General features: G+C 38.9%; 2 protein-coding genes and 1 pseudogene across 2 annotated transcripts; all 3 read right to left on the reverse strand.

Annotated features, from left to right (window-relative positions):
* Positions 1-13,164: 13,164 nt before the first annotated feature.
* LOC105482853 (guanylate-binding protein 1-like) lies at positions 13,165-19,159 on the reverse strand. Its single transcript, XM_024793083.2, has 5 exons — positions 18,945-19,159; positions 15,117-15,244; positions 14,237-14,346; positions 13,778-13,974; positions 13,165-13,175 (listed from the first exon to the last, which is right to left on the reverse strand). Exons 1-5 carry the CDS (start codon positions 19,141-19,143, stop codon positions 13,165-13,167), a joined length of 645 nt encoding a protein of 214 aa, XP_024648851.2. The 5' UTR covers positions 19,144-19,159.
* A 2,700-nt stretch (positions 19,160-21,859) lies between these two features.
* On the reverse strand, positions 21,860-22,709 carry LOC105482827 (calpain small subunit 1 pseudogene; annotated as a pseudogene).
* A 9,390-nt stretch (positions 22,710-32,099) lies between these two features.
* On the reverse strand, positions 32,100-47,362 carry LOC105482852 (guanylate binding protein family member 6). Its single transcript, XM_071082835.1, has 10 exons — positions 47,140-47,362; positions 46,188-46,315; positions 39,958-40,067; positions 39,557-39,753; positions 37,233-37,478; positions 35,888-36,168; positions 34,956-35,168; positions 33,935-34,037; positions 33,417-33,610; positions 32,100-32,427 (listed from the first exon to the last, which is right to left on the reverse strand). The coding sequence occupies exons 1-10, from the start codon at positions 47,327-47,329 to the stop codon at positions 32,188-32,190; spliced, it is 1,902 nt and encodes a 633-aa protein (XP_070938936.1). The 5' UTR covers positions 47,330-47,362; the 3' UTR covers positions 32,100-32,187.
* Between the last annotated feature and the right edge of the window lie 24,727 nt (positions 47,363-72,089).

Below are 72,089 nucleotides of genomic sequence, written 5' to 3' on the forward strand. Positions count from 1 at the left end.
TTAATGTAGGGGAAGGGCTCCAAAGGTTTAGGGAGATTTGGGTGGTGGAGGGGATTAGTCACTTTAGACCTACTCAACCCAGCTGGGAGGGTTCAGAAGATATACTCTTGACCAATGCCTTGCAAAATAGCTTTGTGAGGGCAGCATCTGCATCTTTGTAGAGCCCATAATTGCTCTTGTCTGTCTGTCAGATCTAACATTGGGAACTTCAGTCGTTCAACTACAAAATTTAAATACAATGAGAATAATTGGATCCTGAAGTGGCAGGGGCCAAGTGGCAGGACTCAACCCGTCAAAGGCAAGGTGGGTGTACCTACCATGGACAGAAGAGATAAAGTGGCAAGCAGAATAGTCTGACTCATGTAGAGCTCTGGCATTGACTAATCACGGTGTTCCTAGATATGAAATCGATAGGGAGCCTACTGCATTCCTACTTAATTTATATAAGCAGAAAACTTCTGGTCAAATTCTAAAGACTAATTTGAAGTATAAAAACAGAGAATCATGGCCCATTGATCAATTTCCAGACTTGAGCCAGTTTATAGACCCAGAATTCCTTGAATAAAGGAGAGGCTCGGTCTTCTTGAGGAAGGACTCCATTACACTACTGACAATTTATGCAGTGAATCTTTCTTTCATCCTTCTCCAAGGAGACCTCCAGCCTTTTACCAGGTTAAGTGTGCATTGGGGTAAGGGAAATGATCAGATATTTTGGGGGCTACTGGACACTAGCTCTGAGCTGATATTGATTCCAAGGGACCCAAAATGTCACTGTGGTCCTCCTGTTAAAGTAGTGGTTTACGAAGGTCATGTAATTAATGAAGTTTTAGCTCAGGTCCTACTTACAGTAGGTCCAATGGGTCTGCAGGCTCATCCTGTGGTCATTTCCCCAGTGTCAGAATGCATAATTGGCATAGACAGACTTAGCAGGTGGCAGAACCCCCACTTTGGCTTCCTGACTGATAGGGTGAGGGCTATTATGGTGGGAAAGGCCAAATGGAAGCCATTAGAGCTGCCTCTACCTAGAAAAATAGTAAATCAAAAACAATATTACATCCCTGGAGGGATTGCAGATATTAGTGCCACCATAAAAGACTTGAAAGATGCAGGGGTGGTGATTCCCACCACATCCCCATTCAACTCTCCTATTTGGCCTGTGCAGAAGACAGATGGATCTTGGAGAATGACACTGGATTATTGTAAGCTTGACCAAGTGGTGACTCCAATGGCAGCTGCTGTACCAGATGTGGTTTTATTGCTTGAGGAAATTAACACATCTCCTGGTACCTGGCATGAAGCCATTGATTTGGCAAATGCCTTTTTCTCCATTCCTGTCCATAAGGCCCACCAGAAGTAATTTGCCTTCAACCGGCAAGGCCATCTATATACTTTTACTGTCCTACCTCAGGGGTATATCAACTCTCCAGCTTTGTGTCAGAATCTTGTTTGAAGAGACCTTGATTGATTTTTACTTCGACAAGATACCACACTGGTCCATTACATTGATGATATTATGCTGATTGGATCCAGTGAGCAAGAAGTAGCAAACACACTGAACTTATTGGTGAGACATTTTCATCCCAGAGGACAGGAACTAAATCCAATTAAAATTTGTGGACCTTGTACCTCAGTAAAATTTCTATGGGTCCAGTGATGTGGGGCCTGCTGAAATATTCCTTCTAAGATGAAGGATAAGTTGCTACATTTGACTCCTCCTACAACCAAGAAAGAGGCACAATTACTAGTGTGTCTATTTGGATTTTGGAGGCAATACATTTCTCATTTGGGTGTGTTACTCCAGCTCATTTATTGAATGACTTGAAAGGCTGACAGTTTTTTGTGGGGTCCATAACAGGAGAAGGCTCTGCAACAGGTCTAGGCTGCTGTGCAAGCTGCTCTGTCACTTGGGCCATATGACCCAGCAGATCTAATGGTACTTGAAGTGTCAGTGGCAGATAGGGATACTGATTGGAGCCTTTGGCAGGCCCCCATAGGTGAATCACAGCAGAGACCTCTAAGATTTTGGAGCAAGGCCCTGCCATCTTCTGCAGATAACGTTTCTCCTTTTGAGAGACAACTCTTGGAAAATGAACCTTTGACTATAGGTAATCAAGTCACCATGTAACCCGAACTGCCTATTATGAACTGAGTGTTCTCTGACCTATCTGGCCACAAATTGGGTTGTACACAGCAGCATTCCACCATCAAATGGAAGTGATATATTCATGATCAGTCTCAAGCAGGTCCTGAAGGCACAGGTAAGTTACATGAGGAAGTGGCTCAAATACCCATGGTCTCCACTCCTGCCACCCTGCCTACTCTCCCCTAGGCTGCACCGATGACTTCATGGGGAGTTCCCTATGATCAGTTGACAGAGGAAGAGAAGACCAGGGCCTGGTTCACAGATGGTTCTGCATAATTTGCAGGCACCACCCAAAAGTGGACAGCTGCAGCACTACAGCCCCTTTCTAGGACATCCCTGAAGGACAGTGGTGAAGGGAAATCTTCCCAGTGGGCAGAACTTTGAGCAGTGCACCTGACTGGGCACTTTGCATGGAAGAAGAAATGGCCAGATGTGTGATTATATACTGATTAATGGTCTGTAGCCAATGGTTTGGCTGGATAATCAGTGACATGGAAGAAACATGATTAGAAAATTGATGACAAAGAAATTTGGGGAAGAGGTAGGTGGATGGACCTCTCTGAGTGGTCAGAAATTGTGAAGATATTTGTATTCCATGTGAGTGCTCACCAACAGGTGACCTCAGCAGAGAAGGATTTTAATAACCAAGTGAATAGGATGACTCGTTCTGTGGACACCACTCAGCCTCTTTCCCCAGCCACCCCTGTCATCATCAATGGTCCCATGAACAAAGTGGCCATAGTGGCAGGGATGGAGGTTATACATGGGCTCAGCAACATGGACTTCCACTCACCAAGGCTAATCTGGCTACAGCCACTGCTGTTGGATCTCTTCCATCATGGGAAGGGTAGAGAGTAGTTCATTGCTACGTATTTTAATTGCATTAAAAGTCATAGTGCATTTGCATATTTTAATGAAATACTAGCTTTCTTTTAAAATAGAGTTAAGCTTATTTCCATTATATTTTTGAGCCATTTTTTGGCCAGAACAAATGTATTACTAATTTTCTAATAAGGCTCAATGTGAAATCCAGTAAGGATCCAGACATTATATAATAATAAGATGCGCCCACATTTCTGCAAAATAGAAGGTAAAAAAGGATAGGAAATCTTTAGAATATCCACTATTTTCTGAGTCAAAGATCACATGTTTTGTTAATTAAATCTTTCTTGCTAAAAGTTAATTAGCACCTATGCCCTTTATCAGTGTTTTTCAAAATTACGGTAGCACCAGAACATTTTTTGCAAATAAAACTGAGCATGAAATGCTAGTATAGGAAACAAATAAGAAGTGGAATTGCTCTGATTGAAGCAGGAGTTCCACTGACTTTGCCTGTTTCTTGTTTTGTCACTGTTCCCACCACTGGGTGAAGTGTAGGGGACTTATAGAACTATTTGGAAACAGTTGCCGCTAATTATTGCCAAATATCATGGAAGCAGCAAGAAACAGAAGGCTCTTGGAATTAAAATAATGTTATCCACGATGCTAACCCTTCCTCTGACTACTCAGATTCACATCCTTCACATCCTTCCTAACATTAATTCACATTTTAAAAAATGTACAAACCCCAGTCAAGAGAATTCCATTTAATAGAACATAGTATGATTATCAAGAGAAGACTGCACTGTGAACCAAATATAACATAGTAAACAGTGTTCTTGTTGGAGGATATGACAAAAAAATTAATAGTGTGAGAGAACAGTGATTATTTTGCAGCTGCATTATTATCCATTGTTTTGTAAGATTTCCCTGTTTCATTTTATCAATTATGTGTTGCATATTAATTTTCTTGCAATTTAATTATGATTTTGCTCATCCAGTTGCTTTTAGCAATCAGTACAAAATAATACAATGCATTGTAAGTAAACATATCAGTGTACAGTTAGTGGTATAGGAAATTCCAAATAAACCATTTGTTGAAATTATCAAAATTCTTTTCAACATAATAAAGAGTTGAGTTTAAAAAAATATATTTCCTAATTTCTGGTTTGATTTTTTTTTTTTTTTTTTTTTTTGAGACATAGTCTGGGTCTGCCACCCAGGCTGGAGTGCGGTGGTGCAACCTCAGCTCCCTGCAACCTCTGCCTCCCTAGCTCAAGTGATCCTCCTGCCTAAGCCTCTCGAATAGCTGGGACCACAGGCACGTATTACAACATCTGACTAATATATATACATATATTTTTTTGGTAGAGATGGGGTCTTCCCATGTTTCCCAGGCTGGTCTCAAACTCCTAGATTCAAGTGATCCACCTGCCTTGGCCTCCCAAAGTGCTGGCATTATAAGCATGAGGCACCATGCCAGGCCTGTTTTGAAATTTCATATATATTTATAAAACATGTGTTCAGGATGAGAGAATATATGAAGAAGTTACATAGTGTTGTATATCTTTATAGAACAAAAATGGTCTAAATCAGTGTCGTCAGACCATGGCTTTATAGACACCATCTTCTAGTCAAATCACTCATCTGTTTTTACCCAGTGCTCATATTGTGGGAAAAGTGTAGGGGCACAGAAGAGTGAACACTTTTGGGAATGTTGGAATCATTCTCTATTAGAATTATATTATTATACTAAATGTTGGTGAATCAGTCTGGATTTGGTCATGGAAACAAATCCACCATTAATCATTATGGAAAGAAGGTGTTTCATGTGAGAATTTAAGAATATAGGACAAACAAGATGTGGGAGAGCTGGGGTTTCAAGGTCTGATAAGGGAACATTTGATAAGTGACGAAGCACTTCAGCCTGAAGAGACTTCTTAGAAACCTCTCAGGCCCATATTTCCTCCGCCAAAAGGCAAAAAACAATACCTAAGTTATCCTCATCAGGAGATTTGGCTACAGAAATGAGTAACTCAAGTTTTAATCTACTCAGCTAGTCTCGCCACTGCTACCTGAAGAGCTACCTGAGAGTCTTGGAGACACAACTGAACACTAATGATAATCTCTTAGATTATAGTTGGGGATATTACCAAGGATGTGATTTACCCAGAAGGATTAACTCTAGCAAAGCAGCCAGATAAGGAAGGTTACCGGGGTCCGAGTTTGGACTATGCCCTGCTTGGAATGAATATATGGTCAGAAATCTTTCTTGTACTGTTAATAGAATGACCTGTTCCACTGGCCAAACCATCAGAGCACAGCAGAAATCCCAAACTCCCTTGCTCATGTGGTCCTAGACAACGACATTGTCTTAGACTCTCTCCTTGCTGTACAGGGTGATGTTGGTGCTGTTGCTAACATTTGCTGCTGCACCTGGGTAAATATATCTAGCTACATTGAATTGGAAACATCTACAATTCTAAAGTTAGCCACATTTCTGAAAGGGACACCTTCAAAAAGCCTCCTGGCTGGACTTCCTGGCTTGAATGTACAATTCCCACCTATTTTCAGCTGGCTTTTGTCTCTAGTCTAGGATACCTTCTGTGTTCCATCCTACAAATATTAATGATCCTTCTATTTGGACTAATCACTTGGGTACTCTTTCAAATTGTTCTAGCCTGTTTTTTCTTTTTCTTTTTTTTTTTTTTGAGACGGAGTCTCGCTCTGTCGCCCAGGCTGGAGTGCACTGGCCGGATCTCAGCTCACTGCAAGCTCCGCCTCCCGGGTTTACGCCATTCTCCTGCCTCAGCCTCCTGAGTAGCTGGGACTACAGGCGCCCGCCACCTCGCCCGGCTAAGTTTTTGTATTTTTTTTAGTAGAGACGGGGTTTCACCATGTCAGCCAGGATGGTCTCGATCTCCTGACCTCGTGATCCGCCCGTCTCGGCCTCCCAAAGTGCTGGGATTACAGGCTTGAGCCACCGCGCCCGGCCTGTTTTTTCTTTTTTTTTGGAAATGGAATTTTACTCTTGTTGCCCAGGCTGGAGTGCAATGGTGGGATCTCAGCTCATTGCAACCTCTGCCTCCCGGATTCAAGTGATTCTCCTGCCTCAGCCTCCTGAGTAGCTGGGATTACAGGCATGCACCACCATACCCGGCTAGTTTTGTATTTTTTAGTAGAGATGGGATTTCTCCATCTTGGTCAGGCTGGTCTCAAACTCCCAACCTTGGGTGATCTGCCTGCTTCGACCTCCCAGTGTGCTGGGATTATAGGTGTGAGCCACTGCGCCCAGCTGTTCTAGCCTGTTTTAATAGATATCTGCAAGACACTTGGATCATGCTGACCTAACCCATGAGACTTTAAATTTACTCTGGACAGGAACCAGAATCAACATAACCTGGGAGACTTTGATTAGAATCTAACAGGTACCTGAGTGCCTTTTGTAAGTAAATCGCTCTAGTTGCTCAATTGGCCACTGCTCTGCCACCAGGATCCCTAGAAAAGACCAGATAAACCTGAAGCAGGTAGCTAATCACTTCCACGCCATGATGGAATGCAATGCTGTCTGTCAACAAGTTTGAGCCAGTCCTTCAAGATGCATCCTGAGTGGCTAACTCTGTCTGTCAACAAGTTTGAGCCAATCCTTCAAGATGCATACTGAGTGGCTAACTGGGCCTACATTTAAAGTTGAGCCAAGGGGCCATTTGCTAATGAGGGTCACACACACGTTCTGAGTTCACCCAAAAGACATACCTTATTATTCTGGGGCTTTTCAGCTCCCCTGCTTCTGCCAATCAAGGCTCAGCTGTATTAATCAATTAGAATTCAGCTGGGTTGGGCGGAGCAAGATGGCCGAATAGGAACAGCTCCAGTCTCCAACTCCCAGCGCGAGCGACACAGAAGACCGGTGATTTCTGCATTTTCAACTGAGGTACTGGGTTCATCTCACTAGGGAGTGCCGGACAATCAGTGCTGGTCAGCTGCTGCAGCCCGACCAGCGAGAGCTGAAGCAGGGCGAGGCATCGCCTCACCTGGGAAGCGCAAGGGGGAAGGGAATCCCTTCTCCTAGCCAGGGGAACTGAGACACACAACACCTGGAAAATCGGGTAACTCCCACCCCAATACTGCACTTTAAGCAAATGGGCTCACCAGGAGATTATATCCCACACCTGTCCAGGAGGGTCCCACGCCCACGGAGCCTCCCTCATTGCTAGCACAGCAGTCTGCGATCTAACCGCAAGGCAGCAGCGAGGCTGGGGGAGGGGTGCCCGCCATTGCTGAGGCTTAAGTAGGTAAACAAAGCTGCTGGGAAGCTCGAACTGGGTGAAGCTCACAGCAGCTCAAGGAAACCTGCCTGTCTCTGTAGATTCCACCTCTGGGGACAGGGCACAGCTAAACAACAACAACAACAACAAAGCAGCAGAAACCTCTGCAGATGCAAATGACTCTGCCTGACAGCTTTGAGGAGAGCAGAGGATCTCCCAACGCGGAGGTTGAGATCTGAGAAGGGACAGACTGCCTGCTCAAGTGGGTCCCTGACCCCTGAGTAGCCTAACTGGGAGACATCCCCCACTAGGGGCAGTCTGACACCCCACACCTCACAGGGTGGATACACCCCTGAGAGGAAGTTTCCAAAGTAAGAATCAGACAGGTACACTCGCTGTTCAGCAATATTCTATCTTCTGCAGCCTCTGCTGCTGATACCCAGGCAAACAGGGTCTGGAGTGGACCTCAAGCAATCTCCAACAGACCTACAGCTGAGGGTCCTGACTGTTAGAAGGAAAACTATCAAACAGGAAGGACACCTACACCAAAACCCCATCAGTACGTCACCATCATCAAAGACCAGAGGCAGATAAAACCACAAAGATGGGGAAAAAGCAGGGCAGAAAAGCTGGAAATTCAAAAAATAAGAGCGCATCTCCCCCTGCAAAGGAGCGCAGCTCATCGCCAGCAACGGATCAAAGCTGGATGGAGAATGACTTTGACGAGATGAGAGAAGTAGGCTTCAGTCCATCAAACTTCTCAGAGCTAAAGGAGGAATTACGTCCCCAGCGCAAAGAAACTAAAAATCTTGAAAAAAGAGTGGAAGAATTGATAGCTAGAGTAATTAATGCAGAGAAGGTCATAAACGAAATGACAGAGATAAAAACCATGACACGAGAAATACGTGACAAATGCACAAGCTTCAGTAACCGACTCGATCAACTGGAAGAAAGAGTATCAGCGATTGAGGATCAAATGAATGAAATGAAGTGAGAAGAGAAACCAAAAGAAAAAAGAAGAAAAAGAAATGAACAAAGCCTGCAAGAAGTATGGGATTATGTAAAAAGACCAAATCTACGTCTGATTGGGGTGCCTGAAAGTGAGGGGGAAAATGGAACCAAGTTGGAAAACACTCTTCAGGATATCATCCAGGAGAACTTCCCCAACCTAGTAGGGCAGGCCAACATTCAAATCCAGGAAATACAGAGAACGCCACAAATATACTCCTCGAGAAGAGCAACTCCAAGACACATAATTGCCAGATTCACCAAAGTTGAAATGAAGGAAAAAATCTTAAGGGCAGCCAGAGAGAAAGGTCGGGTTACCCACAAAGGGAAGCCCATCAGACTAACAGCAGATCTCTCGGCAGAAACTCTCCAAGCCAGAAGAGAGTGGGGGCCAATATTCAACATTCTTAAAGAAAAGAATTTTCAACCCAGAATTTCATATCCAGCCAAACTAAGTTTCATAAGTGAAGGAGAAATAAAATCCTTTACAGATAAGCAAATGCTTAGAGATTTTGTCACCACCAGGCCCGCCTTACAAGAGACCCTGAAGGAAGCATTAAACATGGAAAGGAACAACCGGTACCAGCCATTGCAAAAACATGCCAAAATGTAAAGACCATCGAGGCTAGGAAGAAACTGCATCAACTAACGAGCAAAATAACCAGCTAATATCATAATGACAGGATCAAGTTCACACATAACAATCTTAACCTTAAATGTAAATGGACTAAATGGTCCAATTAAAAGACACAGACTGGCAAATTGGATAAAGAGTCAAGACCCATCAGTTTGCTGTATTCAGGAGACCCATCTCACATGCAGAGACATACATAGACTCAAAATAAAGGAATGGAGGAAGATCTACCAAGCAAATGGAGAACAAAAAAAAGCAGGGGTTGCAATCTTAGTCTCTGATAAAACAGACTTTAAACCATCAAAGATCAAAAGAGACAAAGAAGGCCATTACATAATGGTAAAGGGATCAATTCAACAGGAAGAGTTAACTATCCTAAATATATATGCAGCCAATACAGGAGCACCCAGATTCATAAAGCAAGTCCTTAGAGACTTACAAAGAGACTTAGACTCCTATACAATAATAATGGGAGACTTCAACACTCCACTGTCAACATTAGACAGATCAATGAGACAGAAAGTTAACAAGGATATCCAGGAATTGAACTCATCTCTGCAGCAAGCAGACCTAATAGACATCTATAGAACTCTCCACCCCAAATCAACAGAATATACATTCTTCTCAGCACCACATCACACTTATTCCAAAATTGACCACATAATTGGAAGTAAAGCACTCCTCAGCAAATGTACAAGAACAGAAATTATAACAAACTGTCTCTCAGACCACAGTGGAATCAAACTAGAACTCAGGACTAAGAAACTCAATCAAAACAGCTCAACCACATGGAAACTGAACAACCTGCTCCTGAATGACTACTGGGTACATAACGAAATGAAGGCAGAAATAAAGATGTTCTTCGAAACCAATGAGAACAAAGATACAACATACCAGAATCTCTGGGACACATTTAAAGTAGTGTGTAGAGGGAGATTTATAGCACTAAATGCCCACAAGAGAAAGCTGGAAAGATCTAAAATTGACACCCTAACATCACAATTAAAAGACCTAGAGAAGCAAGAGCAAACACATTCAAAAGCTAGCAGAAGGCAAGAAATAACTAAGATCAGAGCAGAACTGAAGGAGATAGAGACACAAAAAACCCTCCAAAAAATCAATGAATCCAGGAGCTGGTTGTTTGAAAAGATCAACGAAATGGATAGACCACTAGCAAGACTAATAAAGAAGAAAAGAGAGAAGAATCAAATAGATGCAATAAAAAATGATAAAGGGGATATCACCACTGACCCCACAGAAATACAAACTACCATCAGAGAATACTACAAACACCTCTATGCAAATAAACTAGAAAACCTAGAAGAAATGGATAATTTCCTGGACACTTACACTCTCCCAAGAGTAAACCGGGAATAAATTGAATCCCTGATTAGACCCATAGCAGGCTCTGATATTGAGGCAATAATTAATAGCTTACCAACCAAAAAGAAGTCCAGGACCAGACGGATTCACAGCCGAATTCTACCAGAGGTACAAGGAGGAGCTGGTACCATTCCTTCTGAAACTGTTCCAATCAACAGAAAAAGAGGGAATCCTCCCTAACTCATTTTATGAGGCCAACATCATCCGGATACCAAAGTCTGGCAGAGACACAACAAAAAAAGAGAATTTTAGACCAATATCCCTGATGAACATCAATGCAAAAATCCTCAATAAAATACAGGCAAACCAAATCCAGCAGCACATCAAAAAGCTTATCCACCATGATCAAGTGGGCTTCATCCCTGGAATGCAAGGCTGGTTCAACATACGCAAATCAATAAATGTAATCCAGCACATAAACAGAACCAAAGACAAAAACCACATGATTATCTCAATAGATGCAGAAAATGCCTTTGACAAAATTCAACAGCCCTTCATGCTAAAAACTCTCAATAAATTCGGTATTGATGGAATGTATCTCAAAATGATAAGAGCTATTTATGACAAACCCACAGCCAATATCATACTGAATGGGCAAAAACTGGAAGCATTCCCTTTGAAAACTGGCACAAGACAGGGATGCCCTCTCTCACCACTCCTATTCAACATAGTGTTGGATGTTCTGGCTAGGGCAATCAGGCAAGAGAAAGAAATCAAGGGTATTCAGTTAGGAAACGAAGTCAAATTGTCCCTGTTTGCAGATGACATGATTATATATTTAGAAAACCCCATCGTCTCAGCCCAAAATCTCCTTAAACTGATAAGCAACTTCAGCAAAGTCTCAGGATACAAAATCATTGTGCAAAAATCACAAGCATTCTTATACACCAGTAACAGAGAAACAGAGAGCCAAATCATGAATGAACTCCCATTCACAATAGCTTCAAAGAGAATAAAATACCTAGGAATCCAACTTACAAGGGATGTAAAGGACCTCTTCAAGGAGAACTACAAACCACTGATCAGTGACATAAAAGAGGGCACAAACAAATGGAAGAACATACCATGTTCATGCATAGGAAGAATCAATATTGTGAAAATGGCCATACTGCCCAAGGTAATTTATAGATTCAATGCCATCCCCATTAAGCTACCAATGACTTTCTTCACAGACTTAGAAAAAACTGCTTTAAAGTTCATATGGAACCAAAAAAGACCCCGCATTGCCAAGACAATCCTAAGCCAAAAGAACAAAGCCGGAGGCATCACGCTACCTGACTTCAAACTATACTACAAGGCTACGGTAACCAAAACAGCATGGTACTGGTACCAAAACAGAGATATAGACCAACGGAACAGAACAGAGTCCTCAGAAATAATACCACACAGCTGCAGCCATCTGATCTTTGACAAACCTGAGAGAAACCAGAAATGGGGAAAGGATTCCCTATTTAATAAATGGTGCTGGGAAAATTGGCTAGCCATAAGTAGAAAGCTGAAACTGGATCCTTTCCTTACTCCTTATATGAAAATTAATTCAAGATGGATTAGAGACTTAAATGTTAGACCTAAAACCATAAAAACCCTAGAAGAAAACCTAGGTAAAACCATTCAGGACATAGGCATGGGCAAGGACTTCATATCTAAAACACGAAAAGCAATGGTAACAAAAGCCAAAATTGACAAATGGAATCTAATTAAACTAAAGAGCTTCTGTACAGCAAAAGAAACTACCATTAGAGAGAACAGGCAACCTACAGAATGGGAGAAAAATTTTGCAATCTACTCATCTAACAAAGGGCTAATATCCAGAATCTACAAAGAACTCAAACAAATTTACAAGAAAAAAACAACCCCATCAAAAAGTGGGCAAAGGATATGAAACAATGCTTCTCAAAAGAAGACATTCATACAGACAACAGACACATGAAAAAATGCTCATCATCACTCACCATCAGAGAAATGCAAATCAAAGCCACAATGAGATACCATCTCTCAGTTAGAATGGCAGTCCTCCTGAGCAGCACCTTGGTGTACCATAGCATGCCAGTTAGAATGGCAATAATTAAAAAATCAGGAAACAACAGGTGCTGGAGAGGATGTGGAGAAATAGGAACACTTTTACACTGTTGGTGGAACTGTACACTAGTTCAACCATTGTGGAAAACAGTGTGGTGATTCCTCAAAGATCTAGAACTAGAAATACCATGAGACCCAGCCATCCTATTACTGGGTATATACCTAAAGGATTATAAATCATGCTGCTCTAAAGACACATGCACATGTATGTTTATTGCAGCACTATTCAGAATAGCAAAGACTTGGAATCAACCCAAATGTCCATCAGTGACAGACTGGATAAAGAAAATGTGGCACATACACATCATGGAATACTATGCAGCCATAAAAAAGGATGAATTCGTGTCCTTTGTAGGGACATGGATGTAGCTGGAAAGCATGATTCTCAGCAAACTATCACAAGAACAGAAAACCAAACACCTCACGTTCTCACTCATAGGTGAGAATTGAACAATGAGATCACCTGGACACAGGAAGGGGAACATCACACACCGGGGCCTATTGTGGGAAGGGGGCAGGGGAGAGGGATAGCATTAGGAGATATACCTAATGTAAATGACGAGTTAATGGGTGCAGCACACCAACATGGCACATGTATACATATGTAACAAACCTTCACGTCGTGCACATGTACCCTAGAACGTAAAGTATAAAAAAACAAAAACAAAAACAAAAGCAAACAAACAAAATACAGCCTAAAAGGTGGAAGCTATTGTTCTCTATTTGAGGAAGCATTTTATTCATATGTAAATATTGATGTAGGCAGAGAAGGTTGGACTTGAGCTTGGTAAACAAAAAAAAAAAAAAAAAAAAAGAAAAGTTTTATCTGTTTAACTGGTGCCTAGAAAAACAAAAAAATCATAAAATTGCCTAATATAAGTGTTTCTGTAAAGGGCCAAATAGTAAATATTTTAGGCTCTTCAGGCTGGGTGGTCTCTTTTCCAAATACTCAACTCTGTTATTGGAGTATGACAACAGTTTTTGAAAATCTGTAAATGAATGGGCATAGCATTATTCCAAGAAAATCTTATTTACAAAGACAGCTGGCAGGCAGGATTGGCCATGATTTGCCTTGGGCTGTAGTTTGCCAGTGCTTGGACTAGCACACGTTCGTGTTTTAGTCTATGTTCTTTAAATAAATATCCATTTTACTCCACATTCTATGGCTAAATAGAAGATCACAAACCCTTGGCAGGGAGATAAAATTAACTTAATCATAGCATACACATAGGTGAAAGAACATGAAACTTGTTTTAGAACAAGGACAAACGTAATTTAAAATAAAATCTATTAATTCAGATATTCAACAAGCATTAATTTATAGGAATAGCCAGTTGAAGACATAGAAAACTGCAAATTTGGGAAAACTAGCAATAGTAAACTGAAAACTGGTAATTTCTTTTGTTTTCTCATCCTCATATATCAGTTGAAGCTCTCTGTTACCTTGCTTCAGCCTCAGGGAGTATGTCAGGTACTTATCTCCTGTGATGGGTTGTCCTTCTGCTAGTAAGTCCAGGGAGAAATCTCTCAGTGTCCACACGAAGTCTGGGAAGAAGCTCACAAAGTCAGCTGAATCCTTATTCTCATTCTCATTAGGTGAGGATTTTGATCGGATTCGCTGTGTCAGCTCTGTCATATAGCTGAGTAGCTAACTAAGGAAATGTGACAAAATGAACAGGGACCTCATCCCATATTCAACACATTCCCAAACTTTCCATTTTCCTTTGCTCCTAACCTAAGTGTCATTTCTAAAGTGGATACATGGGATCTCTCCTCTGTACTTGCATTATTTTTTGTTTTCTCCTCTTGAGCTTGATTCATCAGGATTCACAGTCAGGCAGCTAGTTTATGAATACAGGTGTCGCCTCTGACTTCGGTGCTGTTCTGGGTCACAAAGGATACTGCAGTTGGTCCATGGCCTGCTGGTTGATGATTCCCATGCTGTTGTACACGAAGGTGCTGCTCAGGAGGATGGCCAGGGCGAAGATCCAGGAGTCATTCTGGTTGTTACCCTGGAAGTCAAGACATACTGGAGTCAGGAGCAAGTTTCATCATCACAGCACTTTCTAGAGTAACAGTAGTAAAACTATGTTCATATATTAGAGGGTTTTTGTTCTTTTTTGTTTGTTTGTTCTTTAGCACTAATGACATATCAAAGGAAGCCAAATACAAAAAGTATTCTCAGTAGGATGTCGCTTTTGGGTAGTTTTTCGATGAGTGTTTTTGGGTTACAATGATCCTTATTAAGTCTTCTAATGACCATCAACAAATAATTGTAAAATTAAAATTCAAGGTTGGTGGGCATTTTAAGGCATGAGTACAATGTAAATTTAAAATTTTCTCATCTTTTTTCAATAACAAAATTCACATATAAGATTGATACTATTAGTTGCTATTTTATCAAATAATTAATCTACACCTGAAATGTACTGTTTATCTCATTAAATATTCAAAATAATTCTATGTGGCCAACATAGGTCTTTTCCATACATTTTAAAGATTAGAATGCTGAGTATAAAATAAGTCAATTTTCTCAGGGTACTGAATTGGTGACAGAATTTAAATTTAAACAGAAAGTCATGGGGCTTTAGCACCCAAATTCTTAACTAAAGTTCTCTGCAGGATAAGACTGATGACACTGGGATTATTTGTGCTCCCTTTATGCATCTGTGTTAAACCCCACATATTATGGCCTGTAGTTAATAGTTAATAAACAATTAAATGGTGCATAAAATATTCAGAGAAGAGGGACTCACTCCACAATTGGATCCTTGAGTCTCACCTTCTCTACATCTCCCAGACCCTCAGTGTCCAGCAGAACTAGGATGTGGCCTGGCTTCTTGGGATGGGGCACACACCACATCCAGATTCCTTTAGTGTGAGACTGCACTGTGGAGCCCAGAGAGAAGCCTGCAAGGGAGAGAGGAGACCAGAGATGGAGATCTAGTAACAGGCAATTCTGGTAGTTAAAGGAAAAGGTAGCATATTTAAGGTTAGGAGAGAACCGAAACAACAATCACTATTCATCTTACTTAGTTACAATCAAAGAAATAGGAAATTTGAATATCCAATGCATGGAAAAATTCAGGAGGCTTTCATGATAAAAACAATCAACAAAGTAGAAATAGAAAAACAGTACCTCAACATAATAAAGGCCATATATTAAAAACCCACAGCTCACTTCACATTTAATGATGAAGTTTCATAGCTTTTCCTATAACATCAGGAACAAGAGAAGAATGCCTACTTTTGCCAGTTGTGTTCCATAGAACACTGCAAGTTCTGTCCAGAGTAATTAGACAAGAAAAGCATAAAGGAGGCATCCTAATTGGTAATGAAAAAGTAAAATTATCTGTCTACTGAGAGTAGTATCTAATTTGTAGAAAACATTAAATATTCCACAAAAACCTATTAGAACTTTTAAAAGAATTCATCAAATTTGCAGCATGCAAAGTCAATATGGAGAAATCAGTTGCTAGTGTATAAAAATAGAATTAGAACAGGAATTCTAATTTCCTTCCTAAACAAAAAGAAAAGGAAATTTTGAAAACAATCCCATTTAACAGCATCAAAAGAATAAACTACCTAGGAATAAGCTTAACCAAGCAGGCGAAAGAGTTGTAGAGTGAAAACTTCAAACACCCTTTAAAAGGGCTAATATCCAGAACCTACAAAGAACTCAAACAAATTTACAAGAAAAAAACAAACAACCCCATCAAAAAGTGGGCAAAGCATATGAACAGACATTTCTCAAAAGAAGACATTCATACAGCCAACAGACACATGAAAAAATGCTCATCATCACTGGCCATCAGAGAAATGCAAATCAAAACCACAATGAGATACCATCTCACACCAGTTAGAATGGCGATCATTAAAAAGTCAGGAAACAACAGGTGCCGGAGAGGATGTGGAGAAATAGGAACACTTTTACACTGTTGGTGGGATTGTAAACTAGTTCAACCATTATGGAAAACAGTATGGCGATTCCTCAAGGATCTAAAACTAGATGTACCATATGACCCAGCCATCCCATTACTGGGTATATCCCCAAAGGATTATAAATCATACTGCTATAAAGACACATGCACACGTATGTTTATTGTGGCACTATTCACAATAGCAAAGACTTGGAATCAACCCAAATGTCCATCAGTGACAGACTGGATTAAGAAAATGTGGCACATATACACCATGGAATACTATGCAGCCATAAAAAAGGATGAGTTTGTGTCCTTTGTAGGGACATGGATGCAGCTGGAAACCATCATTCTTAGCAAACTATCACAAGAACAGAAAACCAAACACCGCATGTTCTCACTCATAGGTGGGAACTGAACAATGAGATCACTTGGACTCGGGAAGGGGAACATCACACACCGGGACCTATCATGGGGAGGGGGGAGGGGGGAGGGATTGCATTGGGAGTTATACCTGATGTAAATGACGAGTTGATGGGTGCTGACGAGTTGATGGGTGCAGCACACCAACATGGCACAAGTATACATATGTAACAAACCTGCATGTTATGCACATGTACCCTAGAACCTAAAGTATAATAAAAAAAAAACCCTTTAAAGAAATTATAGATGGCATAAATTATTAGAAAGGCATCCTGCGTTTATGGATTGGAAGACTTAATATTCTTAAGATGTCACTACTACCCAAAATGATGTACAGGTTTGATGTAATACCTACCAACATGCCAATTACTTTGTATAAATAGAAAAATCCACCATAACTTTCATATGAAATTTCTGGAAATCCCCTAATTATGAAAATAATCTTAAAAAGGAAGAGCAAAGTTGGAATCTCACAGTTTCTGAGTTCTGAGACGTATTACAAAACCATGTATGGTACTGGTATAAAGACTGACATATAAACCAATGGAATAGAAAAACAGCCCATGAATAAACTCTGACATATATGGTCAAATGATTTCCAGTACGGATGTCAAGATCATTTAATGAAGAAAGGAGAGTCTCTTTAACAAATGATGTTGAAGCAATGAGATATCTCCTTAAAAAAGTTGGGCTGTTACCTTATAACTTATAAATATGAACTCAAAATGAATCAAAGAGCTGAACATTAGAGTTAAAACTATAAAAGTTATAGAAGAAAACAAAGGGCAAAAGTTTTATAATATTGGATTTGGCAATGATTTTTTTGAATAAGAGACCAAAAGTATAGTCAATAAAAGAAAAAATAGATTAGTTGGATTTCATCAAAATTTGAAACTTTTGTGTGTTAACGGACTCTATCAACAGAGTTAAAAAAGGCAACACATAGAATGTAAGAAAAGATTTGCTAAACATGTATATAAGGGATTGATATCTAGAAAATATAAAAAAATTTACAAAGCAACACAAATAAACAACCAGATTAATAAATGAACAAAGGACTTGAATAGACATTTTCCCAAAGAAGATATACAAGTGGCCAATAAGCACATGAAAAGATGCTCAATATCACTAGTCATTACGGAAATCAAAATCAAAACCACAACGAGATACTACTTAACATCCATTCCTATGGACACTATCAAACAAAACAAAACAAACCCTGAAAATAAAAAATGTTGGTGAGGAAGTAGAGAAATTAGAGCCCTTGTGCATTTCTGTTGGGAATGTAAAATGGTACAGTCACTGTGGAAAATGGTACAGTGATTTCTTTAAAAAAAACAGTTAACATGGAATGACTCCATAAGCCAACAATTCCCCTTCTGGATATATTCCCAAAAGAAGTGAAAGCAGGGACTTGAACAGATATTCAGACACTCATGTTCCTATTAGCATTATTTATAATAGACAAAAGGTGGAAGCAATCCAAGTGGCCATTGACAGATGAAGAGATAAACAAATTATCATACAATTACTAAGCCTTAAAAAGGAAGAGTTTTGACACGTGCTAACACACTGATGAACTTTGAAGACATATGAATTGAAATAAGACAGTCATAAAAGGACAAATATTGAATGATTCCACTTATGAGTTTTCTGTAGTAGTCAAATTCATAGAGATAGAATGTAGAATGATGGCAGGCAATGGGTTAATGTGGAGCTTTTGTTTATTTAGTACAGAGTTTCTGTTAGGCAAGATGAAAGAGTTCTGGATATGGATGGAGGTGACAGTTGTATAACAGTGTGAATTTAATTAATGTCACAGAGCTGTATACTTAAAAATGGTTACGAGGTTAAATTTTATGTTTTTTTTTTACAACAATAAAAAAGAATATCCAATACAGACTGAAACATTTTTTCAATCTTAAAGATCACTGTAAACTCGCTGTTATGGCATAAAAATTGTAATAAACATTGTATAGTTTATTGTAGTTATTATGTGCATTAATTATTTTTATTACAGTCTTACTCCTTTTATGAAAGGCATAATTTGTGCTTTCGAAAGGGAAACTAACATATCGCGGGAATAATTAATGAATTTAATCTTATCCCCTGGAACAGCGTGAAGATAAGGAGACCAACTGTGAATGGAAAGTTAGCTTTCAGTATTCATCCTCATCTCTAACTTTCTCTCCTCACATCCTCGTAATGGATGCTGACTGTGTAGATGGACAGAAGGGACTTGGCAGAGCTTTGCTCATGCCACTCACCCTTTTTCTTCCCAGCCAGCTTGTTCATTAGGTAGGATTTGCCTGTGCGGTAGAGGCCCACAATCGCCACCACAACCACAGGCACCACAGGCTGTGTAATGGCAGACAGGATCTTCAGAGCTTCTGGATTCGCCATCAGTCGCCCATTAGTGTTCTCAGTGAGGCACATTGGGCCTGTCATGTGGACCTCTGATGCCATGTCTGGGGTGTTCCCTTGTCTGCAAGAGAAGAGGCAAAATAAACGAAAATTTCTAGTGTTTTGCAATTATAAGGGAGACTCATAAGATTCCCCAGTATGGCCAAAAGTTTTGTGTGTGACAGCGAGAGAGGAGGCAAAATCTGTATCATTTGAGAAAGTTATGGAAGTATTGTCAAAGTAGCTCATTATGAAAAATGTTAGCCTGACAGTGACTTATCAATGTTGCAGGATCCAGGAGGACGAGAGAGACCTCGGGTTAAAACAAGAGAATTTTTATTGAGTGCACTCAGGCCTCGGCAGACTCACATGCAAAGACAGCACTTGACTTTCATACACACTTCACAAAAGTGGGTGGGCTAGCTTGAAGCAAGCTTACAGTGGTGTGAAAGCAGGGATATAGAGGCAGGACAAACTCAGGATTGCACATGACCCTTGCCAAGCAACCCAGATGTCTGTTATCTAGGTTTTGCTCTAAAGAGCCTTATACTGGTTTATCTTATAACCTTCACTATGGTGCCCAGGCAGCTGTAGTTCAGGCCTACTCAGGCTTCTCATGACCTTCACTCTACTTCTTAGCTAAAACAGAATACTTGAAGTCACTAGTTACAGAGAACAGGAATCTAAAAACTTATTCCATTAAACAAAGGAAAATTAGTTTTTCTTCTCCCTATGTTGAGGGAGTGCTGGGAGAGTCTCCAGAGCACATTAGATAACATTATGAAGACTTTTCCTGGGTCTGGTCTGTGCCTGTTGCTGCCTCTGGGACAAATCAGCCTAATACAGGAAAACTTATTTCTTTTTCTTTTTAATTGTATTTTTCTTTAATTTCCTGCCTCATCAACACTCAACTACACTCACAACCCAAACATTTCATTTAATTTATTGTGGAAAACTTTCTTTTTGGATTCTTATTAAATATTTTCACTAGACAATTAATGGAAGATGGAATAGGATTTAGAGGATGTATTTTGCATCCTGGCTGCATGTAAGGAATTCAATATTGATTTACTTATTAATTCTAACAGTGAATAAATATCCAACACAGTGAATCAGCATTCATAGTTTGATGTTTACCCTTAGAATAATTTCCAGAGAATTTTAAATGTGTTCCTTCCTCAGGCTTCAACTAGTTATGCTCTACAATGAAAGCTATAAAACACTGAGGAAAGAAATTGAAGAGTATACAAAAATGGAAAGGTTATTCCATGTGCATGAATTTGAAGAATGAACATTTAAAAAATGTCCATACTACCAAAAGAAATCTACAGATTCAGTGAATTCCGTATCAAAATATCAATGACATTCTTCACAGAAATAGAGAAAATTATTTAGGTTCCATATAAATCCTACAGTTTATATGGAACCACTGAAGACCCAGAATAGCCTAAGGTGTCCTGAGCAAAAAGAACAAAACTGGAGGAATCATTACCTGACTTCAAATTATACTACAGAGCTACGTAACCCAAACAGCATGTTACTGGCATAAAAACGTATGTGTAGTTAATGGAACAGATTAGGGAACCCAGAAACAAATCCATACACCTACAGAGCACTCATTTCTGACAAAGGTGCGGAGAACATACATGAGGGAAAGAAAAATCTCTTCAATAAGTGGTGCTGGGAAAACTGCATATTCATATGCAGAAGAATGAAAATAGACCCCTATCTATCACCATATACAAAAATCACATCAAAATGGATTAAAGTTTTAAATCTAAGACCTCAAACTATGAAACTACTACAAGAAAACATTAGGAAAACTCTTGACATTGGTATGGAAAAAGATTTCCTGAGTGACCAAAGCAAAAATGGACAAGTCAAATCATATTAAGTTAAAAAAGGTAAAAAATTAACAAAGTGAAGAGACAACCCACAGAATAAGAGAAAATATTTGCAAACTATCCATCTGACAAGGGATTAATAACCAGAATATATAAGGAGCTCAAATCACAAGGTTCCTTAAAAAACTAAAAACAGAGCTACCATATGATCCAGCAGTTCTACTGCTGAGCATATACCACCCCAAAAGGAAATATGCATATCAAAGGGATATCTGCACTTCCACATTTGTTGCAGCACTCTTCACAATAGCCAAGATTTGGAAACAACCTAAGTGTTAATCAACAGATGAATGGATAAGGAAAATGCTTACATATACACAATGGAGTACTATTCAGCCATCAAAAAGAATGAGATTCTATCATTTGCAACAACTTGGGTTGAATTCATGGTCATTATGTTAAGTGAAATAAGCCTGCTTGCCTGCCTGTCTGCCTGCCTGCCTGCCTGCCTTCCTTCCTTCCTTCCTTCCTTCCTTCCTTCCTTCCTTCCTTCCTTCCTTCCTTCCTCCCTTCCTTCCTTTCTCTCTCTCTCTCTCTCTCTTTCTTTTTTTCATACATTTTTTCTTCCTCCTGGGCCTGGCAGACTAGGAGCAGAATACAGATGAAACCACTGGAACATGTGGGACTGGAATAGCCCGATGTTTGACTGCTTGGGTGGTAACTGTGAATGCGTGGACCAGGGTGTGTAGGGAGTGGAGTCGTCCTCCCAGAACTGAGAGAGGGCCCTTGGGGCATTTGAGCAATGCAAGTGTTGACGTTGGCACAGATACAAGAGTGAGGTTATGGCATGAGAGTGAGATGGGTATGGTGGGGTGGGGTGACTGTTGGAAGAGCGTGTTCGCATGTTTTAGAGTCGGGGCCAACTCAGGGCATGGCATGTTGGGGCACATTTGACCCTGGATGTTGACTGAGAAGCTGGGTGCCAAGGGCTTGAAGAACAAAAGGCCCATTTGTCAGCAGGACCCATGAAGATGTGACTGCAAATGGGATCAGCACTGGGAGAGGCTGAGGCTCCAAGGTGACTCCTATAGCAAGGCATGAAGGGGCAGGCCTGGGTTTCCCATTTAGAAACACATTGTCAGCTGCAGCCACTCTTGGATATTCACTTGGAGGGGTCTAGTGTCATCTTTGTAAAGAGATTTCAAGGCATGGAATGAAGCATCTGACCTGATCAAGCAGCTGATAAAGTTGTCAAAATCCATGTTCCCTCCTTCATCCAAATAGTGTCAGAATATTATGTTGTAGTTGTTCATTCAGGTGGAACCCTGCTGCCTCAAAGGCCCCTGCAAGTTCACTGGTGCAAATGATTCCAGATCAGTCAACATCAAACTGCTGGTATATTATCTGTCACCTTTTGATGTTGTTCCACAGGTACTTGAATTCCTCAAAGTCCAGCTTGCCTGTGATGTCACTATCCATCATGGCCACCATGCTTTGACATGTATCAATGCCAAAACCATGAGTCTTCAGTTCAGTCCTACTGATAACCTTGTTGAGAACATTCATCAGTTCTGCGCTGCTGACCTTGATGCCATCTCCAGCCAACTGTGCAAAGACTCTCCAGAACTGATGGACCTCCACACTCTTGTTGGCCTCAGTGTTGGAGCAATGTGTGTGTGGAGGCAGGGGCTCTAGGTTGTGCTGTGTATCCACCTCCATGATGGAGATAATGATTCCACCTAGGAAGCACATGGCCACTCTGCCACCTCTTCTGCCTCTGCTGAAGAACTGACTGCCAGACCTCTGGATGTGAGGAGACATGTTCCTAGTTAACTCATTCTCCAAGGGTAGAGGTGGCAGTGGCAGGAATGGGAGAGATGAAGACCTGGATAGGGGCCTGGGGAACGTGCTTGGAGGCCTGATCAGTGGAGGATCACTCTATGTCTTTTGATTGGAGAGTTTCGTCCATTCACATTCAATGTAATCATTGATAAGTAAGGACTTAATCTTGCTATTTTATGTTTTTTCTAGTAGTTTTGTGGTCTTCTTTTCTTTCCTGTCTTCCTTTTAGTGAAGGTGATTTTTTTCTGGTGGTATGTTTTAATTTCTTGCTTTTTATTCTTTTTGTATCCGTTTTACATTTTTTGATTTGAGGTTATAATGAGGTTTGCAAATAATGTTTTATAACCTATTATTTCAAACTGATGACAACCCTGACTGCATAAACAAACAAATAACAAACAAGCAAAGAGAAAATGAATAAAAATTCTACACTTTAATTTCATCTCCATGCTTTTCAAATTTTTGTTGTTTCTATTTATTATTATACTATCTATGTCTTGAAAAGTTGTTATAGTTGTTATTTTAGATAGGTTTATCTTTTAGTCTTTCTACTTGAGATATGAGGAGTTTACACACCACAATTATGGTGACGTAATATTCTTTTTTTCCCTGTGTACTTGCTGCCACCAGTGAGTTTTGTACCTTCAGATGATTTTTTTAATTGCTCATTAATGTCCTTTTCTTTCAGATTGAAGGAGTCCCTTTAGCATTTCTTGTAAGACAGGTCTGTTATTGATGAAATCCTTCAGCTTTTGTTTGTCTGATATTATAAAATTGACTCATTGAAAAAAGTATACATGGGATAATTTTATAGTATTATTTGCAATGAATCATTTCTCTTTATTGTACATTATTCTAAATATAAATTGAAAGTAGTTCATAAATAGATCTTTGGCTTCCTATACTTTTAAAACATGGATTTCCCAGTTTGAATTTTCAATAATAATCTCAGAAAACACCGATATGATTTCCCAGAGTTAAAATAAATTGATGTTGTTGAAATAAGTCCTACTTTTGTTTGTTTTTTAATTTAAATTGATTAGGAATAATACAAAGGGATCTGGGGATATGATGGATATGATTTTTCCTCAAAATAAAAATTATTTCCAATCTTCCAGATAGAATCTATTAAGAATTTGATCAAAAAACCCCACAGTATACCAAATTATAAGCTCTTGATGGCAGTAAAACCATAAGCCAAATCTGGAATTCTGGTATGGTTTGAAGATGTCTAATTCTATTTTCCTGATCTTCAAGTCCCTTTTTGTCAAGCCCTAATCTCATTTCCAGTCTCATCTTTCATTTCAACACACCTATTCAGTGCTTCAGTCAAATGGAATAATTCTACAGTACCTTTAGTAAGACCTACACTTTCTAACATATCTGACTTGGCTTATGCTGGTCTTTCCTCTTGAATGGTCCCTTTATCTCTACAATTACACCTTGTATAACTTTTTTAAAGACCAGCTATTTTAAGCCTAGGGCTGTTTTTTATGGTTATAGTCTCTTCTTGTTCTGAACTCACAGAGTACTTGTTCCCATTTATTGGAATTACCACATTTTCTTTTACATTGTAGTTTTCATAACATTTCTGGCAAACATTATCACCCTGGTTGCATTTATATTTTTACTTGTTTATTTCCCTCACCAGAAAGTCATCTTTATGAGGGCAGAGACTGGTATATTGAATCATACATAAATAAAATGCAGTATCTGGCATTTAGTGGATGAACAATAAACACTTGTTGGGTTTAATTCATAGCATTTTTATCCTCAACACAGCCCATAACTGATAAAAATTTGCTAAAGAAATGCTTATCCACATCTGAAGTTTGAACTTAAGACTGTCTTCAAAAATACGTGTTTTTTGTCCCATTATCTAGCTGTATATAGCCTAGCTGAAATAGCAAGTGAACAAATGAATGAATGAATAGTAGATGCCTAAATCTCTTGCTGCCATATACTTTCTAGATTGATTGCAAGAACGACTTGTGGATTTTTGCACTGATAGTGCTTTTGAGTGGACACTGTGTCACAACACCATGAGTACCATCACTCACCAGGCTCAGGAGAAGCTGTGGCATCCTTCTAGGACCTGAACCACCATGATTTACTGATTTTACAGGAGTGGCAACTAAGGCTGTTCCTCTTTCCTATAACTCAAAATCAAGATTGGAGATAAGAGGATACAAGGCCAAAGAGAAGTTCATAAAACTTGTTTCTAAGTGATACTTGGAAATTGTGAGATAGGGTACTTATCTTTCCTTAGATAAGGTCTATGGTGGTTGAACTAACAAAGCTAACCAAGGCATGATCCTCACTTAGAGTGGAGGAGAAAACTCCACTGAGTTTGGAATTTCTTTTTAGCTTAGTTTAAATTGTATGGGAGTTTGTGCTGTAACTGAAGATAGTTCAATGCCCCACTACCAGAGATGACTATCTGAAGGATGTCTTAATGATTCTAGGTGACAGAGCATGGCCTTGGTGGTAGAAAATTCAATAGGAGGTGGGAATCAACCTAAAAATTTGATGTCAATTTTTAAGATTGATCAAAGCCTGTTTCAGTGGTGATTTCTGGTTGTTGAAAGGTGATTGATAATTTATTTTCATGGGTTGTGATTCCTTGAGAAACTCCAGGAGCTAGAGTTTGAACACATTAAGGAAATTTAGGCCCAATGTTGGATCAAGTGATTTTAGGCCAATTAGTACCATGAAATTTGTACCATATCCAGGTTACAATCAGTGTTACACCTTCTTAAGTCTCATATACATATATTCCTTATTAAATACTTTTTCTATTCTATATCAAGAAAAATAACTACAGCCATCCCTCAGTATAGATAGAGAATTGGTTCTAGGACCACTGTGGATAATCCATGCAAAATCGTTGCATACCCAAGTCCAGCAGTGGCCCTGCAGAATTCGTGTATACCAAAAGATGACCCTCCATATATGTGGGTTTCACATTCCTCAAACAGTATATTTTCATACTGTGTATTTTAGTTGAAAAAAATCCATGGTAAGTGAACTCAAAGTTCAAACCCACGTTATTCAAGGGTCAACTGTAATCAGATTGGAAGTTGCTAAGCGCAGAATAACAATGAAATAAAATAAACTACTTTCAAAAACATATACTTACAGCATATTTTGCTAGAGCCTAGTTATATCTTTCAGAGAAAGAATATACTTTCAAAAGTCAAGAAAAAAATAGACATATTCTTCCAGTAAGACAATATAAACCTTTATTTTGTATTTCTCATATTATCACCTTCTTCATTCTTTAATACTATCTAATAAAAGGTTAATTCTGTAAGAAAGGTCTGGCCTTCAACTGGTTCCTGGGACATAAAGGGTAGGCCCTTAGAACAACCAGCCTTATAATAAATGTTTGGACATGTTGAGGGCTTGGGCCATACCGGGTACTTTATGCTAAAAATGTGATTTATGGTGGCGGTCTTAGGATAGATATACCATACCAGTTTGACCTCTGAAGAGGCAGGAGTCTGAGCAAATAAGATCAGCCACATGAGCACTCCATTCCTACATGACTGCCCTCTAATAAAAACACTAAAGTTTGTGTGACCATCCCTGATTGACATGTGTCACATATTATTTTGGGAGAATTAGATAATATCTGTGCAACTCTCAAGGGAGAACACAAATGCAAGCCTATGCTTGTTGTCAGACTCTGGTCCATGTCCCTTTTGTTTTTGTTGGTTTCAATTTGTAGCTGTTCAATGTAATGGGCTGTAACTGTGAGCATAACATTTTTCCTGAGTTCCATGTCTTCATTTTTTAATATTTTTAAATTATACTTTAAGTTCTAGGGTACATGTGCACAGCGTGCAGGTTTGTTACATATGTATACATGTGCCATGTTGGTGTGCTGCACCCATTAACTCATCATTTACATTAGGTATATCTCCTAATGCTATTCCTCCCCCTTCCCCGACCCCAGACAGGCGCCGGTGTGTGATGTTCCCCTTCCTGTGTCCAGGTGTAATCACTGTTCAATTCCCACCTATAAGTGAGAACATGCAGTGTTTGGTTTTCTGTTCTTGCGATAGTTTGCTGAGAATGATGGTTTCCGGCTTCATCTATGTCCCTACAAAGGACATGAACTCATCCTTTTTATGGCTGCATAGTATTCCATGATATATATGTGCCACATTTTTTATACAGTCTATTATTGATGAGCATTTGGGTTGGTTCCAAATCTTTCCTATTGTGAATAGTGCCGCAATAAACATATGTGTGCACATGTCTTTATAGCAACATGATTTATAATCCTTTGGGTATATACCCAGTAATGGGATTGCTGGCAGATGGTATTTCTAGTTCTAGATTCTTGACGAATCGCCACACTGTCTTCCACAATGGTTGAACTAGTTTACAGTCCCACCAACAGTGTAAAAGTGTTCCTATTTCTCCACATCCTCTCCGGCACCTCTTGTTTCCTGACTTTTTAATGATCGCCATTCTAACTGGTGTGAGATGGTATCTCACTGTGGTTTTGATTTGCATTTCTCTGATGGCTAGTGATGATGAGCATTTTTTTCATGTGTCTGTTGGCTGCATAAATGTCTTCTTTTGAGAAGTGTTTGTTCCTATCCTTCACCCACTTTTTGATGGGGTTGTTTGTTTTTTTCTTGTAAGTTTGTTTGAGTTCTTTGTAGATTCTGGATATTAGTCATTTGTCAGGTAAGTAGATTGCAAAAATTTTCTTCCATTCTGTAGGTTGCCTGTTCACTCTGATGGTAGTTTCTTTTGCTGTGCAGAAGCTCTTTAGTTTAATTAGATCCCATTTGTAAATTTGGCTTTTGTTGCCATTGCTTTTGGTGTTTTAGACATGAAGTCCTTGCCCATGCCTATGTCCTGAATGGTATTGCCTAGGTTTTCTTCTAAGGTTTCTATGGTTTTAGGTCTAACATTTAAGTCTTTAATCCATCTTGAATTAATTTTTGTATAAGGCATAAGGAAGGGATCCAGTTTCAGCTTTCTATATATGGCTAGCCAATTTTCCCAGCACCATTTATTAAATAAGGACTCCTTTCCCCATTTCTGGTTTTTGTCAGGTTTGTCAAAGATCAGATGGTTGTAGATGTGTGGTATTATTTCTGAGGGCTCTGTTCTGTTCCATTGGTCTATGTCTCTGTTTTGGTACCAGTACCATGTTGTTTTGGTTACTGTAGCCTTGTAGTATAGTTTGAAGTCAGGTAACGTAATGCCTCCAGCTTTGTTCTTTTGGTTTAGGATTGTCTTGGCAATGTGGGCTCTTTTTTGGTTCCATATGAACTTTAAAGTAGTTTTTTCCAATTTTGTGAAGAAAGTCATTGCTAGCTTGATGGGATGGCACTGAATCTATAAATTACCTTGGGCAGTATGGCCATTTTCATGATATTGATTCTTCCTATGCATGAGCATGGAATGTTCTTCCAATTGTTTTTGTCCTCTTTTATTTCCTTGAGCAGTGGTTGTAGTTCCCCTTGAAGAGGTCCTTTACATCCCTTGTAAGTTGGATTCCTAGGTATTTTATTCTCTTTGAAGCAATTGTGAATGGGAGTTCACTCATGATTTAGCTCTCTGTTTGTCTCTTATTGGTGTATAAGAATGCTTGTGATTTTTGCTCATTGATTTTTGTATCCTGAGACTTTGCTGAAGTTGTTTATCAGCTAAAGGAGATTTTGGGCTGAGACGTTGGGGTTTTCTAAGTGTACAATCATGTTATCTGCAAACAGAGACAATTTGTCTTCCTTTTTTCCTAATTGAATACCCTTTATTTCTTTCTCCTGCCTGATTGCCCTGGCCAGAACTTCCAACACTATGTTGAATAGGCGTGGTGAGAGAGGCCATCCCTGTCTTGTGCCAGATTTGAAAGGGAATTTTTCCAGTTTTTGCCCAATCAGTATGATATTGGCTGTGGGTTCCAATCAATAGAAAAAGAGAGAATCCTCCCTAACTCATTTTATGAAGCCAGCATCATCCTGATACCAAAGCCTGGCAGAGACACAACAAAAAAAGAGAATTTTAGACCAATATCCCTGATGAACATTGATGCGAATATCCTCTATAAAATACTGGCAAAGTGAATCCAGCAGCATATCATGAAACTTATCGACCATGATCAAGTGGGCCTCATCCTTGGGATGCAAGGCTGGTTCAGTATATGGAAATCAATAAATGTAATCCAGCATAAACAGAACTGAAGACAAAAACCACCTGATTATCTCAATAGATGCAGAAATGGCCTTTGACAAAATTCAACAGCCCTTCATGCTAAAAACTCTCAGTAAATTAGGTACTGATGGGACGTATCTCTGAGTTCCATGTCTTCTAAAGAGTCATTGATCCTGAGGATGGCCTTGGGGTCTCTTGATCCCACTTTGCTGTCAAAATGGGATTCACTAGAATGTTTCTGAATCATTGAAACACGTCAAAAGCATGCTCAGAAAAGGAAGGATGAGTGGTGCTTATAAGGTGTTCTTATTGTGCCCCGACTGAATAGTGTCTTAGTCTTCTTGAACTATAGCCCTTAGATAACATTCAATAAGATTCTTATTATAAGCATCAAAGCTATCCGAAATAGATTTCTCCAGTTTTGAAAGTATCAGATTTAACCTGATATGAAATACCGGATATTGAAAGCTCTAAAATTGTTTTCATTTCTTTACAGATCTGGATGAATCACTCTATAAAGCACAGAGAAAAATTCTTTCTTTGATACAGTTTTTATAGAGACTGTGATACATGAAGTTACAGATTTGTGTGAGGTCATAGATTTGTCTGAGTCACTGCATAAAGCACAGAAAACGAAATTCCATCTTCGGCCCAGTTTCACAGAGACTGTAATACATGAGGTCTAGAGAACAACACTGTACCAGGAAAATTTCTTTTCTTCTCATAGCTTTTATTTTAGTTTATATTAGTTTAGTTTTTGAGACAGAGCCTCACTCTGTCACCCAGGCTCTGTTGCACGGGCTGGAGTGCAATGGCACAATCTCAGCTCACAGCAACCTCTGCCTCCCAGGTTCAAATGATTCTCCTGCCTCAGCCTCCTATATAGCTGGGATTACAGGCATGTGCCACCACACTTGGTTAATTTTTGTATTTTTAGTAGAGACAGGGTTTCACCATGTTGGCCAGGCTGGTCTCAAACTCCTGACCTCAAGTGATCTGCCTGCTTCAGCCTCCCAAGTTGCTGAGATTATAGGCATGAGCCACTGCAGCTGGCCTCGTAGCCTTTAAACCACCTCAGAGACCTTAACCTGGTGTCGAGAATTCAAACAACTTTTTACCACTGATCTCTGGGAAGTTCATGAGATTTTGTCAATTGAAAATAATCATGCATGCATCATCCTATTGTTTTTATAAAAGAAGCTTATTTAGCACATCCTATGCCTCAACATACTCCCAAGGGGATGGACAGAAAAATAAGCAAGGTATCTGTCTTCAAGCAAACCTTATCTTTTAATTTGAAACAAATACTGTATTGCAATAAGTTCATGTGGGCCAAGACTACATTTATAACCTGGAGGCCCTAACTTCCTATTTTAACAGGTATTTTATGATGACTTTCCATGATCTGCGTACCATGGGCAACTTGGATCCAGATTCCAAGGGTCCTTGAAATATTTGAGTGTTTGTATTTCCCTAGTATATGGGTATCCAGTAAATGGCTCCAGAGGTTTCCTAGGGGGAGAACTTGGGAAATCATTATCATTTATTTGGGTCCTGGATTTGCAGTGTCCTTTTCCTGGGGTACTGCCCTCCACTCCAGCTGAGTTCAGGGTCTGAAATTAGCTCAGATCAAGGCTATGGATGTGACACTTTATCGGGGCTACCTCTCAACCTCCTGGTAGACAGCATTTATTTCACTTGATTGTTTTCTCCCCATCCCGTTTAACCCTATGGCTGGTCCACTGTATTGGCCATCTACAGAATTATGTCATTCATTCAGGCCTAGCTGTCTGCCACTCATTACTATAAATGAATCTTCTTAGATTCTAACAATGAAGGGTCAACACCAGGTCTCTATGTTTCTGGGTCTATCATCCCCCATCAGGGGGTTCGGTTCTGGAAAGGCACATTGTCCTTTCTATCTGAGGCTACTGCAAAGAGACCACTACTGACAAGACTGGCAGGATCCCTGTTATCCGTGCTTAATCTTAATGTTTGGTAATTTATGCTTCTAACACCTTAACACTTGAATTCAGAGAAAGGAAGTAGAGGCTACTGTAGCTGAGATTTCAAAGGCCACAGAAAAGTGTATGCCTTAGTCTCAAAACAAATAGAAGCCATCGAAAACCAAGCCAAAAGGAAAACAAGAATAGGATTCAATTTTTTTGCATTCTAGTACTCAGATCTTAGTCTTAGACCCCTCATTGGGCTGGCTGATAGAATTCCTAGAAGCAACAAGCAATTTCATCATCTGATAGCCAGTTTCACTATGTTTTTATTGTTATCATTATCAGCATTGTCTCTTACATTTTCTTATTTATTTCTGAATAAGTAAAATAAGATTTCTTTACAAAATTCAAGAGTTTAAAGTGAGGAGTATGTGTTCCTTCAACCCATACATTCAACTGGTTCTTCCCAGAAGGAGCCTATAATAATAGATTTTCGTTAATCTTTCCAGAGATATCTTTGCATGCTCACATATAATAATTGCATTTTTTCATTGGTGATAAGATAATCTACATTGCTTTACAACTTGTTTTTTTTCATTTTTCAATTAACCATTCTTTACTGGTACAAATAGAGCTTCACTGTCAATTTGTTTACTGGCTGTATAATATTCCAGTACATGCACATACTAAAATTTATCTTACCAATCTTATTTGAAGAACATTCAAGTACATTCCAATATTTTGCCATTAAAAGCAATGGCCCAGTGGACCTCTTGTATGTAAATGATTTTTCAAAATTATATTTCCTAAAAGTGAACATAGTTTTTCAAAGTGGGTATGGATCTCTTCTATCTCATGTGGGCCAGGCACTGATATCCTCTAACCAGCACTTTTTATGTTTAAAACTTTGCTAAATGAGGACTGGGCATTGTGGCTCATGCCTGTAATCCCAGCACTTTGGGAGGCCGATGCAGGCAGATCATTTGAGGTCAAGAGTTCGAGACCAGCCTGGCCAACTTGGTGAAAACCCATCTCTACTAAAAATACAAAAATTAGCTGGGTGTCGTGGTGTGCACCTATAATCCCAGCTACTAAGGAGGCTGAAGCAGGAGAATCTCTTGAACCCAGGAGGCAGAGGTTGCGGTGAGCCAAGATTGTACCACTGCACTCCAGCCTTGGCGACAGAGTAAGACTCTGTCTGAGAAAAAAAAAACAACTTTTCTGAATGAAAATGAAATACATACAGATCAAGATCAAAAATAGTCCAAAGCATATATGTACAATCTATAATATCCTTAAAAGAGGAGCTTATGTTTTTTAAAGAGTGAGCTCACACCTTTGACAACCTGACCAATTAATTTAGCAGGAGCAGACAATATTGAAGTTAGCTCATCTCCAAGTTTGTCCAAGGTTCGTGCAATCCAGGGAGTATCATCATTTTTTGTAGTATCAATCACATGTTTTAATTGATTTATCTCTGCATTCATCTCCTCAGATTTCTTCTTAAATCCTTCATCAAGCAAATCTTTTTGGACCTAAAGAAAATGTAGGAAGGAAAGTAAATTTTTAAAAATCCCTATTCTCTTAAGACTTACATTTTGTATTTAAGACCTGTGTGAAACTTTCTTTATTTTACTCCTAAAAACATTTTATCAATGATTAGAGGAGACTTTGGACCTAGACATTGTGAGGAAGCATAGTTTACAACTTTACTAATATTCACCCACATTATGGTTTTGCTATGGTGCTAACTCAGGTATGAGGACAAATTCTACATGTTCCTGCCCAAAAGATGCCAGTTGGGAGGTAGCCATTGGTCTGATTGCATAAATTCTCAGTCCCAATTGGGCAGCATGGTCACCCATATTGTAGGAATGAAAGGAACTTATAAGCTGATGCAGAAATCCCTTATGAGAGAACTTTCAGATGGACAACGCAAGAATTCTCCCTACACTGTGTGCTAATTTGGGCAGGCTACCCACACTACTGCAGCAAGTTTCCCTTTTCTGTCCTTTTAAGTCCGGAAATTTCTGAGAGTTGTACGTCAGCATAGATCTACCTCAGGGTGTTTGGGTGGTAGTAGAGCTCCTGGTAATATGTGCTTGGTGAAGGAAACCAGTTGCCGTTCACATCAAATACACTGTGTGGAATGTATGTTTAACCTCTTGAGATTACTTTTAAAATCTCCCCAAACAGCAGCTCATATAAACCATATTTATATTCCCCAAGGACTTGTAGGGATCATACTCAACCTTACCTCTCCAGAATCTAAGTATAGAGAATATAGAGACGAATTCCAAGTCTTACTGAAACAATAAAACACACACACACACACACACACACACACACACACACACAGAGAGAGAGAGAGAGAGAGAGAGAGAAGGATTCAGGGCTTTTAGTGACTCCCAAGCAGCAAATGGTGATGTGCTTCCTTCCAAGATGCTGCTGTAACCTTCACCAGCCCTTCCTGAGGTACCTGGGCAAGGACCGTCTGGCCCGCTGAGGCCAAGGGCAGACTTACCTTCAGCTTGTGCTCCAGCATCATATTCTGCTCTCTCAGGAGGTGTTCTCTCTCCATCTGCAGCTTCTCCTTCAGCTGGGCTATGTTTTCCTTGAGACTCTTCTCTTGAGCCTCCATCTGTTGCTGCTGCTCCTGTAATTTCTGTTTTAAAAGTTCCTGTTCCTTCTCAGCTGCCTCCTTCTTGGCCCGATCCACTGCTCCATGAAGGTATTAGAAAGAGAAGAAAATAATAGGTGAAGATTCATCTCCACTTTTCTGAGCTCAGAGACTAAACCAAATCTGAAAGGCAGGGTGAGAAATTACAGAATTTACCCAGGTCCACACCATTAAGAGAACATTTGAGAATGTGATGGGAAAGGCTCTGCCTGTCTGGCTGAGGTACAATCATAGCTCCCCTTGTTATTTTCAGATTTAGCAGAGTATGTGCTCCACACAAGAGGAAATTCCTCATTTTGGATCTGTTAGAGGGCATTGTATAAACATAGCCCTCCTGCTGTCAGCTGAGCCCTGCCCCATACCTGCTACTGCCTTCTCTCTATCAGTGAGGGCTTTATCCGACTGCAAGATGGATTTCTCTATCACCACCTGTGACTCCAGGAACCTCTGGAAGACCTCTTTTGCCTATGGAAGCAAGAAAAAGCACTTAGATTTCTTTGAAAATCGATGTTCTGGGTATTAGTGTTGCAAAAACAATTATGGTCTTGTAACTTTTGCTTGATGCCTAAAATTCTAAAGTGGCCCCCTACAAAGTGTGCAGGCTCTTAAGTGTGACCAGAGCCCCTCCTCAACTCCTGCTTCCTGTCTCCCTCCCGTGCCTCTCCCACGGCTATAATATCTCCCTGTACCTGCTTTGGGTTCTGGCCAGGCAGAACTATGTGTACAGGTGTACAAACTCCCAATCTCTGATGCTTATATATGGTTGTCTTCCAGTGTACATTGCTGCCTCTAACCTATGCTTTTGCTTTCTCCTGCCACTTGCTGGCTACAACTTTAGGCAAGTTATGTAATCATCCTTGGGTACTAAGTTCAGATCTGTAAAATTTCCAAAATAAGGGTGCTTCTTAAAGTCATTAGGAAGATGAAATTAAAATGTCAAAGGAAGAGTTTAACAGTACACTGTAGGTAATAACAGCTCATTGTGAGTTAGTTGTATTACCATCACCTAGGTGGTGGTAATAAACACCAGGTAGGTAGCCCATTTTCCACAGGTCCATAAATGTCATTACTCTGTATGCAATTGTCTATTTATTTCATACTCTCTCATTTTTATCAGCTTTGAATGCAAAGATTCTACTTTAACCACGCAAATCACCAGCTCTTGGCACATGACTAATTTTCGTTCTGTCTCTCCTGGATTTCTGAATACTATATTCTTTGTTTGGGGATAAAAATTTTTATTCTAGGAAATAAGTGACAAATAGTGGACATTGAAAGCTAAGGCGTTATGCTATCCCTCTGCTCTCTTATTACCCACAGCTGGTGCCAAAGACTCCATTCACTCTATCCTATAAACTTCCCCATGTTCCCCTTATTCCTCACCTTTACTCCTTTCCTGGGGACTTGCCAATAGTCTTGTTCAATCTTTTCCTTTGTTTCCATGTAGAGCTTGTGCCCTCCAGGAACAGAGAAACTTCCTGCTGAGATACTTTCCATTAGGCCCTTTGAGAGCTCATTGAGTTTAGCCTGGCAGCACTGAACAGAGGACTCTTCATTCTGCAGCAAGAACTCCCCCTTCTTATTCATTGTGATTTCCTGCAAGGGCAATGTAGAGAGATGTCACCAGAAGAAACATATGGAGGAGATGAAATTCTGAAGAATCTGGTAGAAGAGTCAATCTAACTGTGGTCCTCATGAGAAAAACTTTCTAGTGGAGTAGATGTGGAATCAGAAACACAAAATTTCATATATTCACAATGCTAAAAATTCTATTCAAGGCTATGGAAAAGTTCATTAACCTTCCTGAGCTTCAGGTTCTTCATCGGTGACATGATGGGACTACATCCCATAATCTCTATGGTTTGTTGCAGCGGTAGCATCCTGTGCTCCTGTCCTCAGTGGTACAAGGATACAAGAAGGAGCAATGTAAGTTAAACAATGGCCCGGAATGAAGATCTGGTAAGAGAATCTTTGTTTTCTGGGAAAGGTAGACTATGCACAGAAAAATTGCACCGCTCAGGGATGACTTGTGCGTGTTCAGAGCAGGCCAGGAATCCTTAGAAGTGTTCACTTAAGGAGGATCTTAAGGGATCTGTATTGATTTTTACCTCAGTTATCAGAAGGTTTTCTGGTTAAGTGCTTAAGGTTTGGGGAGATAAAAGAGGGATATGTAGTCTTTTGAAACTCTATCCCTCATGAGAATCCATGATAAGTTATTCCTCAGTGACAGATGAGCATTGGTGTCAATAAAGGCAAGTATAGGCTTCATTCTTCAAGGGGAAGGATGATGAACAGTAATGACTAAGGCAAATTACCACAAGCTTCTTCTGGAATTCCTGGTTTTCATCCTTGAAGGAGTGCTCCATAAAGACTGCAATGGCTTCCCTCTCACAGGCCGCATGCACGTCCAGCAGCTCCTGGAGCGTGTCTGTGGGGAGCTTCACTCGCTGGGCCATCTGCTGGCTGTAGTAGTCGGCTGCCCTCTGCATGGCAGCTGAGTTCTCACGCTGGGCCAGAGTTATCACTGCATTCTCCAGACAAGGCACCGCTCCACTGTTGATGGCATCTACGTAAGTCACTGCCAGAGTTCCTAGACCTAAATGGACCAGGAGATTTAGGGGCTAAATATGAAATTAAAGCTCAATGGGATCCTAGGCTACATTTCTGAGAACACACACACGCATGCACACACACACATGTGCACACATGCAAACACATACACCCACATCCCTACCTCCTTCTGCTATTATCACTGTTATTTTCATAATGACTCTTCATTTTTATGGATCACCAGTCCACAGTGCTAAAAAATTTAAATATCTACTTTATCTAACATACTAGAGGGTATACAGGAAGTACAAATTCTCATTTAAAAATTAGAAGAAAAGTAGTTTACACAGATAAAATGATGAGGCAGGGTAAATCATATCGCATTTATTCCTAATTCTGAAGCTACCAATGTATTTTCAGGGAATTATGGGCTAATGTTTATTTATTTATAGGCTTTTTTTTTCCTTTTTTTTTTTTTGAGGCCCAGGCTGGAGTGCAGTGGTATGATATTGGCACACTGCAACCTCTGCCTCCTGGGCTCAAGTGATTCTCCTGCCTCAGCCTCCTAAGTAGCTGGGACTACAGGCATGTTCCACCATGCCCAGCTAATTTTTGTATTTTTTGTAGAGATGGGGTTTCACCATGTTGTTCAGGCTGGTCTCAAACTCCTGAGCTCAAGTGATCTGCATGTCTCTGCCTCCCAAAGTACTGGGATTATAGGTGTGAGCCACCACCCCCAGCCTTCTAGAGGTTTTTAAACTTCAACATATCTTTTGTATTCTCTTTGCAAAGAATGTTGAACATATAAGACTTACCCTAAGAAAATATTATATGTCTGTTTTTATATTCAGTTAGCTATTTTATCAGCAGAGGATTTTTTTTTTTTTCAGATATGAGGAAGTCACAGATATCAGTGACAGAGTTTGCAATATTGGAGAGGAATTTGTAAATTGCAGTAAGTGTGATAATTATACACATTTCTTCATTGAGTGTGGATACCTGTATACACATAATTCTTCTATATGGAATCTAACAAAAATTCTGAGAAACACATTATACAATATATTCAACACACTTGAGGCACCATAGAAATGTAAAAAGGAGACTCACGATTCCCAGTGACTGTGATTCCCTCCCTGAGGGTCTTGGTTCTTGCATGGGTGAAGATGTAAGAACAGAAAATGTTTGTTTGTTCCTGGAATTTGGGATCCAGTTGCTTTTCTGCCACCTTCTCGATATTGGCTAGAAGGTCTTTGTCATGTGTTGGCCGGTCAAAGACAAAACACTTCCGTTTTGGAAAGAAATGCCTGATGCACTCCCTGGGCAAATTGGATGTTTGAACTTTGGGATTCTTGCCTGAAGGAAAAGAAAAATGGAGAATATAGTGACAACAGTCTTGGTATAGGGAGCTAAAGGTATTTTTGACAGGGTTTATTGTCTTTTTGCCATCTTCTAGGCTTACAGACCTCCTTTAACATAAACGTTCAATACTTCTGTACACATGAAACTTGCACCAGTGATAAAATGCTGGCAGGAAACTTTGGGAGATATCTGATCCAAGTACAAACAAAACCCATGGCTAGTATCTGTGGATCTGAACGTAGTGCCGAGTATAAAGTAATTGTTATGAGATGTTTACTAAATGAATGCCTGAATTAATGAAATATCAAATGTAAATTTCTTGTCCACTTCATTCCATGTAGAAACTGAGCTGTGGGACCAAAAAGAAGAGCCAGAAATAAAGTATCCTGGATAAATATTATAAATAGCAACATTCGGTATAGTAAAAAAGATAGCATGATTATTTTAGAAAACCACAAGGATGCTAAAAGAATTTGTATAGTGTTAGCTATTTTTTAGCAAAATCCTCTGAAGACTAAATGTAACAAGAAAGTAATCTTGTTTTGTTTTTTCGAGATGAGGTCTTCCTCTGTTACCCAGGCTAGAGTGCAGTGGCAAAATCACGACTTACTGCATCCTTGATTTCCCAGGCTCAAGTGATCCTTCCACCTTAGCCTCTTTTGTAATTGAGAATACAGGTGTGCACCAAGACACTAGCTGATTTGTTCTAGTTTTTACAGAGACAGGGTCTCACTATATTGCCCAGTCTGGTCTCAAACTCCTGAGTTCAAGTAATCCTTTCACCTCTTCCTTCCAAAGTGCTGACACTACAGGTGTGAGTCACCGTGCCCAGCCAAGAATGTAGTTTTAAGATAATCATCACTTCTCTATAAACTCTTAAGAGAAAAAGACATATTCAATTTGACAGTGTTGCTCTTCTGCCTATGAATTTTTAAGAAATGTTTCAAGAAAGCATAAATAGAAAAATGAAAGCAACAATGAGTACACTGGAATTGATATTTCTCATCAGGTTTTATCAGATACACACTCAGATAAATGTAACCCATTGAAACAATTATTATGAATTCTAGCATGGACACATATGTTGGGTTTAAGAGAAAAATCATAACATAGAAAGTAAAATGAATATTCCAACAATTATCAGAAATTTTGAAAAGGCACAAATTATAAAGACACATGCTTCTTCAAGTGACTTTAGAACACAAAATCATTTTTGTAGATGATATAACTATACAGGTATTGAAAAGTTATATCCTTCCATGATAAGAATAATATCCGTGTAGCATGTTGATGTAGTCTGGATGTGTCCCCTCCAAATCTCATGTTGAAATGTGACCCCCCCATGTTGGAAGTGGGCCAAGTGGGAGGTGTTTGGGTCACAGGGGCAGATTTCTCATGAATACCTTGGTATCATCCTTGTAGTAATGAGTTCACACAAGATCTGGTTGTTGAAAGTCTGGGGCCACGCCCCTCTGTTTTTCCCTTTCTCACCATGTGACACATCAGCTGTCCCCTTCACCTTCTGCCATTAGTGAAAGCTTCCTGGGGTCCTGATTAGAAGCAGATGCTGGTGTCATGCTTGTACAGCCTGCAGAACTATGAGCCAAGTAAACTTCTTTTCTTTATAAATTACCCAGGCTCAGGTATTCCTTTATAGCAATGCAAAGTGGACTAACACACACACATATTTTTATTAGATAGGCTTTTCTTTGTAATTTCATGTCTAACAATTATCTGGTCAGTCATTTTCTAAACACAGAAAAGCAGAGGGGAAAACAGGGATCACAAGCATCTTGTTTTTAGAAAATCTTAGCACCCGTTGTAATCTGAATGCTAAAGTACTAATTGTACAAAGAACAAATCTGTCTTGAATAATTTATCTGCACTTTAGACTCTACTTTTCTTAAGTGAACTAGGCTCCATTCCTAGAGCTCTTCGACATACCCCTCAGTCCCCATTTCTACAGACCTCAATCTAGTCTCAAATACAAATGAAACCCAAGAGATGATGGGCAGTGTTTAGCAGATCACACACCCACTGGACCACCCACAACCCAGGCCACCTGCTGATACCTTGAATCAGCTTCAAGGCGTTCTCCAGGTACTCATCTTCTGTGATAGGGTCACCATTCAACTTCAGCTCCAGAGTGAAATCCCGTACAGTCCAAATAAAGTCTGGAAAGAAACTCACGAACTCTGTGGAATCTTCTACTCCATCAGGCCTTGGGTTGGACTTTGCCTTAATGAGTTCTGTGAGCTCCGTCACATAACTAGGACTTAGGTAAGGAAAAGCAACTGTCTGCCCACGATTCACACATTTCTTTTAAAAAAATATTATAAACACTGTCTTTTGTCTTGGGTTCCCTGTGCTGCACCAAAGGTAATTAAATTAAAGGGAAGGAGGAAATGACTGGATCTCCATTCCTATAACGTCAATGAAACTTGGTGATTCTGTTCTGTTCCTGGAAGGATACTGCAGCTGCTCCAGGGCCTGGTGGTTGATGGTGCTCATGCTGTTGTAGACGAAGGTGCTGCACAGGAGCACAGCCAGGGCAAAGATCCAGGAGTCATTCTTAGGGTCACCCTAAAAAGCACATTAGAGCAAAGGACTTAGGGGTGTAGTCTTTAGAAATTCACAGAGACATTTATTTTGTCTGTCTTTCATTTATGATTTCAGCTAATGTACTTGCTGTACAAAGAAGATAGGCATGAATGTAAACAACAGTTTGACAGTACAATATGTCTTCTAATCACAATTTCTTTACATATAAAAGGATTCTAATCTTCATAGGGTTTTTCTTTTCCTCAATTGGATGAAATAACATGCATATATGAAAAACTACTAAACTATCTGGTTCTCAGTTGGATATTCATGATGAGTGTTAACGCTTCTTCAGTCTACACATATTTATTGGCCATGCATCATGTAACAAAACCATACCATAGTATGCATAACTGGGGATTGTAATTATATTCAATTAAATTCAGCAAACACTTACAGGAAACTGAAGAATGTTTCTCACTGTTCTTACGTTTAGAAAAGCAAATTTAATAAATTTACTCTCAAGATGACTATTTCAAAGTTGTGACAAACATTCATAATGATGAATTCAATAAAAATGACAATATTTATAAAGAGATAACATCTTAGTAATGTACATAAGAAGTGGAACCCATAGCTATAATGTTAAATTAAAAATTACAAGTCTATCCTAGAAGATAAGAGCTATGAAAATTGAAGAAAGTATATGTGGTATGAAGGCTTCCTGGAAGTCGTGAGCTGAATGTTAAAGAATTGATAGAGGCCGGGCGCGGTGGCTCACGCCTGTAATCACAGCACTTTGGGAGGCCGAGGCGGGCAGATCACGAGGTCAGGAGATCAAGACCATCCTGGCTAACACTGTGAAACCCCGTCTCTACTAAAAATACAAAAAATTAGCCAGGCGTAGTGGTGGGCACCTCTAGTCCCAGCTACTCGGGAGGCTGAGGCAGGAGAATGGCATGAACCTGGGAGGCGGAGCTTGCAGTGAGCCGAGATCACACAACGGCACTCCAGCCTGGGCGACAGAGGGAGACTCCGTCTCAAAAATAAAAAAGAATTGATAGAATGTGGATTCGAAGAAATGAAGGTGATTCTGCAAGTAGAAAGACCCACAGAAACAAAATTAGAGACTGTAGATTTCAGGAGTCTTTGCAATAAGAATAGAGTTTATTGGTCTGACTGAGCAGAGGGTAAGTGCAGAAGATAAGACCGAATAGGGAGCTCCAGTACCTGGTTGATTAAGGGCACTAAAGGTCAGGCTAAATTTGTTTTTATAAATTAGAGCATGTCTAAATTATAGATAGTCCAGGAATTATTTCTACCCTAAAAAGCATGTGTAACTGGTTCCTAAAGCAAATACAAAAATTGAGATCTAGAGATTTCTACATGATTCCAGGAGATTTTATATGGGATTTTGGAGGTAGGAAGAATAGCCTATTCATTACTTATGTCCCCCAATCCCTAATTTTTGAAAAAGTAATCAATGAGGATTCTTCTTAGAAGTGGAATTCGTGACAAACAAACTATTTAGACAGGAGAATATTACCGTTTGATAGATTACTTTAAAGTACCTATAAAAATCCCAAAGGCATTTTGTTTATTATTATTTTTTTGTAGAAATGGGCTTTCACTATGTTGCCGACGGTGGTTTCTAACTCCTAGCTTTAAGTCATCTCCACTGTCTCAACCCGGCCCCAATAATATTCTTAAATAAATATAAAAAACAATCCTAAAATTAACATAGAATCACAAAATGCCCTGAATAATCAAAGTAATCTTGAACCAGAAAAACACAGCCTGGGGCATTATATTTCTTCATTTCAATATATATTGCAAAGTCACAGTAGTCAAAATAGTATGATACTGGCATGAAAACAGACATAGAGATCAATGGAACAGAATAGACAACGCAGAAATAAACATACATAACAGTGAACTCATTTTTGACTAATGTGCTGAGAACATACATTGAAGAAAGGATGGTCTCCTCAATAAATGGTGCTGGGAAAACAGATATCCACATGTATGCAGGAGATCTATATTTGATCCTATTGCCTACCATACACAAAAACTACTGAAAATGGATTGAAGACTTAAATGGACAGCCAGAAACTGGATCCAGAAATCTCACTACTGTGTATACATCCAAGGAAAATGAAATGACTATGTCAAAGAGATATATGTTCTTTTATATTTATTGCTGTACTATTCACAATAGCCAAGGCATGGAGTTAACCTGTTTCCATCAACAGATGAATGAATTTTTAAAAATGTGAAATCTATATACAATGAAATATTATTAAGCCTTCAAAAAGAAGGAAATCCTGTCATTGGCAACAACCTGGAGGAATCTAGAGGACGTTAAGCTAAGTTAAATAAACCAGGCACAGAAAGACAAACACTGCATGATTTTACTTACATGTGAAATCTAAAAGAGTTGAACTCATAGCAGTAGAAAGCAGAATGATGGTTACGAGGAGCTAGTGGAGAGGGGAAAAGGAAGGTTGGAAAATGTTAGCTAAAGGACACAAAATTTTAGTTATATAGAAGAGGGAAAAAAAGATATGAAGCCATAAAAATACCAGAAGAATACACAGGGAAAAAACTTGACGTTGGTTTGGGCAATGATGTTTTTAGATATGACACCAAAAGCACAGGTGACAAAAGCAAAATTAGACAAGTGGGATTGCATCAAATTAAAATGCTTCAGGTAACAAAGGAAACCAGCAGCAGAGTGAAAATGCAACCAAGGGAAAGGGAGAAAAATATTTGCAAACCATATATTTGATAAGGGGTTAATATCCAAAGTATATAAGGAACTTATATAACTCAATAGCAAAAAAAAAATAAAACCTCATACCTCATTTAAAATGAGCAAAGGTGCTGCAATAACTTGCGTGCATGTGTCTTTATAATAGAATGATTTATGTTCCTTTGGGTATATACCCAGTAATGGGATTGCTGGGTTCAATGGTAGGCCTGTCTTTAACTCTCTGAGGAATTGCCATACTGTCTTCCACAATGGTTGAACTAATTTACACTTCCACTAATGGTGTAAAAGCCCACAGCCTCACTAGTATCTGTTATTTTTTGACTTTCTATTAATATCCTATTCTGACTGGTGTGAGATGGTATCTTACTGTGGTTTCCATTTGGATTTCTGTAATGATCAGTGATATTGAGCTTTTTTTTCATATGATTGTTGGCCACATGCATGTCTTCCTTTCATTACAGCACTATTCATAATAGCAAAGACATGGAATCAACCTAAATGCCCATCAATGATAGCCTGGATACATAAAATGTGGTAAGTAAACACAATAAAATACTATGCAGCCACAAAGAAGAACAAAATCATGTCCTTTTCAAGGACATGGATGGGCCTGGAGGGCATTATCCTTAGCAAACTAAAGCAGGAATAGAAAACAAACACTGCATATTCTCACTTGTAAGAGGGAACTAAATGATGAGAACATACAGGCACATAGAGGGGAACAACACACACTGGGGATTATGGGAGGGTGTGGGAGGGGAAGAAGGAGAGAAGCAGGGAAAATAACTAATGGACACTAGGTTTAATACCTGGGTGATAAAATAACCTGTACAACCAACTCCCATGACATGTTTATCTATGTAACAAACTGCACATCTTGCACATGTACCCCTGAAGTTAAAATAAAGATTAAAAAATGAGTAAAGAACCTGAATACACATTTCTCAAAAGAAGACATACAAATGACCAATATGTATATATAAAAGGGTATAAAATTGCTAATTATCAAGGAAATGCAAATTAAAACAAAAATAAGATATCACCTGACATATTTAAGATGGCTATTTCCAAAAGAATTAAAAATAACAGTTATCAGCAAGAATATAAAATAAGGGAACATTTGCTGTTTTTTGGAGTGTAAATTCATGCAGCTATTATGGAAAAAGTATGGAGGTTCCTCAAAAAATTAAAAATAGAACTACAATGTGATCCAGTAATCTTACTTTTATGTATAAATCCAAATGAAATTAAATCAATATTTTAAAGAGATATCTGTACTTTCATATTCATATTTATATTTAAATATGGAAGTATGAATATTTAAATATATCCATAATAATTGCAGCATTATTCAAAATAGCCAAGATATGGCAACTACCTGAATGTCCATCAATAGACGAACAGAAAAAGAAAACATAGAGTACGTGTATGTGCATTGTATTAGTCCATTCTCATGCTGCCCAATAAAGACATACACGAGACTGGATAATTTACAAAGGAAAGAAGTTTGACTCAGTTCAGCATGGCTAGGGAGGCCTCAGGAAACTTACGATCATGATGGAAGGGGAAGCAAATACATCCTTCTTCACATGGTAGCAGGAGAGAGAAGAATGATAGCCAAGTAAAGGGGGAATCCCCTTATAAAGCCATCAGCTCTCATGAGAAATTACTCACTATCATGAGAATAGCGGGGGGAAACCACCCACATCATTCAATTACCTCCTACCGGGTCCCTCCCACGACATGTGGGGATTATGGGAACTACAATTCAAGATGAGATTTCGGTGGGGACACAGCCAACCCATCCATAGCATGCATATATATATTTATTGAATATTGAATATTATATATATAATATATATATATTCAATCTCAAAAAAGGGAATTTTGTCATTTGCAACAACTTAGATGAACACCGAGGTCATTAGGCTGAGTGAAATAAGTCAGACATAGAAAGACAAATACTGCATGATCTCACTTATTTGTGGAATCTAAAATAGTCAAACTGTCAAACTCATAGCTGCAGAGTGGAATAGTGGTTGCCACGGGCTGGGGATGGGAGAAATGAAGAAATGTTAGTCAAAGAGTATAAAATTTCAGTTATGCAAGATAAATAAACTCTGGAGATCTACTGTACAGCAGTGTGACTGTAACTAACAATACTATATTGATTGTGACCTTAACTTCTGGTAAGAGGACAGATCTTAATTATTCTTACCACACCAAAAAATAAAAAGAGAGCATAGAAAAAAGAAAATGGTAACTATGTGAGGTAATGGCTATATTATTGGCTTGATTATGGTGATCATTTCACAGTGTATACACATATCAAAACATCAAGTTGTACAGCTTAATTATATACAATTTTTATTTGTCAATTATACAACACTAAAGCTGAAAAATAAACAGAATTTCCAATGCCTGTTTGGGCAAAAATAAAGTGTATGTGTATAGAAATTTAGAAACTATTCCCAAATAAGTCTCAAACTAAGACAAAAAAAGAGAGAAATTATTTATTTCACCCATTCATAAGAAGCTAAATACCAAAAATTCATCTTATAATGTTTATTGTAGGAAGAACAAATACTTTTACATGAGGAGCACAATCAGAAGTGTCTCAAAGCCTTCCAGAATGCTCTGTGGGTGGCTGATGAGCTTTATCATGAGAAATATAAACTGAACTCTCTTAATTTCAACCCTCAAATGTACTCTTCACGTGGTAGCTCAGAAGGTGGGTGAGAGGCCTTTCCTCATCTCCTGAGATTGGAGTCAATACCTCTTCTCTTTCTTATCAAGGCACTGTTATACACAACTGTACGTGGTGAAAGCTGTGAGGTGCTGCCTGGATCACAGGTGTCAGCTCTCTTAATGAGAAAGTTTTCCAGGACAGACTTCCAGTGATTGACTAGCACCAGGGATGAAGGCCTAGCACCCTTGTCCCAAAACATGGTAACTCAAAAGGGCCATTCCAGCCACAGAGCTCCAGGTGGAATTGACGGAGGGCAGGGACTGCATTGCATTCCAATCTCCTCCCTCTCAGCAACCTGCTTCTTTCCCAATCACACTACACCCTGAGGGCTCTTTGTGGGCAGGACCTTTACTTTGTTCACCAATGTCTATGCTACTCAGCCCAAAGGCCTGGAACTCAACTGCTTAACAAGATTTTATGAAATTGAATCAAATCATTCACCACTGTGCCAAGAAATAAAAGAATGTTTTACCTAATATACCATGATATCTAATCTTGTCTGGAAGTGTGACTCAAACAGGTCAAAGTTTGCCTTATTCACTGTAGTTGGATTTCTAGTTTTCACAAATATATCACAACAATTAAATTACAAGGATCATGTCTGGAATAAAAAGAACCTGCCTATGACTCCCTGTCTTACCTTTTCCACATCGCCCAGACCCTCGGTGTCCAGAAGGACCAGGGTGTGGTTTGGCTTGGAGGGGTGGGGCACGCACCACATCCAGATACCCTTGGTTTCAGACTGCACCGTGGAGCCCAGAGGGAAGCCTGCAGGGAAGAGGAGAAAGCTAAGCATGGGGACAGCAGAGCAGCCAAGCAGCCCTGGGGCCACAGATTCAGACTGGTTGGATTGTAACTAACCCAGCATACAAGATGGTGCTTTCTGTATTTCCTCAAGAATGGCTTATTTTATGAATAATCTTTATAAAAAAACAAGGGACACTAAATGTGAGAATGATGCCAAGCAAGGATTCAAAATGGTGACAAAGAGGAATCTATGAATCAGACAAAATGTAGGTTACTAATAAAGGAACATCTTAAAAAGAGGTGGGGTTCAAAGTCAGAGAGGAGTGGGTTGAAGAAACACATGAGAAACAAACATGAGAAAAAAGACAAGAGAAAAAAAACTCAAAAAGGGAAATTGAGATCATTTTTTGCATTGAAATGTGGTTAAAAACTAAAACAAACACAAAAAACAGAAGTCGGTGGCCACGATGGGATGTGAAACTCAGGAAGAGTTTTTAAGATTATATACATTAAAACATCTTCATATGTTGATGGGAATATTACATAAAGAAAGCAAAATACTTTGTGAGAGAAAGGAGACACAATTAGAGGAACCCAGGACTTGAATACACAAGGGAAGACAGGATTCTGGGCACTAGTAATGGAGAGTTTCCTTAATGGGAATGAGGGAAAAAATATGAGAACGGATTCTTGTAACGTAGCGGTTTGGTGGTAAGAATTAGAATGAGAAGGTTGGTTTATTGAAAGGAATTGGAGTCTACCTTCATGTGCCTGGGGTAGAGAATGACGAAACTGAGATATAGCTGGAATCAAGCAACCGGCCTGTGTCCCAGGGTACCACTTACCATGATTCTGTCCTGCCAGATGGTTCATCAAATAGGATTTCCCTGTACGGTACAGTCCTACAATGGCCACCACCACCACTGGCTGAGAAATCTTTTCAAGAATCTGTATAGCTTGCTGGTTCACCAACAGCTTGTCATTGTTGTTTTCCACCAGGCAAATGGGGGCCAACATTTTGGGTCCAGATTCCATGGCAACTTCCAACCTAGAAGAGCCTCCCAGTAGAAATAACGTTACATTGTCATTCTCTGTCTCAGTGTTTCCCAAACACCCATCAACATAGGACTGATGAGACGTCTGTGTTTCTATTGGACAACATGTAATCTAGCATTAGCAGACTGCAGGGAAGGCTTCTTTTATCACTCTCCCAAATCTGTAATGACGTTAAGTGATGAAACATGGAACGTTATCTTCTTTAAAGTTTTATTTCAGTAGTAATATTAAAATCCAAGTAATTGTTACCATAATAGGGGGCCCACTAATAGTCTAAGTCCTGTGATGCATGCCTTAAGTATCTGATCTCACTGGCACAAAAATCTGCAAGTTAGAGATTATTATAGCCACGAATATGCAAATGATATCATGAGTCTTACAAAGGATGAATGCAGAAATCATATAACCAGGATTATGAACCTGGACAATTGAGTAAAATAGCAGGCTAGGAAGTTCTAAGCCCTTCTCTCCTTGGAGACATCACAAAACAACTCTAAAAAATGGCTAAAATGATCTTATAGGAGCTCTGGAAAACAGTCATAAGTCTACAGCAACCAGGCAAATGTCCAATATTTTTAAAAGGCACATTCAAAATGGTAGGAGATTCCATGGCATTTTGTTTGCCAATTCTACCCACTCCACTCAGTGACATGGTCTTAGTTTGGAGGAGGTGGTGTTTCACTTCCCAATTCCTTCCCTTGAAGTGGAGGGAGCAAAGACCTTATTTGTAACACACTAATCTGACTGGGAACTACCTGTTCTGCCTACCTTGGATTTCTGGTATGTCATACACAATGATTTCTGGCATCATACACAATAATTTCTTGTGTATGATACCAAAACCACTGAAAACAAGTGAAAAAAATTAAATACACCATACTTCATCTTAATTAAAAACTTTTGTGCATCAAAGAACACTGTCAACAGAGTAAAAAGGCAACCTATGGAAAGGGAGAAAATATTTGCAAATCATGTTTCTGATAGAATACATAAAGAACTCATAAAACTCAATAGCAACAACAGCAAAAAAAAAAAAAAACAAAAACAAAAACAAATTCAAAAATGGGCAGAGTAGACTAGATGTTTCTCCAAAGAAGAAATGGCCAATAAGCACATGAAAACACGCTCAACATCATTAATCACTAGGTAAATGAAAATCAAAACTACAATGAGGTAACATGTTAGACCCACCCATTAGGACTATTATTTTTTTTTAAAGCCCAAAACCCCAAAACAGAAAATAGGTGTTAGCTAGGATGATGAGGATTTGGAATCTGTGTGCACTGTCCATGGAACATAAACTGGTATTGTCCCTATGGAAAACAGTATGATGGCTCCTTGGAAAACCAAACATAGAATTAACATTTGATCAAGCAATTCTTCTACATATACACTCCAAAAAATTGAAGGCAGGGACTCACACAGATATTTGTACATCAATGTTTATGGCAGCATTATGCATAATAGCCAAAAAAGATGAAAACAACCCAAATGACTATCAAAAGATGAATAGATTAACAAAATGTTGTATATACCTACAACGAGCTATTATTCAGCCACAAAAATGTATGAAATTATGACACATGCTACAACATGGATCACCTTGAAGACATTATGCCAAGTGAAATATGCCAGACACAAAAGAACAAATATTATATGAGGTACTAGAATAATCAAATACATTGAGACAGAAAGTAGAAGTATAGCTACCATGGGCTGGGGGAGGAGGGAATGTAGAATTGTCATTCAAAGGTAGAGAGACTCAGTTTACATGATGAAGTTCTGAAGATGGCTGCACAACAATGTGAATATACTGTCACCGAAGTATATTCTTAATTATCAAAATAATAATTTTATTATGTATATTTACCAACAAAAAAAGAGAGGAAAAGACAAAAGCCTGGATAATCTGGCAACTTATTACTCTGTGTTATGCTACTGCAACCACTTATCTGTCAGAATAATTTACCTCAAAGACAATAGTTACGCTATAAGGTTTTTGATCAACAACCTGCAGTAACTTTTTAATGATCACCATATACTGAAACTTGTTCTCTAATGCATCAGTGTGACCTTATATGTTTGTCTTTTATCTATAGGTTTGGAAGAGTGATGGGAATAGAAGGGAGAAGGGAAAGGATCCACTGTGGGATGAGGAAACTCTAGAGAATACAGGCTATCTTTCCAAAAGGGAAGCAGGAGAATGTCCAGAATCTAAAGAATTCAAGTACAGGCTGAAGTACATAGCCTAGAAGGGTCAGGTTCTCTGCAATTTACTCCCACAGATAAGAATAAGAAAAAGAGTAAGAATAACAATACATATAATATTGCATATTATGGAGAGAGATAAATTATAGATATCTAGATAGATAGATAAATTATCTACATATATATTAATAGATAAGTTAGATTTCTTTTTGAGAGAGAAAGTCAATGTCACTGTTGGGTGAATCGAGGTGAAAGGCATATGGGATTTAATTGCAATTTTTTTAGAGGTAAAGTTTAATTCCATAAATTTAGTATTGAAAGTACAATCATTCTGTAGATCTCCTGGCACATTTGTATTGCCATTGTATTAAAATTGTTTTCTATGATGTCTGTAATTCCTTGTAATCAGAAAAATGTAAAAATAATATTGTGTTCAAATGTCTCAAATACTCAGTTTTGTACTGATATGTCAAACATTCAAGATGCATCTAATGCCCATCAAAAATAGCAGCTGTATCATTCATTACTTATGTGGCCTTGACCCAGGAGCTTCATCTAGCTGAGCCTATTAATTATAGGGGTCTGTGAGTTAAATCATACATCCAACCCGGAGGGTGTTTTGATAATAAGACATTGTAAGTTTATGTCTTTGCATAGCATGCAGCACAAAAAGAGGATTTCAGTAAATGTTGAATTAAATGGAGGTTAAGCTACAACAATTACAATAACAATTGGTCCATTAGATTATATATTTCAACAAAATAAACAAATTATAAATTGCTAAGAAACAAAAACTACAAATAAATTTTCCACGAGAGCAAAACTGTAAAGTTCAAGCACGCTGTTGCTGTACAACCTGCTCTTGTCTGATTCTTCACTGAGGGGAGTAAGGAAAACGGAGATCAAACATGAGGTCCCGATTTCCACACTGAAATGCATTGTAATGTGATGTGTAACGTGTTCATCACATTATAGTGACTGCAGCTGTACAGTCCCTTCTTTAAAGTGAACAGTAAAGGAAGCTCTAGGAAGATGTGGCTGCTCCTGCAAACAACTTTATATAAACCAGGCCTCTGGTTTCTTAGCTGTGTGGGAACCACAGACCTTTTAACTTCTACTAAATGAAATACAGCTGTTCAATCCTAGTCAGGACTGGTTTTCAAACTCGGATGTACATAAGAATCACCTGATCACTCCGAGGATCGTTTCTTTTGCTGTGCAGAAGGTCTTTAATAAGCTCCCATTCTCAGCAAACTAACAAAGGAACAGAAAACCAAACACTACATGTTCTAATTCCTAAGTGGGAGTTGAACAATGAGAACAAATGGACACGGGGGGCTGGGGAGCACGGTGGGAAACTCACACACTGGGGCCTGTTGGTGAGTGGAGGGCAAGGGGAGAGAGAGCATTAGGACAAATACCTAATGCATGCGGGGCTTAAAACCTAGATGACGGATTGATAGATGCAGCAAACCACCATGGGACATGGTGGTTTAAAAAAAATCTTCTTTATTTTAAAAATAGTTTCTATTCTTCTTTAAAAAAAAAAAAAAAAAGAAGAAGAAGAAGAAGAATCACCTGAGAGTATTGTTCAAACTCAGATTCCCAGACCTAAGTATCTATCTGTTTAGCAAGAGCTACAAGTGACTCTGATGTTCCTATGGGAAACTAACACTACACACACACACACACAAACACACACAGAGTTTCAACTATGTAATTATTTTTAAGTAATAAAGACCAACGATGTGGGGCCTAAGTTTATTTCTACATAGAGATTTATAGAGCTCTTATTCTGAAGCTTTCCTAAGTGTGACCACTAGAAAGATAGAAAAGAAATTCTCCCTTCAGGTTAATTGCCTGGAATCTCCTTGTTCTCTGCATTCTGGGGCCTGCAACAGGGCCTGTTAGAGGTAGTCAGGCAGGCGCCCACCAGAGTTCTTTCCAGGCCACTCACTGCTGTCCTGAGTTGATGATCAGGGAGGAGCACACCCAGGGGGTCGCGGTGTGCCTGGCTGTCACCGCTCAGCTGTCACTGGTTCAAGTGGAGAGGCTGAGCTTCCCCAGAACTAAAGGCAGCCACAGACTCTTGCAGGCCAGGCAGCAGGCACCCTGCCCTTCCTGCCCATTCCTCAGCTGCCACTCTGAATCAGAAACCAAGTCTTGAGTTAGGGACTAAGTTGCATTTAAGAGAAAGTGAACATACCTCCTCTACAGCACCGCAGGCCCAAGAGCAGTTTTCAGTTGCCTCACTCACCTCTTGTTCTCTTTCCTCCTACTACTTTTCTGTTCTTTCCCTCCTTTATAAAAGGAAAAAAATGTTGAGTAAGCTAGTTGTTTTCCACAAATGGGGTGGTGCAGTAAAACTAAACTTGAAACTAAAATTAATCCATGCTATTATTAAAGTGTTAGCAGAGCCATGTCTGAATCATCTGATGTGAGTTTGAGGATGGGTGTTGGGTGCAGGGGTGAGAGGAGGTCAGAAAAAATCAGATGCTGCGCAGTCACACCTTAGCAAGCACAATCCTGCCAGCTTTCTTTTGTCTTCCCCATCTAGGAAGGCTTCACGGACTTTCTTCTTGATACCACTCCCAGGTGGCTTTAGTCTCCTCGGCACACAAGAAAAACAGGAAATCTACAGTAGTCACATAAGCAAAGCTTTAGAAACCAAGCATATTTTAAGTCTTTTTCTCATAGTGGAAATTCCTGAGTTCTGCGGTCTTTTGTTAGTGAAGAATTTTTGATATTTTAAATGTGTTCACACATGCACACACACACACAGAGACAGAGAGAGAGAGAGAGATCTAAAGATATTACTGGTGTAAGAAAAAGAATGAACCATGTCTTTTACAGCAACATGGATGGAACTGGAGGTCATTATCTTAGGTAAAACAACTCAGAAAGTCAAATACCACATTCTTACTCATAAGTGGAAGCTAAATAATCTGCATACATGGACATAGAAGGTGGAATGACATGCACTGGAGACTTGGAAAAGTGGAAGAGTCAGGGGTGGGTGGATGATGAAAAATTACTTAATGGGTAGAATGTACATTATTGGTGTAAGGGAAACAATAAATGCCCAGACTTTACTAGTTAAAAAAAAAAAAAAGGTATTGCAGGTCAGATTTCAGACCCCTGCAATAAAGTGAATATTGCAATAAAGCAAGTCACATAAACTTTTAGTTTCCCGGTGCGCATAAAACTTATGTTCATATAATGCTGTAGTCTACTAAGTGTGCAATAGCATTAAGTTTGAAAACAAAATTACATACCTTAGTTTAAAAATACTTTATGGCTGACAAATGCTAACAATCGTCTGAGCCTTCCACAAGTTGTATTCTTTTTGCTGGTGGAGAGTCTTGCCTCAATATTGATGGCTGCTGACTGATCAGGGTGGTGGTTGCTGAAAGCTAGGGTGGCAATTTCTTAAAATAAGATGACAATGAAGTTTGATGCATAGATTGGCTCTTCCTTCTACAAAAGATTTATCTGTATCGTGAGATGCTATTTGATAGCGTCTTTCTTTCTTTCAAAATTGGTGTCAATCCTTTCAAACCCTGCTAAGCTTCATCAACTAAGTTGATGTAATATTCTAAATCCTTTTTGTCATTGCCACAATGTTCACAGCATCTTCACTGGCAGTAGATTCCATCTTAAGAAACCACTGTCTTTGCTCATCCGTAAGAATCAACTCCTTATCCTTTAAAATTCTCTCACAAGATTGCAGCATTTCAGTCATTTCTTCAGGCTCCACTTATAATTCTAGTTCTATGGCCATTTCCATCACATCTCCAGTTACTTCTTCCACTTATGACTTGAATCCCTCAAAGTCACTTATGGAGGCTGGAATCAGCTTCTTCTAAGCTACAGTTAAGGCTGATATTTTGACCTTCTCCCGTGAATCATGAATGTTCTTAATGGCAACTAGAATGGTAAAGGTTTTTTCGGAAGGTTTTCAATTTTCTTTTCCCAGATCTATTGGAGGAATCACTGTCTATCCCTATCAGCTATAGACTTACAAAATGTATTTGTTAAATAAGAAATTGAATTGAGAATTGAAAGTTGAAATTATTTCCTGATGCATGGGCTACAGGATGGATGTTGTGTTCGTAGACACGAAAACATTAATCTACCTGTACATCTCCATCAGAGCTCTTGGGTGACCAGGTATATTGTCAATGTGCAGTAATATTTTGAAAGGTATTTTCTTTCTGAATAGTAGGTCGTAAGAGTGGGTTTCAAATATTCATTAAACCATACTCTATACAGATGTGCTGTCATTTATAGTACTGTACTTATAGAGCACAGGCAGAGTATGTTTAACATAATTTTTAGGGATCCTGGGATTTTCAAAACAGTAAATGAACATTGGATCCAACTTAAATTCACCAACTGCATTAACTCCTAACAAGAGAATCAGCTTGTCCTTTGAAGCTTTGAAGCCAGGCATTGACTTCTCCTCTCAACCTATGAAAGTGCTAGATGGCATCTTTCTCTAATACAAGGCTGTTTCATCTACACTGAAAATGTTTTGTTTAGTGCAGCCACCTTCATCTATGATCTTAGCTATATCTTCTGGATAACCTGCTGCAGCTTCTACAACAGCACTTGCTGCTTCACCTTGCACTTTTATCTTATGAAGATAAGCTCCTTTCCTTAAACTTCATGAACAAAATTTTGCAGCTTCCTTGCCTCTCTCAACCTTTAGAGAATTGAAGAAAGCTATGACCTTGCTCTGGATTAGCGTTGGGCTTAAGGGAATGTTGTGGCTGTTTTGATGGATCACTAAACTTTCCACTGTTACTAAAGCTTTCTCCACTAACATTTTAGTAATAAAATACCACAAAAACTTTCTTGCTATTTGCGATCAGGCTGTCTCATTTTCTCATCATTCGTGTGTTCACTGGAGTAGCACTTTTAATTTCCTTCAAGAACTTTTCTTTTTCATTCACAACTTGGCGAACAGCCACGGGAGGCCTCTCTCGGTCTTCTACATGCCTTCCTCACTAAGCTTAATCATTTTTAGCTTTTGATTTAAAGTAAGGGATTTATGACTTCTCTTTTACTTCAACATTTAGAGGCTATTGTAGGCTTATTAACTGTCCTAGTTTCAATACTGCTGTGTCCCAGGGAATAGGGAGGCCCAAGGAGAGGGAGGGTAGCAGGGGACGAGCCGTTGGTTAGAGCAGTCAGAACACATACAGTTTTAAAGTTTCTGTCTCATATGGATGTGGTTCATGGTGTATGGAAACAATTCCAATAGTAACACTAAAGATTACTGATTGCAGATCACCATAACAGATATAATAGTAATAAAAAGTTTGAAATATTGTGATAATTACCAAAGTGTGACACAGAGACTTGAAGTGGGCACCTGCTGTTGGAAAGCTGAAACTGATAGACTTGCTCTACACATGGTTGCCACAAACCTTCAATCTGTAAACACACAATGTCTGCGAAGTGCAATCAAGTGAAGTGCAATAAAATGAGGTCTACCTGTATGTATGTACTCATATATATATACATATATGTACACAAACACACATATATTTACATATAAATTTGTGGCGCAATGAAATGTTTAGAGTTTATTTGAGGAAGAAAAAATTCATGAATTGGGAAGCACCAAACCCAAGGAGGTTTAGCATTAGGATGACCAAGTGTCAGAGGCAAGTATTTATAAGACAATTATGGAAGCAAAATAAATAAATTACTTTAGCAGTTACAGTATTGCTTTTAGTTTACCTTGCTGGAAAGTCTCTAGTCATATAATCATACTTTATTTCACTGCTTATGACTGAGTTGGGGCAGAAAAACCTCTACCTCCATTCTGTTAAAGTCCTTGCTGGGTACAAAAATTGACATAAGAAAGAGTAACAGGTGAGACGCATAAGATGTTTTATGTGGCATGAGAGCCATGTAAAGAAATGAAGACCCAAAGAAGCAGTTAGAATTAATTACTTACATAGTGGATTAAACAAAGACTAATTGGCTGTGAAGAAGTAGCTAAATTATTTGTGAAGAGGCTTAAAAGATAAAACTATTTTAACAAGGTCTGCACAGAATTCTTTGGGTTTCAACTTCTCATCCTAAAGATAAGGATGTTGCCTTTCCTTCTAGTATAGAGAGTGTGTCTTTTACTCAGAGAGAGTGTGGGAGTTTCCTCCTCTGCTTTTAAGAAACAGCATTACTATCAAACCCTGCTGTTTTTCTAGTTCCTTTAGCTTAAACATTTCATATGCCAGAATAGCTATTTTAACTCTTTCAATGGGCTGAGCTTAACTTTTGTTCCTAATATAAGCATGTACCAGAAATAGCTCAAGTTAATTTTTACTTATGTTTGTAGTTTGAGCAAAGTTAAGGCTATTTTTAAGACCCAGTTGGTTTTGTTTGCTCAGGGATTTGTCAGGCCCAGTCTCCACTTTAATATTATGTATGTGTGTGTGTGTGGAGACTATGTATGTATGTATTCATATATATGTCTAGTTAAACAAACATTTTTACAATAGAAAAATTAGAAAAATATAGATAAGTAAAGCTAAGAATGACTAAAAATTAATTGTATTATCTACAGATACACATTATTAACATTTTCCTCAAATTCCTGCACTTTTCCAGCACACAGGCACTCTCCTAACATAGATATCCTCTGTCTACAGAAATTTAGCCAATTGGCCTAGTTTCAAAGGAATTTATTTAGTTAGATAATAAAGCGATTGTACATACATTTGTTCGTGGAGTAAAGAAATGAATGGGCTGGGTGCGGTGGCTCACGCCTGTAATCCCAGCACTTTGGGAGGCCAAGGCGGGTGGATCACCTGAGGTGGGGAGTACGAGACCAGCCTGACCAACATGAAGAAACTCCGTCTCTACTAAAAATACAAAAATTAGCTTGGTGTGGTGGCGCAGGCCTTTAATCTCAGCTACTCAGGAAGCTGAGGCAGGAGAATCACTTGAACCAGGGAGGTGGAGGTTGCGGTGAGCCGAGATCAAGCCATTGCACTCCAGCCTGGGCAATAAGAGCGAAATTCCATCTCAAAAAAAAAAAAAAAAAAAAAAAAAAGAAAAGAAAGAAATGAATGAAATGTATAATAGGAAAATGATAGGTGAAGTGGTGAAATGCCTGAGGAAGCTGGGCTGTGTGAGAACAGAGGGAGTTCTTTTATTTTGCACTTACCCTACCATCATTCCTGTCTATGTAAATTTTTTTAACAAAAGGTTAAATAAGCCAGGCTTGGTGTGTTTACAAGTAGTCCTACCTACCCTAGAGGCCAAGGCAGGAGTAACACTTGAGGCCAGGAGTTTGAGGCTATAATACAGTCTGAACTCATCTGTGAATAGCCACTATGTTCCAGTCTGGGCAACATAATATGACCCTGTCTCTGAAAAAAAGTCCACACTAATATTTTAGAATTTGCATACCATAAGTTTCTGTGACAAGTGTTCTAGGGGATCCACAGACAATGTGCAACAAATGGGTGTAGCTGTGTTCCAGTGAAACTTTATTTACAAAAGTAGGCAGTGGGACAAATTTGGCCTGTGGATGTAGTTTGCTGACCCTGGATTAGGTAAATGTAATGCAACAACGTGCAAGGGACTGTCACCAGCCCAGATATCATTATCTTACAAGTTATGAAACAATTCCAGAATCCCAATCTGATTGTCTACTTTTAAGGTATTTGGGTCAGACAGCATGTAAAAATTCTCACTGGAGCAGAGATACCAACAAAGAGTGTGTTTACTCCATTGTCTGAGTATCAACCAAGTGAGTTTCTGCCTGGGTTCCTGGGCAATGCATTGACATGTCTGCTCAATTAATTGTCTATCTCCCAACAACATAGCACTCCCCATAGCTCCTCCTAGATAAGCCATAGAGTAACAAGTGGTGATGGAACATAATCAGTGGTAATGAGGAAGAGCCTGGTCTGGCTTGGGGGACACCTGCTTAGGTCTGCAGGCCCCTGTGGGTGAGCAAGAAAGCCTAACATTTGGATGTATGTCATGATGACTAAAGCTAGTCTGAGTGGGACAGGCAATGGTGAAGATTATAAATACAGGACTTTGCAGGGATACTTCTGCTTGCATTTGCTAGACATGACCTGTTCACCCCAGCACAGATTAAGAAACAGCGCAATGATCATGGGTGCATCACAAAGCTATGCCGAAAAGATAAGCCCTTGCAGGCACTGCCATCTTGTGGTAAGATTTGGTAATTTATTTGGTCACACATGAATGACTGAATTTTCCTGCAGAAAGTGATTTATTGATATTGATGTCGAATTTTTAGAATTATTGATGTTAATATAGAGTTTGCAGAAATTCATCATAAATTTTGTTATAAAAATATAAATATATTCAAATCAAAGTTATTGCTCAAATGTTTGAATTATCATATTTAATACATTAAGTTTATTATAATATAAATATTGTAAATAAACTTTTGTGTATTTAGTAAACATTATTTATTATTACTATAAATAATATTTGTGTAAATATTTATTATAAAACGAATGTTTGTTAATCTATTAATTATATTAATAAAATAAATGTTGATAAATAGTATGTAATTACAGTAAAAATAAATGTATAACAAAATTTAAGTTGTAGTATAGAAGAAATTCACATATATAAGTAAATCAACACATTGACAATGTTGCCTTTATGCATTTTATAATGTGAACATTGTCTACGATGTAGGTTCTTTAAAGTTTGATCGCAATAATGAGACAAATGGTAAGGTCTTAAATTCCCATGAGGATAATATGTTTTTATGTGATTTCTCCTTCCAAGGAAAGACACTTGGATGTGTATAGCTTTTGTGGGAAATGATGACAGGAAGCCAAGGAAAAAAGAGTAAGCCAGGGACAATGAAAAAGCCAAAAAGGTGAATTAATGAGTTGGTTACCATTGTGGGCAACCAGAGATCAATACTAAAGAGGATATTCTGAAGAAATACATAGAATGCATTTCCTAATTGTCTCCTAGACGGACAATGTGGGCCAGTGGTCCCCAACCTTTTTGGCACCAGGGGCTGGTTCTGTGGAAAACAGTTTTTCCATGGAATTGGTGGAGGGGTATGGTTTTGGGATGAAACTGTTCCACCTCAGATCGTCAGGCATTAGATTCTCACAAGGAGGGCACAACCTAGATCCTTTGAATGTGCAGTGCATAATAGTGTACAAGCTCTTACGAGAATCTAATACTGCTGCTGATCTGACAGGAGGCAGGGCTCAGGCCTTAGTGCTCTCTCCCTGCTCACTTCCTGTATGGCCCAGTTTCTAACAGGCCATGGTCTGGGGTTCAGGACCCCTGATGTGGACTATTTATCCCACAGCCCACAGTTTCCATTGGTTGAGACTTATCCCCAGGGACTTTAACTATTTTGAATTTATAAGCTGCCCTTGGGCAAAATAGACACCCTTTCACAGCTTGGAGAAATACCTGAGTGAGAAGGAGAAAGACCCTCGACAGAGGACGTAGCAGCATGCCGGGACTGTCTGCCATGGCTGCACTGCTAAATGGATGTGAGAATAGAAGCAAGTGGCAGAACGAGCAGACATGAGTTTTGGCAATAACAAGCTGAGGATTTGGGGAGTGTGGTAGACTAATCTGCATAACCTATTCAGACAAAGACTTGTGTTAAAAATGTAAAATTCTGGATTAAAAAATGTTTAATATTTTCAAAAGCAATATTAAAAATGGACTAATTTGTCATGAATGATCTTAATGACCAAATTCTAAGGGAATGTGGGAGACCAAAGAGTTAAGTGGAGTATTGAAGCTGTTTTTTCCTAATAGCATTTGCCAGACAAGGGAATGAAACCTTCAGTTTGGAAGGCATTTATGAAGAGGCCAGAAGTCAAAGACCAGAGCTTGTCTAAAGTAGAGAGTCCAGTAGGAGGCCTCCTTTAGATGTTAAAAGACTAAACCAGTGATTCTTAATACTTGCTGCACATGAACATCAATTGGGGTTCTCCTTAAAAACTTGAACTCTGATCCATCACCAGAGACTCTGATTTAGTAAGTCTAGAGTTGAGGGTGAGAGTGAGTGAGTGTTTTTTTAAAGCCGCGTCCCACCTCCAGGTGGTTCCAATTACAGTCAAGGATGCAAAGAACTGGAGTCAATGTTCAGAGCGAGTGTGAACTAGAACTAGCAGGGCAAGCAGGTTTAGGATTGGCTAGCTGGAATAATTTCAGTGGGCTCTGCGGCAGAGGGATTGTTCTTACTTTTGGTATTTGGCCTTTGGGTGCGTAGGGCAGATGGACAGTGGCCCAGAGTGTGAGAGCCAACAGAGAAAGTGGTGGGGTGTGGGCTCCAGGTTGGCTGGTTTGCATACGAAAGGCACACTTGCAGGACAATCACTTAGTATCTCTAAGAACTGGCTAGCCCTGGGAGGGTCGGTCTCTCCAGGATCAGCAAAGCCCCAAGATGTCTACATCTTTAAATAGGGAAATTAGAAAATGTGGTAATTACAGGGTTACATATTTTGGATGGCCCATGAAGTCAAGCCAAGAGTTTAGCACAAAACACCCAGAATAGTCAAAGTGACCTGAGAATGAAGAACAAAGCTGGAGGCATCACACTTCCTGATTTCAAAATGTATAACAAATCTGCAGTAATTAAGACTGTATGGAACTGGCATAAAAATAAACATATAGATGAATGAAACAGAATAGAGAGCTCAGAAATGAAATAAAATATTTTGAAAATATATTGAAAAGGTGCTCAACATCACTAATAATCAGAGAAATGCAAATCAAAATAACAATGATATATCACCTCCTACCTATTAGGATGCCCATTATTAAAAAATACGTGAGCATTGATAAGGATGTAGAGAAATTGGAATCCTTTCACACTGTTGAGAATGTGAAATGGTGTGGCAACTCTGCAAAACAGTATGGAGGTTTCCCAAAAAATTACCTATTATATGATCCAGCAATACTACTTCTAGGAATATATTCAAAATAATAAAAATCAGAATCTTGAAGAAAAATCTGCACTCCCATATTCACTGTAGCCTTATTCACAATAGCCAAGATAGGAGAAAACACAAATGTCCATCAACAGATAAATGAATAAAGAAAATTTGGTGTGTGTGTGTGTGTGTGTGTGTGTGAGAGAGAGAGAGAGAGAGAGAGAGAGAAAGAAAGAGAGAGAGAATTATTCAACTTTAGAAAAGAAATACGTTCTGTCATTTGAAACAACATGGATAAACCTGAAGGACATTATGCTAAACAAATAAAACCAGTTACAGAGGACAAATATTGCATGACCTCACTTATATGTGGAATCTAAAAATGATCAGACTCATAAAAGCAGAAAATAGAATGCTGATTGCCAAGATTTCGGGGGGAAAAAATGGGGAGTATATTCAATGGGTATAAAGTTGCAGTCATAAAGATAAGTAAATTCTAGAGATCTACTGTACAACATAACGGCTATAGTTAAAAATACTGTATTACACACTTGAAAATGTGCTAAGAGGCTAGATCCATGTTACGTGCCATTACAAAACATTAGCAAATAACAACAGCAACAACAAACAGGCACGAGGAAACTTTTTGAGGGGATGGATATGCCTATTGCCTTGATTGTGGTGATGATTTTTTAAGTGTATGCATATGTTGAAACTCCATTACATTATATATAATACATATATGCATTTAAAATATGTCCGTTATACCTCAGTGAAGCTGTTCATAAAATAAATAGATAAATATTCTTGCTTGCAGGTAGGTTAACATGGGGAAATTGATGATTGAAATAAAAACCTTAACTTGCAAAACTGTACTGTGGTTCACAAAACAAACTGCACCAAATTATAGCATGCAAAACAAACTAGCTGAGCTCAAACATTTTTTTAACACCAGCTCATTCAGCTACATAGCTTCTTGAAGAGCAAACAGGTCTACTGATCTAACAACTCATCAGGGACCCATGAGTTCTAAAGGCGAAACTCCTGACTGTGGCAGTAACTCACTTAGGTTATAAATTCTGACCAGTTCCTGCCAAGATCATCCTATGTTTAACCCCAAGCTCCTGTATCCTTTCTAGCTCCCTACTTTTGGATGTCCTATGGTTCTCTACGGTATGCATTCTTCCTTGCTGCAACAAGCAAAGAAATCTAACTTTTTCCTCATGTATTTTGGTTTTTATATGTTTAAAATATAAATAGAAAAATAAAAGAAGAAAAAACCTTATAAATTTGAGTTGAAAAATAAAATTACATCTATATCTATGTGGGCGTAGATATAGATATTGGTTTAGACCACTAAAAGATTCTTGAAGCAATAGCACTCTAATATTAATGAGTAAATCCAGCATCCATATTTTTGTTTGCAAATAATTTTTACCCATTTTAAGAAAAAGAAAACAAAACAGTGCTCCTTGGAGAAATCTCAGGTTCCAGGAATAGGGAAAAAACCCAAGGTGTGGCTGTGACATATTCCTGTGACAGAAAGCAAAAGCACACTCAAAGATTAAGATTATCACATGAAAAAGGGACAGAAGCTAGTTTACAGACACTCCCTGCAGACAAATTCCGGACAATGGGAACATCAAAAAAATCATGACTATCAGTAATTATAATCACAACATCTGAGCAAGGTTCTGGATCTAGTTGCCAGTCCATGGCCAACAGAGGAGAAAGAAAAGGCAAACTACACTATGTGGAAATAGGGAAGCAGATCCTGAGGGACATAAAACCATGATCTGGATTTTTGAAAACATCAGTGTGATTTGAAAATGAATAATTTTCAAACTAGCTTTCTAGATTGAATTCTAACAGATACACAAATACAAAGTGTAAACCTTGTTTTGATCCTGGTACAAAACTATCAATATCTGTAAATTGAATACCTACAAAAATATGTTTAAAGACAAAAGGGAAATTTAAATATGGGCAGATTATTCAGTTATATTAGAGAATTATTATTATTATTAACTTTCCTAGGTATGCTAATAGCAAGGTGTTTATTTAGGCAAATATACTTATCCTAGGGAGATGCATGCTGAAGTAGTTAACAATGAAGTATGACAGAGTCTTCAAATTACTCTTAAATGGTTCATCATAGAAAGTGTGCAGAGAGAGAATAAGTTTGTCAAAATATTAACAAATTTTTAATCCTGATCAAAGGTATGTGGGTGTTCATTGCTCTATTCTTTTTACTCTATTGTATGTGTAAAATATTTCTATTTACAATGTTGAGAAGGAGAAAAGAATTGTCCTACTGCATGAAGACATTCTTGCTATGTTAAAAATATTTAAAAGGCATGGTGGCTGTGAACCTACAACTGCTCTAAAAATAGTGTGTTAAAAAACAACAACAAAGACCATTTACTTACTGCTTCTGAACTGCTATATACACAAGATATAAAGGAAATGCTCTCATAGTCCAACAGGCCCAGAAATCTGAATATCCACTGATATGGAACCATCTTTTTGTCCTCCAAAAGAGTACCTCTAAGGTACTGTAATTTCTTTTTCTTTTAACGTATCTCCTCCTTTTACCTTTGCCCTTAGGCCCATACTCCCCCATCCCCCAATTTCTACTGTCTTATATAATGTTATTCCTTTGGAGCCAACGCTAGGTGACAGCTACCTAGGCTCATAAACTCATCTATGGCTTTAGGTGCTTTGCACTGTTCTCTGGTTTTTAAGCATGAAAGTGACTGACTATTCATTGGAAGACCTTAGGGTTTTTCCAGTGAACTTATGTCAACACAACCTCGCAGACTGAGGGGCCTTGCTCCTTAGACAGATGATGAAGCTGCTCCCTGCACTAATCTGCTGCTGTTATCCCATTAGCAAATGTTAGCTAAGCATTTACTCTGCACTGGGCACCATGCTGTGTGTTAGGAAGTCAAACAAGTAATACATGATCTCTACCTTTAAAAAGGTTCCAGGTAACTAGGAAGTTACAGAGTAGAAGCTGTTAAGCTCCACAAGTAGCTTTCTAGGACTTTCACCACAAGCAAGCAGTGTGTGTCTAGGATCTGCTACAAAGTGTGATTATTCTCCTCTTGATCCATGGTTGACACATGCATTCCTGTCACCATCAAAGCGTTTTTAAAATAGCTGTTTCCACAAGACACACTTTTACAGTTTTGTTGGTCATTTTGCCCCAGTGACTCTGTGGGCAGTCCGGACAGCAGGGTTTTGTAGAGCATGCCCAGAATCCCGAGTTGAACTCAGCATGACTCTTGTTTCATTCCTCCCATTGGCTCTTTCCAACTCCAACATGGCTTTGGAGATTCAGTCCACACATGGCAGAAACTAGGTGCTGATTAATTGTTGGCCTAAGCTTTTTATTTTCAAAGTTAAGTTGAATCACTTTGAGTAAAATTTAACCAAAACAACCATCATATTCCTTCGTGGTGAGCTGCTGTAATAATCAAGTGATGCTTCTTCTATATTTATTGATTTAGCCTGAATGAGTCTCTTCTGCAACTGGTTACTTTTTAGAAGGAGAGCATCTTTGTTATCTTGGTGCGGGAAAGATGTTTTTAAGAAGACTCAAAAAAAAATCACACATGATAGAGGGAAAGTTGTTGAATTTCTTTTCATTAAGAGAATCTCCCAATCCATAAAATACAGGTGATTTGGCAAAGCTAGTTACAGCACCTAAAATTGATGTAATGTCTACATCTGGGTATATGTAGAATATTCAACATTATAATATATATACACACATGTATATATGATAAAATTAATAAAAAGCTGAGAGATTTTGAAAGAAATTTTAAATGTATTAAACCTAGCAAAGAAGTAATATCTAGAACATTCAGGGGACACCAACAAATTTACAATCAATAAAAACAAAAAGCTAATTAAAACAGTGACAAGCAACAAATTTATGTTAATATAAATTACATATAGTTTTGTATTCATAGAATGAAAAAACCTGAGAGCTGGTAAATGTATAGTGTTCAACCCTACTACTGTTAAAAAATAAATCTGACACCACTTTGTACCCATCATATGAAAAAGTAGAGTCAGAAAACACTAAGCATCAGCAAAAAGATGCCAAAAAAGAACATTTATTCCTCTGGTGGAAGAAGAAATGGTGTATTATTTTTAGAGAGCAGTCTGGCAATACTTATCCCATAACTGTACTTTCAACTACTGGATGTTGATGCCAGAACAATTGTTTCCAAGTCCTCTACAGGGACACACACATGCATATGCATCTTTGCCAGGAGTTATTGAAGCATCCTAGATGCCCATCACTACAGAGTGGATAACTAGCATGCTGGATGGACAAATCTTGAACAATACAATAGTGAGTGAAAAAAAGTTGTAAATGTATTGTACATCCCATTTAATACAAATACATAATGCATGTACACATATACAAACCATATTATTAATCCTTTTTTACTCATGAGGAAGCAGAAACTCAGAGAGGTTATGTGATCTGCCTAAGGTCAAACAGTTAGTAAGTGGCATAGCTGGGATTTGAATGCAGGTCTGTATAACTCTTAATCTCATACACTATATTCCTTGCTATCTGTTCACATATTAAGAAATAAGTGAAGCTACCAAAAATAAGTTCTTTTTTTTTTTTTACTCCATTCCCCAGTTCTCCATCATTGACCACTATGGTTTCTTTGGTAGGCTGAATGATGCCCCTTAGATACGCCCACATCCTGACCTCCAAAACCTATGAATATTTCCTTGTATGGTAAAAGAAACTTTGCAATTGTGTCCTAGTCAAGGATCTTGAGATGAGGGGATTCTCCTGCATTACCCAAGGAGGCACAATGAAATCAAAACGGTATTTATACAAAGGATGTAGGAGAAGTCAGAGAGGAGTAGAAGACACGATGATGAAACAAGAGGTAGAAGTGATCCCAGGAAGGGGCCATGATCAAGGAGTGCAGGGGCCTCTAAGGGCTGAAAATGGTGAGGAAATGGATTTTCCCCTAGAATCTTCAGGACGACTCAACACCTTGACTTCTCTCTAGAACTAAGAGATTAAGTTTGTGTTCTTTTAAGCTACTAACTTTGTGATAATTTGTTACAGTGGCAACAAGAAATTAATATAGTTAGTAATAATTCAGACTCACTTCATGATATTTCTGTTAGTGGTGGAAGAGGTCTGAGTTACCGTGAGTTACTGATAGCGTATTCATGGAGGTCTGCAGCAACTTCGGCCCTTGTATTCTCAGAAGAAAGAATTTGATTGAGGGCCATAAAGCAGAAAAAGAGACTAAGGCAAGTTCCAGAGCAGAAGGGGAAGTTTATTAAAAAGGCTTTAGAAGAGGAAAGAAAGGAAAGAACCCTTAAAAGAAATCCAACTGGGCACCTGAAGGTCAAAGAGAGAAAAAGAGCCTTTAACCTTGATCCTAGGGCTTGATAGGCTGATCTCTTTCCCAGGATCCTCCCCTGAGGGTGGGCTGCCTGCATGTGCAGTGCTCTTCTTACCCTTGGGAACTGAGCACATGCAGTGTGTTTAGGATGCACGCCCATCTGAGGCTTTCTTCCCTTTTCTGGTGGAGTGTACCTGGAAGGCCGTATTTCACCACTTTGTCTCTTAACTGCATGCCCAGGAAGTTGCTTCTCCCTGGGGTCTGTATTTAGTTAACATTTTAATGTTAACAGGTGTGGGCCATCAGGAGCGTGTCTCTCCCTAACACCAGCTGCCAATTTATCACTTTCAGAAATGCAATGTGAAAACTGCTTACCTATCACTGATCATTTCTACTGCACTGGGGGAGAGGCCTCTCCTGTCCCACTTATGCCTATCTATCTACCTGTAACATTTCAAGCTTTCGTAGGAGTAGTAGTTATGTTTCTAATAAGGTGCAACAGGTAGGTAATGCCAAATTTGAAAATGGAATTTGCATTTCTTGATTTCCTCAGTGCTAGGCTCTTTCCATTGCATCTTACAGTCAACAAGTGTAAATATCTGAAATAATAGGTACCAGGAATTTAAAAGACGAGTAAAACATAGACATTAAAAGTGGATAACTTGTTTCCAAGGGAGCATAGGTATGAACACCAGGCATAGAAACCAAATAATTTCTGTGATTCTGTTGCAGTGAATATTCGAAGATATACAAAGAAACCTTTTCTGTGCTTAAACTCATACTGGCTATTTGTGATGCAGAACAATTCAGGTTTGATTCAACTGCACTAGCAATGCTATCTATACATACTGACGTGCCCTTGATATGAATTACTTCTATAGTGCAAAGATAGTAAAAAGAATACTGTTACTGAGATTACTGTAATACTGTACAAAAGTACTGGATTTGAAATCAGAATGGAGTTCAGCTCTCAACTCTGCCATTAGCTCTGTGACCTGAACAAGGCTCTGATATGTATGATATACACCACTCTATGTAAGATTTCTCACCCATGCAATAGTGCATAGTCCATTACAGCTGTTCTGTGTTACACTAAGCCACGCAGTGCTCTCCTGAGTAGATGGTGCTGTCCTTACAGACAGTGGTCGGAAGTCAGGAAGAGGAGCCTTGACATTCATCAAGTGCCTTCTGTGAGCCATGCTCCACACCTCACCTCTGTTGTGTTGGTCAATATTCACAATATAAAAGGTTGCATTATAATACATCTTTTACAACTGAGGGGACAGATACCCAGAGAGCTCAAGTAACACTCAAATTCATGGAGCACTTGCTACTTAGAACCATTTCTGCTGACTTGAAATGTGGCCTGTGACACTGTCATCACTTACCTAAAGATTAAATAATAGTGACTCACACTCTGACAACACTTTTCAGGTTCCAGACACTTCCACACTCATTAGTTAATTTAAAACCATCAAGAACCCCATATCAAAGCCAAGACACAACAGAAACAGGCTCAGATATATTTAAGAAACCTGTCCAAGGTAACAAAGTTAGGAAATGATGGAGATGGTGGAACCTGAATTCAGGACTCTGACACCATGCCCTTTCCACTATGCCCTGGCACCCTACTCTACCACCACTAAAGGGAACTTGGATAAATTACTTAACATCTCTAAACTTCAATTCCCTCTGTTAGAAGCTCTTAATTATAATAGTTGTCCATGAAGTCATCCTGTGGATTAGAGAAGTCTTAGAAAGTATTTTGCAAGTGTTTATGAACATACAAATGACAGGAGTATTTCAGCTTCCTTTGAGCAATGACCATCTGTGTTATCCAATTTAGCTCCTTACTTAAAAGTTTAGACAGGACGATTATATCAAACTGGGGATACACACTTCTATAATGCTGGCAGAGGATGAGGGCTCAATAAACATGTGTTTTCTATTGTTGGTAGGAAAGTAGCCATTGTAGCCATTGATCAATATCTGTTCAGAGAGAGAAACGTAACAAATGCTCTAGGCATGGATAGCAGCATTTAGGGCAATAGGCAGTCCATCAACTGGTGTTGAAACCCTAATACCATATTCCTGCCTTTCTGTGCTCGGGAAGAATCCTTTTGTCCTGAATGAAGTTTAGTGTAATATTGAACCTGCTGTGGGAAGGAAAAACCCAGATCAAATTAACAGAAAAATTGTGTTAGGACAGGTCATATAAAGCAGTCTTCCCAGTGATATCCCCTGTGATACTGGTAAGTGAAGATATTTGGTGGTTAGCAGACACATCCTCATCCACAAGAAAGAACTGTGTGCCACAGCAAACTGGCGGTGTCATTGAGTTCCCACTACCTGAATGCGCCCGTCATATGGAGTCACATGAAATATATGCTGTTTTTTAAAAATGAGATTGACATACTTTTTGTAATCATCCAACTTTCTTTCAGAGCAATTGGATTAACATTTTTTGTAAATTAAAAGTCAACCTCTTTTGCTTTGTCTAGGGCAATATATGTATAGTATGTGAAAGGAGAAGAAATAGAGAGGACGAAAGGAGAAGCAGGAGGGGAAGAAGATACGCAGGAGAAGAGAAAGGAGATAAAGAGAATCATTTCAAAATGATAAATGTTTTAATTCAAGAGAAAGACAAAATATTTCTGAATTCTTATGTATATAAATATCAGAGCCTTAAAATAAATTCTCCATGAATTTCAAAGGGGTGAAGTCATATAGAGTATATCTTTGGGCACAATAAATTAAGCTAGGAATCAGTAATGAGAAAGAACTAGAAAAATATCCACATGTTTCAAATGACCCATGTGTCACAAAAAAGTTACAATGAGAATTAGAAAATATTTTGACCTCTTCTTTGCAGTGATAAATGAGCATATTGTTCCTTAATTAGTGAAACAGTCTCTGGGTTTATTTTGTGGTCCCTAAAATTCAGGGCATACTTCTGCTCAGTTCAAAAAACCCAGCGTGGTATTTTCACACCTAATGTAATGGTCTGCTGTATAGAAACACATTCTGAGAATCAAGATCGAATCTCCATTTGCATAACAGTAATAACCCCCCATTCTCTCTCAAGTTCTTGTTGGTTACAAACCAGGTTTATGTTTTAGAATAACAGTGGAAGAGATCTTTGTAACACAGTTATCAATTGCTGACGGGGGCGGGGAGGAAGGTTTTCTTAAATGTAATTTTCCATATGCTAACATAAGAGTTTATGAGTAAAGACAATGCTGTACTCAAAATGCTTCCCCAACCTGATGTATTATTACATATCAACTTGGTAGAATTGAAAAAGTTTACTCTCAAGATCTTATTAATAATTAGCTAAAAGAACAACTTTGAGAAATTTTTCCTTTAATGATAGATGTATTTGTCGCTGAATTTTTTAGAGTAGGACTGTAATTCACTTTGATTATGAGTTAATAATGTAGATATTAAAAATGAACCACAGATTAATCATGAATTTTGTTTATGAACAACATTTGAATCACAGATGATGTATTTTAAAAAGACATTATCAAAATGTTTTAATTAGACATTTTGAAATATATAGGATCATTTTAGCTTATTAAAAGTAATAGAAATAATTTAAATTTGTGTATGTTCCCAAAGTTGCTTCTTTCATCAAGCCTTTATCATGCATAGATGCTGGAGTTGGAAGACATGAGTTTGAGTCCTAGCTCTGCCATGTACTAGTTGTATGCTTAAACTCTGAGTATGCTTCCTTACTGGTTATATGTGTATAATGGTGATACCTAGAAAGATTTTTTTTTAAATTTTAGACAGAGTCTCACTCTGTCACCCAGGCTGGAGTGCAGTGGTGCAATCTCGGCCTCCTGAGTAGCTGGGACTGCTGGCGCCCGTCACCACGCCTGGCTAAATTTTTTGTATTTTTTTTAGTAGAGACAGCGTTTCACTGTGTTAGCCAGGATGGTCTCGATCTCCTGACCTAGTGATCTGCCTGCCTCAGCCTTCCAAAGTGCTGGAATTATAGGCATGAACCACCCCGCCTAGCCAGGATTATTATTTTTTTAATCAAATTCTGTAATGACTAAGAAAATTTTTTATGAATTATAAATATAAATGTAAATTGGTACTGAATGCTAATAAATAACAAAACAGATTTATTAATTTTAAGTTCTAATAGAAGTTATTGGCCTTAGAAGACAAAGAGGATACTTCCATTTTAAGTTTTCCCCTGTTATGTTAGCATATTGAGAGCAAAGAATATTTAAAACACTCAGTAAATGAAAGTCAGCATTCTCTAGAGGGACAGGATTAATAGGATACACATATATATGAAAGGGAGTTTATTAAGGAGTATTGGCTCACACAATCACAAGGTGAAGTCCCACAATAGGCCGTGTGCAAGCTGAGGAGTAAAAAAGCCAGTCCGAGTCCCAAAACCTCAAAAGTAGGGAAGTCGACAGTACAGCCTTCAGTCTGTGGCCGAAGGCCTGAGAGCCAGTGGCAAACCAGTGGTATAGCCCCAAGGGTCTAAAAGCTGAAGGACTTGGAGTTCAATGTTCAAGGGCAGAAACCATCCAGCATGTGAGGAAGATGGACGCCAGAAGACTTAGCTAGTCTAGTCCTTCCATGTTCCTCTGAATGCTTTTATCCTAGCCATGCTGGCAGCTGATTAGATGGTACCCAACCAGATGCAGGGCGGGTCTGCCTCTCCTAGTCCACTGACTCAAGTGTTAATCTCCTTTGGCAACACCCTCACAGACACAATACTTTACATCCTTCAATCCAATCAAGTTGACACTCAGTATTAACCATCACAAGTCCATCCCTTGTCAACTTGAACGCATACATATCTCCTGAAATCACACATATTTTTAAAATAAAGAAAATAGTAAGTTCATAATTACACCTAACATAATACAACTAACTATCCTTTGTATAATGGGAAACACACCAATCCCCAATCCAAATGCTATTACACAAAGTTAACAACACTTAAATGCTGATATGAAGTCAATAAATCTTATGTCACATGACAAATGAAAAAAAGAAAATAAAATGAAGATATTTTATTAGTACAAGTATACCCATGTACAACCATGTACTTAACAAAATAAGGAGATACTCATGACAATTATAATCCTCATTTCTGCAACTGGTCACGTGGTAGTAGCTAGTATTGATGACTACCTTTTTCTACTACCCATTTTGTATTCGCTTTGCATTCAGCAAGCACCTCAGCAGGTCGTTGTTTTTTACCTGGTGAAGTGACCCAGACCTTCCTTCCTGGAGGGTCTAGGCCATTTGTAGTCCTGTGTGAATTGGGCTGTTGTAGTTTCCCATTGACCTTAATCACAGGGCATGATAATCCTAAGAGATTCCCCTAAGGGATCTCACATGCATACTCTTCCTTACCTCTCTTGTGGAGTAGTAAACTGATTTCATCTTGATAGTCTGGCTCAATCTCCCCAGCCCACACTGTAACTCCCTTCTTAGCCTGTTGACTCAGAGGTAGAAGGAGTCCAAAGTGTCCAGGTGACAATCTTAACTTTCAATTTAATGGAATCGCTGTTGTGTCTCCTGGTGACAGCATTCCTCCCTCTGTAACAAAGACCTCTGGGCCAGCAGATGGTAATGTCACGGGAACAGGAAGCAAAAATTTTGCTAGTGGGTCACTAGGGGTGATGGTGAGTGGTGCCACTTCCACTTCCACCCCTCGATTCCTGGACCTGTCAATCCTGGTTATGGGAGAAACAGTACTATATATTGGACGCTGACTCAGAGCATACATGGCCTTCTGGAGAACTTTGCCCCAGCCCTGCAAAGTATAGTTACCTAGTTGGCATTGTAATTGTTACTTCAGGATGCCATTCCACCGTTCTATCAATTCAGCTGCTTCAAGATGATGGAGAACATCATAAAACCAGGAAATTCCATGAGCATGAGCCCACTGCTGCACTTCTTTAGCCACAAAGTCAGTGCCTTGGTCAGAGGCAATACTATATGGAATACCATGATGGTGGTTAAGGCATTCCATGAGTCCGCTGATGGTATTCTTGGCAGAAGCATTGTGTGCAGGATAGGCAAACCCATATCTGGAGTAAGTGTATCTGGTGAGGACAAACCGCTGCCCTCTTCATGATAGAAGAGGTTCAATATAATCAACCTGACACCAAGCAGCCAGCTGATCACCCCGAGGAACGGTGCCATATTGAGGGCTCAGTGTTGGTCTCTGCC

This window comes from Macaca nemestrina, chromosome 1 (assembly GCF_043159975.1).
Source record: "Macaca nemestrina isolate mMacNem1 chromosome 1, mMacNem.hap1, whole genome shotgun sequence".
NCBI lineage: Eukaryota > Metazoa > Chordata > Mammalia > Primates > Cercopithecidae > Macaca > Macaca nemestrina.

Excerpts from the sequence above, each read along its gene's own strand:
- LOC105482853 (XM_024793083.2), bottom strand. The coding sequence starts at position 19,143 with ATGGCATCAGAGGTCCACATGACAGGCCCAATGTGCCTCACTGAGAAC. Across the intron at positions 14,347-15,116 it reads GTCTGGGAGATGTAGAGAAG|GGTAACAACCAGAATGACTC; the intron begins GTGAGACTCAAG and ends CTTGACTTCCAG. Across the intron at positions 13,975-14,236 it reads CAGGCCATGGACCAACTGCA|CTATATGACAGAGCTGACAC; the intron begins GTATCCTTTGTG and ends TTAGCTACTCAG.
- LOC105482852 (XM_071082835.1), bottom strand. The coding sequence starts at position 47,329 with ATGGAATCTGGACCCAAAATGTTGGCCCCCATTTGCCTGGTGGAAAAC. Across the intron at positions 40,068-46,187 it reads GTCTGGGCGATGTGGAAAAG|GGTGACCCTAAGAATGACTC; the intron begins GTAAGACAGGGA and ends TGTGCTTTTTAG. Across the intron at positions 37,479-39,556 it reads CGCCTTGAAGCTGATTCAAG|GCAAGAATCCCAAAGTTCAA; the intron begins GTATCAGCAGGT and ends CTTTTCCTTCAG.